Source organism: Myotis daubentonii, chromosome 6 (assembly GCF_963259705.1).
Source record: "Myotis daubentonii chromosome 6, mMyoDau2.1, whole genome shotgun sequence".
In the NCBI taxonomy this organism is placed as follows: Eukaryota; Metazoa; Chordata; class Mammalia; order Chiroptera; family Vespertilionidae; genus Myotis; species Myotis daubentonii.
The window spans coordinates 48,250,432-48,322,520 of record NC_081845.1 but is presented as its reverse complement, the minus strand read 5'-3'; the positions used below and the strand labels follow the sequence as shown (position 1 = coordinate 48,322,520).

General features: G+C 37.4%; 1 protein-coding gene across 2 annotated transcripts; it reads left to right on the top strand.

Moving 5' to 3' along the window:
- The first annotated feature begins 16,140 nt into the window (after positions 1-16,140).
- On the top strand, positions 16,141-59,425 carry MANEA (mannosidase endo-alpha). Of its 2 annotated transcripts, none has more exons than XM_059700907.1 (5): positions 16,141-16,296; positions 26,271-26,852; positions 32,405-32,514; positions 54,658-54,734; positions 55,447-59,425. In XM_059700907.1, the coding sequence occupies exons 2-5, from the start codon at positions 26,309-26,311 to the stop codon at positions 56,102-56,104; spliced, it is 1,389 nt and encodes a 462-aa protein (XP_059556890.1). In that variant the 5' UTR covers positions 16,141-16,296; positions 26,271-26,308; the 3' UTR covers positions 56,105-59,425. The 2 variants fall into 2 exon arrangements, with proteins under 2 accessions (XP_059556890.1, XP_059556888.1); XM_059700905.1 differs by lacking the exon at positions 16,141-16,296 and adding an exon at positions 20,227-20,310.
- The last annotated feature ends 12,664 nt before the right edge of the window (positions 59,426-72,089 follow it).

The window sequence follows — 72,089 nt, the reverse complement described above, 5'->3', positions numbered from 1 at the left end:
AAATCCTTAATGGAATTTTTATTCATTGATTTCAAGTGCTCTCTGCTTTCACCTAAAAAAATAGATAAATGCATTCCCTAATGTTTTATCCTTAGTTCTCATTTTCTCTATAGTTTCTATATCCAATATCATTCAGTGTCTCTCTGTAGAGCACTCCCCCTTTCTTCCCTCGAGGTGCATACCCTTACTCTCTTTTTTCTAAGCTCCAAAGGCCTACTTTTGCCTCTATGACTTGTTTCCTGAGTCCACTCTGCCCAGCTGGTGGACTTCTACCTCTTTGATTTTCTAGATAAATTCTGCTTATATCTGAGTTCTTGGCTCAGAATTCTTTCATAGCCAAACTCATGGACCAAGGTCTAACTTCACTGGTGACATCTGGTGCCATTTGCTGTTAGCAGTTAGTGTTATTAGTAATACTACACATATGATTATTCTGTACTAAGAATCGCTACTCTATTTAAATGTGCAGCAATTCAGCCAATCACTAGTTTAAGGTTAATTTCTTCAATTCAGAAGTGTTTGCCAACTTATTTTGATGAATAATTTAAGGAACATATATTTTACTCAAAGACTATTTCTTTCACTAGGTGTTTATACTAGGAAACTTAAGTGAATTAGATCAATTGTCGAACCTGATTGATCAATTTACTGTTTCTTTACTTTTTTAAGTGTAAAATTAATGTAGGCTTTTTTACAAATGCAAAATATTATATATATATAATATTTTGCATTTATATATATATTGCATTTATATATATATATTTTGCATATATATATATATATATATATATACATATATATATATATAACAACTGAAACCCTAGTTCCCAGAAATAGCCACTATTCAAAGTGTTTGGTATGTTTATTTCTTAAAATTTCTTCTATAGGCACACATGTTTACTTTTTGTTGTTGCTGATGTTGTTCTCTATCTCTGCCTCTGTCTCTTTCCTCACTCCTATTTGTATGTATGCATGTGTGTATGCATATATATATGCATATATATATATATATATATATATATATATATATATATATATGAATCTATGTAAATATATTACATGTACATGTGGATATTGTGTTAGGCAGAATAATGGGCCCCCGAAGGTGTCCACATCCTATTCATCAGATCCTGTAAATATGGTACTCTACATGACAAAAGGAACTTTGCAGATGCAATTAAGGTTAAGGATTCTGAGATGGGGCTATTATCATGAATTATTCACTGGGGCCCAATATATTCTCATGAGTTCTAAAAAGTGGGAGAGGCAAGCAGAAGAGTGGGTCAGATGAATGTGACTTTAGAACAGTGGTTCTCAACCTTCCTAATGCTTCGACCCTTTAATACAGTTCTTCATGTTGTGGTGACCCCCAACCATAAAATTATTTTCATTGCTACTTCATAACTGTAATTTTGCTACTGTTATGAATTGTAATGTAAATATCTGATATGCGGGATATATTTTCATTGTTACAAATTGAACATAATTAAATCATAGTGACTAATCACAAAAACAATATGTAATTATATGTGTGTTTTCCGATGGTCTTAGGCAACCCCTGTGAAAGGGTCGTTCGACCCCCAAAGGGGTGGTGACCCACAGGCTGAGAACCGTTGCCATATTGAGTCAAGGAATCTCTCCAGTCTGCTTTTTCAAAGCTGGAGAAGGCTTCTCAACTGATGAACTCAGTAGTACACAAAGGTTAAAGTCCCTTACAGCAACTCCCAAACAATAAGGGATGTGAGTCAGTGGATGAATGCCGAATCTTTTCTATCCTCAAGCACGACAACTCTGTGGTGCATTCTACATGAATCTTTAGAGAGTTCTTAGCAAAACTAAATCCCCGTTGTTTGTAGCGGTAATGAGTTCATTAATACCTCTTGATTGTCTTTCTTTCCTAACTTGCCTCACTTTTCCCATCCCCTCACTTTTGTTTTCTGAAATTGTCTCTCAACAGACTAACTGTACTCAAGTCCTTATCTTAGGTCACCTTTGAGAGAAAAACTAAAATATATGATAAAATAAATTTGGGAAATCTTCATTTAACTGTAGTTAAACATGTTTTCTTTGTTACAGGAATTTAAGAGTTTTAATATGCTAATGTTGATCATGGCTCTTCAAGAGGGGATAAAGAAATTCAGGCTTCCCAAACTTGAACTGTAAACTTTTATCCCAAGGCAACTTGCAGAACTAGCACTCCCTGAAACTCATGTTAGGGATGCTCTCATGTTAGGGATGCTTGATCTAAAGTTTTTGCAACTTCTCTTATTTAAAAAAAACACACACACAATATTTTATTGATTTTTAGCATGAAAGGGAGAGAGAGAGAGAGCGAGAGAGAGAGAGAGAGAAACATTGATATGGGAGTGAAACATCGATCAACTGCCTCCTGCACACCCCCAACCAGGGATTGAACCCACAACAGGGGCATGTGCCCTGACAGGGAATTGAACCGTCAACGTTTAGGTGCATGGGATGATTCCCAACCAACTGAGCCACAGCAGCCAGGGCCAACTTCTCTTATATTTGAATAGGAAAAATAGGTATTTAAAATATTAAAGGTGCTTAAGAGTACATAGGGGAGTGAAAAGGATTTTAAAATGTATCAAAATACAAGTACCTCATTTTGAACCACCATCAAGAAAAAAATGGCTACAGTGCTGGTACTTAACCCCAAGAAGATGTCCAGCAACAGGTATGAAGAGGGGAAATTAAATGGCTAGACATTCCATGGAAAACTTCCTGCAACTTCCATTGAAAGATGGAACAATGTGCTCCTTAGTTGAAAAGAGCAAACTCCTCTCACCACACCACCCACCTCTCCCCTCTAGTTACTGTGCTGGATGGTGAAATTAAACCCAGCGGGTAGGCAGCTCCTATACAGATTTCTGGAGCTATCTCATGCTCTGGTTAATTGTGTCAGCCTGCAGAGGCTGATTAGCATAATTAATCTTATCTTGCGATTACCCTGAGGAGGAAGTTCTGAATGCCCAGGTGGGATGTGGTGAATGAGTGACTGTGTCTATCTCCAAGTGACAAAGAAGCACAGGATGGAGAAGTTTGAGAACAAGAGCTAGAGTCATTTGGGGGAGCTTGGAACTAGGCTTCCTGGGATAGGAGAAAAGAGCAGAGGAGGGGCAATTTGCACAGGTCAAGGCTCATGGGCCAGGATGTGCCCACACATCTGTATACAGCTGTGGAGTTCCATATCTCCTCTCTTCGCTAGGAGCTCCCTGAGAACCAGCTCTTTGTCTTCTATATTTCTCTCATCACTTAGTTCAGTGATGGACCTCCTGTTAGTTTTGGGTAGAGTAAGATATCTATAATAATAAAAGGGTAATATGCTAATTAGACCAGACAGCCAAACGACCTTCTAGATGTCCTTCTGGATGACTTTCCAGATGAAGCCAGGGCTGTGAGAGCCAGGGCTGTGAGGGCCGAGCCCCTTGCACGAATTTAGTGCATCGAGCCTCTAGTTTAAGATAAGGTGGGAAAAGCAAATAGAATAGGATGGAATCAGATGGAGAAATGAAAGTACTATATTAGAAAAGTTGGAGGAAGATAGATGGTTAGGGAGACAGATGGTTAAGTAGATGGAAAGATGGACTGGTGTGTGGCACCAACCATGTGCCAGGCTCTGCTATAAAATGGCTCCCAAACCCTTCATATAGAGCATCTTGTTCAATCATCACAACCCACGACACCCATTGGCTCTCAACTTAAAGGTGCATAAGAATCACTAATACTTGTTAAAATGAAAATTGCATGTGAAGAGATTTTAGTTTTATAATCTTCTCATAGGAGCTAGGAAGCTACATCATTAATAAGTAGCCAGGTGGTTTCCAGGCAGTTGGTCCTAGGACCTCACCTTGAGAAATGCCATTTACTGAATAAATGAATGAATTGATGGTTGGATGAATAAATAAACATACCCTTTGAGGCAGTTATTCTAGGAATCATTTGGAAAGGTAGAGACTGAGGAGCAGACCAAGTGAGTACTTGTTCATCTCTCACTGTTAGTAATTGAGGGCATTTGTATCTGCCCTCCCTACTGTAGGAGACATTTAGAGAAGGTTATATAAGAGACTGCCCATGCTCTTCAACACATTTTCTTAGAGTAGAAAAGGGCAGAGGCTCCAGGTGGATATATTCAATTTGAAGAATTTCTACCCTTATTCATTCAATCAATATTTTAAGCACACACTCCATGCCAGGCATGGAGGTTGTACTAATGGACAAAAACAACAACAAAAGGACAGCCTTTTTGGAGTTTAAAGTCTAGAACAGATAGACATTAATAATCTCACAAATACAACCTTATAAACTGCTCCAAATATTTTTTATAAATGCCCTGTTTATGGTGTTAGCAGAAGCTAAGGGTCAGGGAAGGGTTCTTATTTGCGTTGCTGTCTTAAGTATGAGTCTGAGTTAACCAAATGAGCAGAGTAGGAAGAAGAATACTCCTGGCAGTGGAAAAGCATATGCAGAACTCTGGGGGTTGAGGGAGCAAAGGACTTGAGAAACTGAAAGGCTATGGATCAGGCTGGAGTATCCATGGAGCTGCATTTGGGGGGAACCAGAACATGGACAAGGCACATCTTCAGCTAAGAAGGATGGAGCTCCCACCATGGTTTGGGGATGGAGAAAGGCAAAACTCTTTGGAGGCAGCGTTATATGCAGGAGAAATGAAATCAGAGGAGGAGACTCTCAGAGGTGAGAAGCCGTCCTGGAACATGAGGAGGCTAAGGAGGAAGATTTGAAGATTAGCTTGTGAAGGAAGTGAGGGTATTAGACACCTGCTTTCTTTGATGCCGGCTACAAAATCCAGGAGCTTAATGGGGTCCTGTGGGACCCTGTGGGACTAAACAAGCCTTTGAAAGGCCCATCATAAAGGAGAGTGGACAAATTCCTGCCAGTCCCATTGTCCTTTATAATGAAAGCACCTGCTTTTTCTCCTCCACCCCAGAGCCTGAAGGCCACATTGGCTAGTTCATCAACACATGACTACTATGGAGATGAAGGGAATGACTAGCTCCGTTCCCATTTTCATGAAGTTTATGGAGAAGTGGGAGAGACTCTCAATTAAATAATCACAAATGTGATAAGTGTGATGAATAAATGGTACAGGTAGCTATATTTCTGATTGTCTGAGAAGTCAGTGGTTGGTGGTAGTTGCCTTAGGGACATTTAAAATAAGACCTAAAAAATGAGAGAGGATTAGGCGGGTGAAGAGTGGCTGGTAGGGTGGGCTAGAATGATTGAATGTGGGAAATACATAAATGCACAGACCCTGTGATGGGAGGTACTAGAAACAGTACAAGGAATGGACAGAGGGTGTGTAGCTACAGAGAAGAGGGCCATTGAGAGGATAAACCAAACAGATCACCAAGGTTTGGACTATGTGGAGTTTTCAGCCATGGTCCATTGAGTCACTCTCTCCCAAGGGAAACAGGTGAACATAGAGAGATTTATACCAGACAATGGCAACAGCTGAACATGTTAATTCTCTAGGGTGCTATATTTAATGACAGGACTAAATTGGGTTCTGTTTCAAGTTGCCATTGAGTTTCTGAGTTCTTTAGAAGGAAGATAAAACAATCTCAAAAAGAATGATGTATATAATGGATTAATTTCCAGAGCATTCACAGATGCCATTTATGTTGCAAATCTTCCTTACTGAATTGTTTTCAATTGAGGGGTAATTTTAAAGCAAATAGATGAACCTGGTGAAAGGGAGAAAGAGCGTGAGGAGGGAGTGTGGGAAAGAGAGGCTTTGTAATGACTTCCATGTGAGGACAGCCTGGGACCCCTTTCTGCAACCTCATCTCCTTCCATCCTTTCTTTCACTTTATGGTTGGAACACATCATAATTCCCCAACTTGCACACTATTTCAAGCCTCTGGGGTCTTAGTTGGATTGCTCTGTGTCCAAGTAGAGTTCTTCTTCCCTCCTTTTGGTACGGATTCAAACCCTCTGCCTTTCTCCTTTCCTTCTTGCAGCGGTTCCCAACCTGTGGGTCGTAACCCTTTCACAGGGGTCACCTTAGACCAGGGGTCCTCAAACTATGGCCCGCAGGCCGCATGCAAATACAAATATTGTATTTGTTCCCGTTTTGTTTTTTTACTTCAAAATAAGATATGTGCAGTGTGCATAGGAATTTGTTAATAGTTTTTTTAAAAAACTATAGTCTGGCCCTCCAACGGTCTGAGGGACAGTGAACTGGCCCCCTGTTTAAAAAGTTTGAAGACCCCTGCCTTAGACCATCGGAAAACACATATATAATAGCATATTGTTTTTGTGATTAATCACTATGCTTTAATTATGTTCAATTTGTAACAATGAAATTGGGGGTCACCAGAACATGAGGAACTGTATTAAAGGGTCATTACAAAGCCTCTCTTTCCCACACTCACTCCTCACTCTCTCCCTTTCACCAGGTTCATGTATTTGCTTTAAAATAACCCCTCAATTGAAAATTGAAAACAATTCTTTTTGAGGTTGTTTTATCTTCCTTCTAAACAGCCGTGACTGGTTTGGCTCAGTGGATTGAGCGTCGGCCTGCAGACTGAAGGGTCTGAGGCTCGGTTCCAGAGAGAGAGAGAGAGAGAGAGAGAGAGACAGAGAGAGAGAGAGACAGAGAGAGAGAGAGACAGAGAGAGAGAGAGAGAGACAGAGAGAGAGAGAGACAGAGAGAGAGAGAGACAGAGAGAGAGAGAGAGACAAGAGAGAGAGAGAGAGAGAGAGAGAGAGAGAGAGAGAGAGAGAGAGAGAGAGAGAAAGAAAACAAGGCACTCAGCTTTAGACATTTTGGCTTGAGGAATGCACTGGAATATACGGGTGTGGGGAGGCAGGGGTTAAGCACTTTGTTAAAAGTTCAGAACTCGAGCTTAGGAGAGAGGTCAGAAGTTAGAAAGTAAGTACAGATAAAATAGAATTGTCGGGCTTCTTGCCTTTGTTGTAAACTCCTTGATGGCAGGACCAAGTCCTATTTGTTTTTGCCATCTGTCTTTACCTGTAAAGTACTCAGCACATAGTAGGCATTTTTGTGAACCACTTTTCTTGAAAGCTACCTAAAATGATAAGCAACTATGTTTCCTGTGGTAGTGATTGAGGTACAAAGCACTTAAATGTGAAATTCATGGACCAGTAAAATATTTAGGGAACAGTCTCAGTCTTCTCTCTCTCCAGAGAATATTTTATTAGTAAAAATTACCAAATTAAAATTTATCATTTATTTTCATTTCTCGATGATGAATAAAAGGGCTTTAAGCCTGTTATAGATTGGATGCCTCAATTAATTGGTATTTTGTACTTGATGGCTTCTCAGGTCCCTTAAAATTCTAAGAAATCTGTTTCTCTATGTCAGGCCCAAGTTTAAAAAAAAACAACACAAAACTAAATCAAGCTATTACACCTTGAAATATTGAAACTGTACATTCCACCAAACATCTCTATTCTCCTCCCCCCCCCCCCGCCCCCCACACACATTTCTCTGTAAATAAACCAGCACTGAGAAATGAGACTGCGCCTGGTGAAAAGGTATTTTTGGGTTCAATTCTGTAGCTTCTTAATCTGCTTCTCCCCTGCGAGCCTGGGAGAGCTCAAGCAAAGCATCTCTCCAAGTCTGGAAGGAAGAAGTTAGCTCCCTGCAGTCCTCTCAGTTCTCAGAGGTGCTGGACCGATGCCTGGTTGCTCCTGGAGAATTGTGCGGTCGCCAGTGCAGCTGCGCTCCTAGTTACAGGGTGACCAAGAAAGTCCCTTTCTATGCACTGATTTTTCAGCCCCTAGACATTGAGGCACCAGGATGTTGTAGGGATTTGGGAGGCACTCTGCCCTATAAATATGACCTTTCCAAAATTGCCCCCTCCTCCTCCTTACTCTAGCCTAGCCCGCAGTTTACACTGTAACACAGCAGAGAGAATGCACAGTTAAGTCTTTTCTCTCTCCGAGAGGGGGACACTCACCCCTGCCGAAGTATAGAAACAGAGAGGAGGGTGAGATGATAGAAGAGGGCCTCCTGGGGTTTTCCTTCAGAGGCTGGAGGTAGAGCCTGGACTGGGAGACAGTAGGAGCTCTGCTGCTTCTTAGCTGTGTGATGCTTTCAAGTTACTCTACCACTCTGGGCCTCAATTTCCTCTTTGTACAATGAGAGCATGAGCTAGATCAGTGGTCGGCAAACTGTGGCTCACGAGGTGAGCCACAGTTTGCCGACCACTGAGCTAGACCCAACTAGATAATCTCTAAAGTCTCGTTCTTCTCCTAAAATTCTACTTTTTAAAAACTTCATAGGATGAAAGAGAATAAACACTCCCAGTTACTCTTATCACAATCCAGCTGGAATACTGCATAATGTGCAGCTCACAGATAAAATTGATCCTGACATTTCTCTTACATTCAGGAACCTACAGTCTTGAACTAGGGTTCATTAATTGGTCGGGTCCTGAGTTTTGAGGAGGTAACTTCTAGGTTGAGCTTCTGATTTACGTTGACCTTGGACAAGCAAGCGCTCGTGGCCTGAAGGACTGCGATACAGTATGAAAGCCACTCGCTGATTAAACTATCCCATCCCTCTCTGCTTCCGATTGTTAGGGGGAGTGCTGTCAATTGCCATTGTAAGTGAGAAGTGGAGTCCATGTAGATACTTGGCAAGGGTTGGCTTCTATGTGGTCAACGGTTTTCAATTTCTATGTGTGGGGGATGGTGGGCTATCTAGTTCACCCAGTTGTGTTCACCAGAAGTTTTATTTTGAAATTTAAAGTAAGGTTGATGTGAAGAATTTATGCTTTTATTTTTCTTAAGCTGCACTGACAGAGCAATATTTGCCAAAATAGTGTGTTTTGCATTGACAATCACTGCTTTTATTCTGGCTACAAAGTCACATGGAGAATTTTCAAAGAGATTAAAATACTCCTCTCTAAAAACCTGGGAAGAAAAGTAGGACCATATTCATATATTGGTAGGACTTTCTTCTAGAAGAGGGATTATAGTATTTTCTGTAGCTCCACAAAGAAAATGGGCTAGGACCAATGTATGAAACAGATAGGGAAACTCATTTTAACTTTGTGGACAATTTGCAGCAGTTTTTCCTGGCTTTGGGAGTGTCAGTTGCCTATCTTGGCTGTTTCAGAACAAAGTATTGGAACCAACTGCTTGGAGTGTTGAAGAGATTGATCTACTAAGAGAAATGATGTCCAGCTGAATTTTACTATCCTTTTAGACTGTAAAATCCTATGGGTTGCATAACTCCAGCAAAGCACCAGTAGATGCAAGCCTGATGTAATCAAAGGGGAGAGTTAATGAGCCTAAACCAGGTAATTCCAGTCAGTAAAAGTTTTTGGATCTACATGTTAGTATTGGTAGAGGGTGTCACTAAACTTCCCACAGTAGGAGATTAAGGGAAAAGAAATTTCAGGTCCGGAGGCAAAGATGCCACATCGAAAACTAGGAAGACAAGACTATCTAGGGAGCTTGAACGTATCTAGGAGGGGATCAAAATTAAAAGAAATTTTGGAGAAGCCAACATATTCTCTCTTCCTTATTGAACCCAATCTAAAAATTCTTCATCTTATTTTTTGAATAAAAAATAGCATTAATACTTACTTGAAAAATAGCTTTGACATTTCTTTATATACTCTTCCTGAACAAGATGTACAGAATATAAAAATTAATGTTGTGGAATAAAGATATTTCATATCTTGCAGCAAATTCTAAACCTACAAAAGTCATTAAAATGTATGTATAAAAGTCTATTTTAATAAATCTTTTTGAGAGCATATTATATTCTTCTAATGAATCATAAAATAGTACTGAGATATAGTAGTTAACAGAATATATATGTATATTTCTCAACTATGAAGTCATTAATGGTAATTTGAAAAGTTCTGTTTTTATTCTTTCATTTTAAAAAGAAAATTAAGCACCATACTCAATTTATTTTGAAAGAAGCAGGAACAGAAAAATGTTACCACCAAGTTATCTCTCTCTCTCTCTCTCTCTCTCTCTCTCTCACACACACACACACACACACACACACACACACACACACACACCAGTGCTTTGGTCCTTATTCAGTCAATAAAGAATGAATTGCTCGCTAATAGATGCAATTAATCAAAAATTTGAAGATTTTCTTCATGAAATGCATCGAACTAGGTGCTATTAAAATACATAGGTGAATAAAGAAAAGCCTGCCTTACAGGAATACAAATGCTTTTGAGAATATAGATTATATATGTATAATTAAAGTAATCCAAGCAGTAGTAAGTGGGTAACTAATATAAACCACATAGTGTCTATCTGTATCTCTCTCGATAGATGGCAAATGTCTAGAAGACAGATTTCTTATGAATTGGTGTATTCAGAGAGTAGGCAACACCTAAATATTGTGACTAAAAGAATAAGCAAATGAAACATCTATAATAATAAAAGCATAATAAACAAATCGACCAAACAGCCGAACAGCGGAACGACCTTCCAGACGACCACACTATGACACCCACTGGCACCAGGCCAGCCAAGGTGGGTGCGATGCGATTGGTTGGGGGGCCCCGCCATTGCCCCATGATTGCCCCACAGAGGGAGGCCCAGGCCACCGGCCAGTGGGGAGATCAATAGGGGGGCTCCACAATTGCCCCAAAGAAGGAGGCCAGGTGGTCAGGTTCTACCTCTTTGGATCAATGGATCACGGAGCCCTGCAATTGATCACCCCACAGAGGGAGGCCCAGGCTGGGTGGGCGGGGCCTCCCTCTGCAGGGTGATTGGACTGCAAGAGGGCACAGGCTGGGCTGAGGAATCCCCCCACCCCCGAGTGCATGAATTTCGTGCACCGGGCGTCTAGTATTATCACAAAACTAACATATTGAGCAATATTAACAAACCAAAACCAACCAAAAACAATCAGAGTAATGTTTGGTAAATAAAAACCCCAGGTTAGATAAATGTATTCAGTTTTAATTCTGCAGATATATTTGAAGGATGGTGCTTCTCTCACATCCAAAGAATCTTTCAAGGCTAATAATAATAATAATGAATATACAGTATATCTATAATCTTTCTTCTCACACATCATATTTAAATCAACCTGATCATCTTGTAATTGATGTAATGATTACTAAAATCTTACTGTTCATTGTTTCATTTATTTAACACTATGGCTACTAGAACAAATGACCATAAGCTTGGTAGCTTAAAAAAACATAATTTCTTGAAGTTCTGGAGTTCAGAAGTCTGAATCAGTTTTACTGGGTGAAATCCCATTGTTGGCAGTCACTCACCTATAGGAGGCTTAGGGGAGAATCTATTTTCTTGCCTTTTCTAGTTTCTAAAGCTGCATTCTTTTAGTTGTAGCCCCTTCCCCAATCTTCACAGCCAGCAGCACAGTATTTTGCTTCAGTGGTCACCTTGCCTTCTAATCTGTCCAATCTTCTTCTGTCTGTCTCTTATAAATAAAAATAATAGTTAGGGCCCATCCAGAGAATCCCCATCTCAAAACCCTAATCACATCTGCAAAGTCCCCTTTGCCATATCAAGTAGCATTCACAGGTTGAGAGGATTAGGACTTAGATATTTGGGGGGGGGGGGGGGCATTATTCACCTTACTACAAACAGTACTGTGACATATGGCAGTAGGTACTGGAGGTAGGAGACTCAGAGACTCAGACATTTCTGTATCTGCGCTCATAGAGTTTGACATTATGAGGAATAGAAGAAATGTACAAAGCATAGACCTGCTTTTTAATTGGATTCTCTAGCAAAGGAATGCATTAGCAAAGAATAAATGCATTTTCTTCCTATTTTTATTCTAACAAGAAAATTGCCAGCTACCTCTTAGAATAAGGCACAGAAAATCACCTTTCAGCAGATACTGTTGAGAAAAATTAACTTTTTCTTTCTTATATAAAGACAGGATGAGTGGGCTCATCTATCTTAGGAAAAAACAAGCCTTTTTTTTTCTTTTAGTAACTGTGCAAGCTGCTCTTTTTTATGTCAACAGAGGGTGTTGTTATGGCAGAGGAATCTTATTTGGTTAAGGCATCATAAGGAATCTAAGGTATCCTGCAAAGGAAGAAATTCAAACCCTAAATGCCTTAGGAAATGACCCAGTAAAATCTGGACTTTAAAAGTGGTGTCACATTGAGGGCTTGGCTGGTTAAGGTGTGAAACTAATGCTCGATTACAACACATGAAACTTCCTTCCTCCCAAACACAGAGAGGCTCTGTATCACCCTGTGTAGTAGTTTTCCCTCCCAGGAGGTGCTGCATCTCCCTGCTTGCCCAGCTTTCAACTGCAGGCATGCATCCATCTCAGCTGCCACCATCCGTCGGATGCCTTCTGATACTAGCCCGACAGAGATCAAACACAGGACCTTTTGTTATATGGCAGTGGTTGGCAAACTCATTAGTCAACAGAGCCAAATATCAGCAGTACAACGATTGAAATTTCTTTTGAGAGCCAAATTTTTTAAACTTAAACTATATAGGTAGGTACATTGTTATTAACTTAATTAGGGTACTCCTAAGCTGGCCTTTGCTAAAAACGTCCTCATTTTATAATAATAAAGCCACCAACACAAAATAATTACAATTCTTAAATTGATGACAAAAACACCTGTAGGATTTGCAGCTGGTTGGAAAAATACAGGTAACTTTATGCTTCAAGTAGGTACTTTTGTCACCCGCGTGCGATTTGCAGATGTGACTAGCACTAACCACTGCACTGAGACTGCTGACTGCCTGGCTCACTCAACTCGTGCAGGAATCGCACACGCCGTGTCTCCCATCACCTGACCGACCGACACCTCCCACTTCTTCTAACGCCACTTCTTCAAAATATACTCGCCCAGGCGGAAAACCGACTTCTGCGGCCACGAAGTTTCAATCGCACTGTACGTGCGTGCCCGCACGTGGTATTTTGTGGAAGAGCCACACTCAAGGGGCCAAAGAGCCGGATGTGGCTCTCGAGCTGCGGTTTGCCGACCACTGGTATATGGGATGACACTCCAATCAACTGAGCCACACCAGCCAGGGTGAATGATACGCTTTTTATTGAAACTAGACTGGTCCTTGTACCTATCAACATCAAACACAGTTAACCACAAGAATATCTACCACTTCTAATGCTAGGACCAGGAGTACACTTTGATGTGTCTGCCCCCAAAATGGTATTAAAGAATTCGATGCCTTATAAGTGGCACTGGGAGAAGACCTTCACTGAGTGAGTGTTTTCTTCCTCTGAACACTTAACGACCTATATTCACCACCACTTACATTGGAAACTGGAAGACTGATGTGTGGTAATATTGTCAGATGCTATCAATTTTATGGCAAAGCTTTTATACCCTTTTTATTACCTTTCTAAAAACAGGTACACCCCATAGGGGAACTAAGCTGCCATGTGATAAGCTATGTATTCCAAGATTCTTGGATTGGGCCCAAGTATCTTGGTAAGGTCTATCTGCTCTTTCTCTACTCTATTCTCTGCTGAGGTAAGTCTTGTTCATTTCCTACCCAATATCCATTCTTTGCTTCTTTCTTAGTAACAGAACTCTGATTTAATTGGGGGTAGGAGTTGTTGAGCACAGGTGAAAGGGCACACTTCTAAGAGTCCTTTGCAGCTGGAAATGGCTAAATGACTCAATTACAGGCAATCACATGAAAGCATATATGGTTGGCTTGTACTTCCCAGAAAACTCCTTTAATAGGTAGCCGGAAGAGCCATCCCCTTTCAACATTTCCTGCTACCACTTCCTTCTACTCGCTGACTAGGATTCAGACAAGATGTCGAGAGCATGCAGCCATCCTTAACTACAAGGTCGATATGAGGATGAAAACCAGCATATTGAGAGAGGATGGAAGCCAACAATTAGGATTGTGGCGCAAAAAATAAGTAAAATAAAAAAAATAAAATAAAAAGATAAGTCTGTGGTGTTACATCTGTGGCATTGCATTATGATCCCCGGACTCCTTTATACAAGAAAGTAGCAAAGCTGTGTCTTATTTACAAAACTGTTGAGTATTCTGTTTTATGTAATTAAAGCTAATCCTAACTGGCATAACTTCTTGCATACTATTTTGTATGTGTCTGAGGCTCATTAAAATGGAGACAAGGAGAGGAATGGTTGTAGGTATACGGTGTCCCAAAATTCACGCAAAGATTTGAATTTTGCGTGAGCATTAACAACAACAAAAAATAAAAGCCTAATTTTACTTGGTTTATTGAATCAGATTTTAATATCTGTTGCCCTTTGATTTCAATCCCTTCAATTTGATAAGCATTACCAAGTACCAATTATGGCCCAGGAGCAGGGACAATGAAGACCAATGAAGACCACGGCTTTGCATATATGCCAGCAAAGCTGTGGAGGCCATTTACCTGATGTGCTATTCCATACATAACCCTATACTGTATACTTTATGAATCAATAAAAAATTTATGATTTTTAATTATAAACCTGTATTTTCTATCAAAATTACTTATTGCATGAATTTTGGGACACCCTATATAAAAGTTTGCATAGGCCTGGGAAATAAGTGGATCTTTATTGCTAATGCCAAAAGAGAAAATGGTTCTGTTTTTCTAATATCGAGACACGACTAACTCCAATGATCTTATGGGGTGGAGACTATTATATTAATCAATGGCAATTAGGAAAAACCAAAGGCTACTATTAGGTTAATGCATTAGAATAGAATTTGATAAAAGGGAAGTATTTAAACTTTTTTTGAAAAATGTTTTATTATTTTTTACTAATTAAATTTATTGGGGTGACATTGGTAAAGAGCATCATATTGGTTTCAAGTGTACATTGCTATGATATATGATCTATATATCACATTGTGTACCACCACCCATATGTAAACTTTTAAAATACATAATTATGTATAAATTAATTTTCAAAAGCAAAGAAGCCAATTAAAAATGAATCAAGAATTGAGAACAGGCATTTCACAGAAGCACAAATAGCCACTAGCATACACAAACATGCACAACCCAGATAGCAAGGGGGAAAATGCAAATTAAAAGAGACTATTTCCAGGCAAAAGTTTTGAATCTAACCACAGCAGGTGTCAGGGATAATGATGTGCCAGCTTAGCTCATGTGAAATGGATTTAAGTATAGATGAATCTCAAAACCTCAGAGTGTAGTGAAAAAAGAAGAGTATGATTCATTATATAAAATACAACACCAGGATAACTATATTTTTATGGAATCATATATATAACTTTTTTTAAAGTAAGGGGATGAGTAATATAAAATTCAGCATAATGGTGGGAGAGAAAGAGATACTTAAGGAGAGGCCTTCCTAAAAGGCTTTAAAAATACTGGTATTTTTCTGTATCTTCAGCTCCGAAGTGATACCTGGATATTCTTTTTATTATTCTTTAAAATGTGCAAATATGGGATAATTTATATATGTATACTTCACAATTAATATGTGTTTAAAAAATTCAGTGAGATTTTAAGGAGAGCAAATTGAGTACATCAGTAAGTTCTAAACTGTGAGTCAGGATTTCCTTGTTACTATGGAACCAAACAGAGAATTCTCTTGGCTTCTGAGGCTGATGTAAGAAGGAACCTTCAGCTGTAACCGCTATTTCAAAAGTTCTTTTTCTTCACACCTTCCTCACTGTTCTCAATTACCTGTATAAATATTTCAATACAAAGGTGAGGTTATATAATACTTTGCAAATTAAAAATGTCACCTTTATCTGTCTACTTTGGCCTTCCAAGTAAAGCTCCATTAAACACAACGGGGTTCCTTAATTTAAAAAGGTTGAAAATAACCACTGTACTAGACTTAAACGCAAATACAAATTTGCAACTCCTGTTACTTTATCAAAATCAGCTGACAGGTATTGGTGAGCGCTTCCCAGTGGAACCTTGGAGGACCAGTTTCTCAGAGAGAGAGGGGCAGGTCATCTATCCATGGAGGAAGAGGACAGCAATCCAGCCTGACTGCATTGCCACATTTTCTCCACTATTAGCTCAGGACACACTAAAAAGCTCTCCACTCTCATCCGCTTCCCTCCCCACCCGCACAGCCAGAAGGGCCTTTGCCAGGGGAACCAGAGCCCGTCCCCTCAGCAAGCCCCGCCCCCGATAAGCCCCGCCTTCTCAGCAAGCCCCGCCCCGCAGCAAGCCCCGCCCCCGGCTCCCGGAACGCTCTGCGCGCGCCCGTTCGGAGGCGGGGCAGGTTGGCCTAGCCGCCGGGGGCCGCAGGCACCCTCTCGCTCGCCTCCCAACCTCGACAGCTCGGCCAGCGGAACCTCCGCCGGTGGCCGGATTCCCAGGCCCCGGTGAGTAACCTGGGGAGTCGGGGCCCCGCACACGCGGGTGCGGCAGGCACGGGGTGGGGGGGGGGTGTCCAGTGCCTGCGCCTGCGCGCTGGTTCGCCAGCCAATCTGCTCGCCGCTCCCTGCACCCCGGGCCGGCGGCGGGCGGTGGGAGCTGCGGGCCTCGGACCCGGGCCACCGCGCTGTGTCCCTCGGACCCCGTTTTTGTGCCTGGGTTGGTTTTATTGCTTTCTCCCCACCCCGTCGGGGTCCTCTCCGCCACTTGGGAATGGAACCTCACTTGCCTCGGCTTTTCCTTCCCGTCCGAAGCACACTGGGAACTGGGGGGTGAGGAACCCGGGTCCACACCTCGTCCCGTACCCCCAGCCGGCGGCCGGCGGGAGCCGGGCCTGCCCGGTTCGGGTTCGGGCTGCGGCGGGAAGTCGCGGTCGCCCGTCTCGCTGTGCTTTTAGGCGTCGGGAGCGGGCAGCTAGGATGGCGAGGCCCCACAGACATGTTTTTTTTTCCATTCACCTGTTAACATGTTGGGCACTGTCATCGTAGACTTATATTTGCTAGGTCTCAGGGTGCAACTGTGGTGGATTGGTGTCTTTTTTCATTTTCCAAAAGAGGGAATTGAAATTCAGGCAGTTAGGATAGTTTGTTTTGGTTTTATTATTGCAAGACTCTACAGATAGCTGTTAAGGGAAAATGTAGAAGTGATTAAAAAAAAAAAAAAAAGCAAGGGAGGATACCGTTATATGAACTTAAAATAAAAAAGACAAGAGGGACTGAAATGGGTTATGTTAACATATTTAGACAATAGTTGGAACTATTAATACAAAATAAAATTTAGAGATTGGTAATGACATGCCACATTGCAAATCATTTTCATGCTGTTACTCTATTAATATTAAGCTATAGGTAAGCCCTTGAGTGCAGTGAATATTGGGATTTTTCAGGCTCCACGCCTAAAACATTAGTCATGAGATGAATAGTAAGTGTATGATCAGAAAATAAGCTGTTTTGAGATTAAATTTGGGCTACCATTTTTGAGGAGGTAACAGTTAATCACTGTTTAATGAAAATATGGTCACACGTCAGCAGTGTTATATTCTGTAAACTTGATGTGGCTGATGTTGTAGGAAGGTGGAATGGCTGAGGGCAAAAGCTTGAGTTCTGGAGCCAGACTTGCCCTGCGCCTTGCTAGTTGCTTAACCTCAGGCGGGTGGTTGCCGTTTGCTAGCTGACAAAGTTATCAAAGGCGGCTCTGTACAGTAGTTACATCAGCTGTAAAATAGCGTTAACTTCATAGATGGTTGTGAAGATTAAAACAAAAGGATGAGATTACGCTTAACTGAATTTTTGTTAGCCAGAGGGTGCAAGTGTCTACTTAAAACCGACCTGCCCACCTGGGCAGGAAGCCTTGGTCCTGAAACTGATTTTGAAAGTTCCAGGTTGTCTTACAGTACTGGTGTATCTCTAGTGGCTTCATAGAAAGTAAAATTAGAAGAAAGCAATACTAAAATAAGAAAAGCAGCAGAAGTCGGTGTAATAGATCATTAAAAGGTGAAATTTTGGGGCTTTTCTGAGTAACAAGATAACAGTAAATACTTTCTGATATAATAGTTAAATCATACGGCTTCTGGATCCCTTGGACCTCACTAAACCTCCAAGTCAAAAACTAGCACTTCAAAGATTAAAAGCACAACACACAAATATAGAAACCATAAAGTTTAGAAAGATTCTTTGATGTAATGTGAACTGTCCTTTGCAGATAACAGATTTTCAATAGCCAACACCTGGAGTAGGTTCCTGCTTTGAGAACCTATACATCTATAATTAACTTGCAGGATTTTTGTTTTTTCTCTTAAGTGACTTCTGAAACTTTTGTTGAACCCAAATAAGTAGTTCCTATATACCTTTCCTGTGAGATTATTACACCTGTTAGGCATCCCAAGGGTCATTGTGGTTTTGCTATGTTGGACATAATTTTTTTTAAAACATATTTTATTGATTTTTTACAGAGAGGAAGGGAGTGGGATAGAGAGTTAGAAACATCAATGAGAGAGAAACATCGATTCAGCTGCCTCCTGCACACTCCCTACTGGGGATGTGCCTGCAACCAAGGTACATGCCCTTGACCGGAATCGAACCTGGGACCCTTCAGTCTACAGGCTGATGCTCTATCCACTTAGCCAAACTGATTAGGGCTGGACATGATTTTTATTAAAATTGATTTTTAAAATTTTTGGATCTGTATACCTATGATTCTCCCTGTATAATCAGTTCACTATAGACTATAAACATATTAAGTATATGTATAGTCAGTAGAATCTGTCTATACACATATTACCCAAATATATACCAGTATCAGAGCAAAAAGGCCAGAAATTAAATTGTTTAAGCTGAACACTTAATAGTCACTAACTATGTGAAAGATATATTGGGCTCTACTAGACTGTAGAGGTAAGGATTCCATTTCTGGACTTTAAGGAGCAATGTAGTAGGGAATATAATACATGTAAATAAATAACATGATGCAATACATTTTTTTAAATGCCAATTTAAAAAGCAGGTAACGCTGTAACAATAGAATATGTGAGAAAGTGAGTGCTTTTCTCTCTGGAACCATTAGAGGTATCAAGAAGAGGCAACATTTCATCTTGAAGAATAAGTAGTATTTTAAAAGTTAGCCATATAAACAATAGGCATTTAAAGAGAATAAATCATGTTTTAGTTTTTAATTTTTTGCCAGACACCCAGCTTTGATAGTAGGCATTGTCATCATAAATGCTTATTCATATTTATTCAGTGTAACATAAGCCAGAAAGATTCTAAGAATTTTATAATGTTAACTTATTTTATCCACACAAAAATCCTGAGTGAAGTGATAACTCGTACAGATGAAAAAAAAAAAAAAAGGCAGGGAAAGGTCAGTTCACTTGTGTAGGTGAAATAGCTAAAAAGGATACAACTGGAATTTGAACCTGGGCATCTGAACTGCAGAGCCCATACTTTTAATCACAATGACTTGCTGCCTTGCTTATGGTTGAGATGACTTACTGTTATTTGAGATATGAAGGTTGGGATAGAACCAGTGGATCATCTATAATGATGTGATAACTTTTTTTAAGTGAATGTAAAAAAAAAAAAAAAAAAAGACAGGGTCCAGTTTAAGAAATTACATTGACAGGCAAGAGGGGAAAAAAAGCATCAACTTTCATAAATGGATTTTTTTTTGTGTTTTATGTTCATATGTAGATCTGAGAAGTTTATATAACAAATATTTTAAAAATCAACTATGTTGCCTATATTTCTTTCCTTTTTATTTTTAAATCCAATTGGTACTTACCAATTGATTAAAACATTACCCTTTTATACTTTCTTTCACATACATTATCTTGCATGATTCACAGAACAACTGTCAGAAAGTAAAACAGGCAACATTCTCTTTTGAAAGAAGAGATTAAGTTACTTACTCAGGGTCACACAACTAAATCAACATGACTGATTCTTCCATTCCAAGATCAATATTCTCTCCATTATATATCCTGACTCTCATGCATTTCACCACTGAGCTAGTCAACGTCTCAGAATTCAATGTCTTGCTGATTTCTAAATTCAGTAGTTATTTCTCCATCCTCTGTGACTCATCAATATTCATTACCATTGATTATTTCCTTATAAAATATCTGCCCCAAACTTTTCTTAAAAGGATTGCTTTCATTTTAGAAGACAGAGTAAGAAAACATAACTGTATTTTCTCACCCAGAGGTAATCATTATACCTATTTACCTTATTTTCTCCCTCTGTGTGTATCTTTAATATAATTGAGATAATGTTATATTCATAATTTTTTTCTACTTCATGGAAATTTAAGGACAACAAATCACAGGTAGCCACAAATAGTTATATCATTCCTTTATTCTTATCTATAGGACTGCCACATTCCATAGGTAGGAATTTCACTCCCTGGAGTCCCTCAGTGCAGAGCTTGAAAGAGTACATGAGTTGGACCTTCCCAGAAATAAGCAGGTATTAGGTTAACAGTGTATGTCCTCCAGTTTGCTTTCTTTATTTTTCCTTTTTAATTTTCAAACATGTTTAGACTTAAAGAAAAGTTTCAAAAATAATACAAAGAACTAACAGTTCTCCTTTGCTTTTTTCTGAAGATTCATCAAATGGTAATATTTTACCACATTTGCTTTATCATTATACACGTACACACTTACATAGTACATTGTTTACAATTACATATATGTAATTGTATGCATGTGTGCACCTATGTGTGCACATATAAATATACATAGATCTGTGTGTGTGTGTCTAACATGTTTGATGTTTCCTCATGCTTAGATCCAGATTAAATTTTGACAAATACCACAGCAGTGATTCTGTGTCCTTAAGACATTCTCTCAGGAGATTCATGATATCTCCTTCCAAAATTAACTGAAGAACTTAATTTTGATTACTTGTCTAATAACGTGGTGTCTGCTAGGTTCTGTACTGTTAAGTTACTATTTTCCCTTTGTAGTTAATTAGATATCTTTTGGGGAGATATCCTGTTTCTCATCAAACTTTTTCTCCCTCATTTAATATCCATTGATGACTCTTGCCTGATAATAATTGTTATGGTAGTTGCCAAATGGTGATATTCTAATTCCATTATTCCATCTAAATTTATTTGTTGACTTTCTAATATGAGTCTACTTTATTCCATTTATTTTTACCTTTTAAAAAATAAAGATTCAGTAGTTCTCACTTTATCTTAATGCCTTAGTTTATTCTTATTCCTTATTTTGATGCTGAAATTGTCCCAGATTTAGGCAGTGGTTGTCCCGTCAAGCTGGCTCCTGTGTCCTACGGATATACATCCTACATTTTTTGTGTACTTCCCTACTTTCTAGGCTTACCTTATAAATTTCCATCCACAGTCTTAGAATCAACATTTCTCCACAGAACCTGGTTCTTTTAAGTAGAGAAGGGTACTTAAAAACCAAAATCTTGGCGTCAGATGTGTTAATTGCTGCTGATGTTACTTTGGTTCTAGACACTCTCAGTGGTCAGAGCTAGGAAATAATGTGAATATATTTATATGTACACACACACACACCCCTACACCTATATATTGATGGTAAAAGCCCCACATCCATCCAATTACAGTCTAACAACACAGTTTTTATTCTAGTCTCCTACTTTTTTATAGCTCACTTTTTTGTTGTTGTTGTCAGTGAAAATTCTGGGCCCTATTTTCCAGCATATATTGCTTATTTGCTTACTTCTAGAATACACAGTAAGTACTTCAAGAATTGCTAACCAATACCATTGCAAAAAAACAACTTACTAACTGGAGTTCAACATTTAATATTAGATACGTTTGTTTGTTTTAAGTGTGCTAAATATAAAATGGCTCAAAAAATAAGACTGCAAAAAGGTATAGTCAGAGAAGAGTCTTTCATTTCCTAGCCCTTCTATTTCATTTTCATCCCCTCCATATTTTCCACCTTGTTCCTCCTTACCCCTTTTAAATAATCAGCCTAATTAAAGTCTTGTTTAGTCTTTGTGTTTCCTTTGCTCATGAGAAATGTATACTTTCTATTTGCATTTGGCTTTGTTCAGTTAGCAGTATACCCAGAAAAACACTTTATGGGATTTCAGGAATCTCTTCCTCATTTTTTCCCACTGAATATGTCAATCAATACAATTACAAATAAAGCCGTATGTGAATTTATTTACTATTGTTTGTGTATTTTCAAGCTAAATTCTATGAAGTAGGATTGGTGACTCAAAAAGTAAATGGATGTGTAATTTTGTTAGATATTGCCAAATTCCCGAAAAGGTTGCACCAATTTGCCTTCACTGGCAATATATGGAGTGCTTGTTTTCTCACTCTCTTGGAACAGGATGTATTTTCATGCTTTCTTTTTTCCAATGTGTTACGTAAGAAATGGTATCTTTGTAGTTTTAATTTGTATTTTTCTAATTTTGGGTGAGGCAGGTCTTGCAAATATATCTTCACTCAGTTTGCCAATTGTCCTTTATAGTTTTCTGATAGTTAGGATGTCCCCCATACATTTTTTGATAGCTCAATTGATGTTTCTTTCTTTTCAGATTTAACTCATTGGAATTAAAAATTATTCAAAGTGTGTATACATTTTGGGACACTCTGTATATATTTTTTAAGATTTTATGTAGTTACTGTCCTTTATGCCTTCTGAATTTTGAGTCCTCTACACTAATAAAAGACAAACATGCAAATTGACTGTACTTTTGCTATGACTTAAGCCGTGCCCACCAGCCAATCAGAGCGACTATATGCAAATTAATCCAACCAAGATGACGGCAGCCACAGAGCTGGAGGGAGCAGGAGGCTTGGTTGCCCCAATGATGGAGGAAGCCAACTTCCCGTCTGCCGAGGCCGGCTCTGAGCTCCACTCAAAGCAACAAAGTTTCAATTATAGAAGATAAGTAAACCCCAGATACCTGCTTTCAGCCGGCCATGGCCACGGAGCTGGAGCGAGCAGGAGGCTTCCCTTCCACCTGCCGCGAGCGGCTCTGAGCTCAACTCAAAGCAACAAAGTTTCAATTACAGAAGGTAAATAAATCCCAGAATTAAAAAAAAAAAGTAAAAAAGGAGAGGCTGGGAGCTTCCGTCGCTGGGGGGGGCTTGGCCAGCCTGAAAACAGCCATCAGCCCCTCACCCAGGCTGGCCAGGCACCCCAGTGGGGACCCCCACCCTGAAGGGGTTGTGACCAGCTGCAAACACCCATCAGCCCCTCACCCAGGCTGGCCAGGCACCCCAGCGGGACCTCCACCCTGATCCTAGACACCCTTCAGGGCAAACCAGCCAGCCCCCACCCGTGCACCTGGCCTCTATCCTATATAATAAAAGGGTAATATGCAAATTCACCCTAACAGCAGAGAGACTGGGATTCACTGTTCACTATGACACACACTGACCACCAGGGGACAGACGCTCAGTGCAGGAGCTGCCCCCTGGTGGTCAGTGCGCTCCCACAGGGGGAGCTCTGCTCAGCCACAAGCCAGGCTGATGGCTGCCAGTATAGCGGTGGTGGTGGGAGCCTCTCCCGCCTCCCAAGCAGCGCTAAGGATGTCCGACTGCAGCTTAGGCCTGCTCCCCGCTGGCAAGTGGACATTCCTCGAGGACCCATGGGCTGCCAGAGGGATGTCTTATTCCCAGCTTAGGCCCAATCCCCTGGGGAGCGGGCCTAAGCCAGCAGGTGGTCATCCCCTGAGGGGTCCCAGACTGCGAGAGGGCACAGGCCGGGCTGAGGGAACCCCCTGCCCCAAGTGCACAAATTTTTGTGCACTGGGCCTCTAGTAAGTTATAAAGCCTATCACTATACTCAGGGTTATAAGCAAATTCAGGTGGGATTATTTATTTAATCATTTGAATGATTCTGAGCCTTATAAGTTGCATTATTCCTTGGGAGATTTGGGTCCAAAAGAGTTGGGGTTTAAAACCCCTGATTCAAAAGTAGCAGCAGAGAAGCAGAGATCATAAGTAGAATGTGGCAGTTGAGAAAATGAACTGTTTTGGGCAGTTTTAGGACTCTTTGGGGAACAAAGTTGAAATTGAGGATCCTTCCAAATCCATGAAAGACGCATGCTTTGATTTTGGAACTTGTGGTTGTTATTGAGTAAGGATGAATCAGAAATAGAACAAATATTCATAGGGACTTAAGCCCAATTTTGAAGATTTCAGTTTGTGATTAGATTAAGATAATTCTCTACTCTAGCAGACTACGAAGCAAAAAATAAGATTTCTCAAAGGAAAATAATATATAGAGAGTTGTCTCTAAAAATTTTTATACAGCATTCAATAAAAATAAACCTAGCTTACAAAAAAAAAAGATAGTGAGTGTCCAGATATTAAGAGAGAAACAAACAAATAAGCAAAAAAATATTAAACAGGCAATAGTAATAGAATCATTAAGATCCAAATTCAGGTTATTAGAGTTGCTCTTTATATAAATGGGATTAAAATGTTCAAGGAAGTAAGAGAGAAGATAGATTCCATTTTGGAATACATTATTCACATGTTAGAATTTTATGTCACATGTATTTCTTTAATTTTTTTTAACTTACCTCCTTTTGTCTTTTCAGTCTGAATAGTTACTTCTAAACTGTCTTTCATTTTCCTCATTCTCTAAATGTATATATTTTAGGAAAGATTGACATTCCAATTTGAGAATAGTGCTGCAATGTGGAGTTTGAAGTCATATTTGAAGGGGCTACAGCATCTTGGTTTCAAGAACCCTTAAAACCTTAAGTTGCTGAAATTTGTTCAGGATAAAACTCCATATTGAAGAGTAAGGTCTGGAAATAATTTTCAAATTGATTAAGGTGGGAACAAAATAGAAGTGAAGGAAATAAAAACTTCCAGATAATTATGGGAATGGAAAAAAAAACCAACTGATCTCAGAAAAATTTTAGGCCATATGAAGACTTCACATAAGCAGCAGAAAAATGATCTCTGTTGAGCTGTGAGGCTGGAAAAACTATCACAATTCAACATTTATTTCCAAAAATTAAGGGGAAATTATTTCATACGTTCTCACATATGTTCTCAATAGGTTCTGTGACTATAAGCAAAACAATTTTTAACAAAACCAATTTTACCCTAATCTCGTCAACATTGTAACAAAAGAGCATTTAACAAAATGAAGTTATTTGAGGACCTGCTGCCTTTAGCAACAGAAAATGATTGCAGTCAAATCCCATAAAAAGTAATTATAGGCAAAAAGTTATCATACTTGTAAACACTGAAAGCATGCTGGAGATGTGCTCACAAAACATCTGACAACTGTACCCTAATATTTAAGTTAAAGCAAACAAAATAATTAATGATGTATGAATGGATAAGTAAATTACAAATATGAAAACTCAGAAATGTAATATTAATCAGAAAATAATTAGAATAAAAGCTTCATAAATGATTTCATAAATGAAGACTAGAAGACAAGCACAACAGATAAATCCTTGTGAGAAATGGTAAAGAGAAACTTAAAAATCAAAGTAAAATGAAGAGGTGAAAAAGAAAGTGCATTTGGGAAAATTCAGCAAAAATTCAAAAGAAAGTAGAACTTCCTGCAGAAGAAAGGCAAAGCGATGCAACAGAACAAATTTAAATAGAAAATAATTTGATGACAATAAAAAAGTGAATGTCGCCCAGCTGACTTGGCCCAGTAGTGGAGCATCAATCTGTGAACCAGGAGATCACAGTTCCATTCCCCATTAGGGCACATGCCCGGTTGTAGGCTCAATATCCAGTGTGGGGCTTGCAGGAGGCAGCTGATCGATGCTTCTCTCTCATCGATGTTTCTAACTCTCTATCCCTCTCCCTTCCTCTGTGTAAAAAAAATCAATAAAATATATATTTTTTAAAAAGTTGTAAGTTAATTTTATAATCTCTGTGCAATATGATTTTCAAAGTTATAAAGTAAAAATATTTTTAAAAATCAGGAATCTAATTTGTGATCATTTAAATTTTTTTATCTCATTCTCTTCCATAATAAATGTCATTTAAAATGGGTGATTACTTCCTTCTTGTGAAATAATTATTTTTTGTTGAAAAAATTAGTTCCTTGAAAATCTCACAAGTATTTCTTTTTTTAAACTATGAACCTTAACTTTATATTTAGAAAGTTTTAGTCCCTATACATAGAATGTTTTATTTATAATCAGTATTTGTAAAATCTTCCCAAATGATGAAAAATATATTTGTTTTTTTAAATAATATTTTCAAAATGTTTATCTGACAAAATATAATTATGGTATTTCCAAATACTGCATTTAGTCTAGCCATATATAGATTCTGTTGTAGACATAAATATTTGATATAATTAATACCCTAATGCACTGTTAAATTTTTTCAGTGTAATAAACTTTGTGCATTTGAGTTTTCATTTTTTAATACATTGGAAAATATTAATAATACCACTTACTAATTACTGTTTTTCAATAAATTACAGCTAAACATTTATCATTTTGGAGTTTAAAGTATGTCATCATGGCAAAGTTTCGAAGAAGGACTTGCATCATTTTGTCACTTTTTATTCTATTTATTTTTTCTGTGATGATGGGTTTAAAAATGTTGAGACCAAATAAAGGTATTTTTGGAGCTCCTTTTGGACTTGATCTTCTTCCAGAAGTTCGTCAACAAATTCCTCGCTTGGGGAAAATTTTTGATTCCGAATTGAGTGACACAATCAACAGTGAAACAAATACCAAGAATTTAAAAAATGTTGAATTTACTGTGAAACTTCCCAAAGCATCTGAACCTTACCTGGAAGAACTGCCACCTCTGAATTATTATTTACATGTATTTTATTACAGTTGGTATGGAAATCCACAATTTGATGGTAAATACATACATTGGAACCATTCAATGCTGAAGCATTGGGACCCTAGAATAAACAAGAATTATCCACAAGGGAAACACAAACCTCCTGATGATATTGGCTCCAGCTTTTACCCTGAGTTGGGAACTTACAGCTCTCGGGATCCTTCTGTCATCGAAACTCACATGAAACAAATATACTCAGCTTCAATTGGTAATTATTTTATTTTATTGTGTGTGTATGAGTGTAAAATATATAATTCTTGTAGAAAATTAAGTTACTAATCTTCACATTATTAAAGTGTAGACTTACGAACTTCAAATTAAACTATATATGTTCTTAAACATCCAGAAAACCACTTTTTTTTTTTTTAATCCTAACCCAAGGATATATTTTTTAATTGATTTTTAGAGAGAGTAGAAGGGAGCGGGGAGAGAAAGAGAGAAACATCAATGTGAGACAGACACATCGATTGGTTGACCAGGGCCAGGGATAGAATCTGCAACCCAGGTACATGTTCTTGACCGGGAATCAAATCTACAATCCTTCCGTGCATAGAGTGACACGCTAACCACTGAACCACACCAAGGGCAGAAACCGCCTTTTAACACTACTTTATGTTTAATTTTAAAATTTTGTAGGATTTATGTATATATTTTTACTGATTTCTAATTTACTACTCTTTTAGAATTTTATTATTTATTTATGTAAGAGACCATGAATTCTCCACTTTAAGTATACAGCTCAATGATGTTTTTCAAAGATGTACATCTGTTTAAATACCACCCATCATGAAGTAAAATACTTTTTAGCCCAACAAGTCTTTTCATGATTCCCTTATTCAGCCCCACCATTCCACCCCAGAAATCTATGAATGTCATTTCTGTAACTGTAGAGAAGTTGTGAATGTTCTCTTACTACATAAAAATAGAATTATTCAGCATTTGTGTGTGTGGTCTTTTGCTCAAGCTGCTATTTTGAAATTTACCTATGTTAATGATATCAGTACTTTATTATTGCTGAATAGTATTCCATTGTAATGATTATAGCAATTTAGCAGTTTGTTTCTGCATTCATCTTGATGGACATTTGGGCTGTTTATTATGATTAAGAAAAAGTTTCAGTTCATATTTAGTTCTAAGCCTATCTAGTGTTTATGAAGACCAGTCCCCCTGTAAATTATATATTACTACATAATATGTATGAACATGAGTCATTTCAAAATAAAACATTGTCAACAATACAATTTAAAATTTTTAAAATTTATCTTTATTGTTGACAGTATTACAGATGTTCACCTTCCTCCCCCATTAACCCCCTCCACCTTGCTCCCACCCCTCCCCAGGTCTTCCCTGCACTATTATCTATCCATGGGCTATGCTTATATGCATATAAATTCATTGGTTAATCTCTTCCCAAATTATCTTAAATTTTGACAATTTCAGTCAAATTGATGCAAATATTTCTTTGGTAGATTTTCTGCAGGAGAAAATTAAAAAACACCTTGATAGTAAAAAAAAACAAAATGACATAACCCATTGGTAAATAAAGAATTTATTTCCTTATTAAATATTGAATTATACTCATCATTTTAATTGAGATATAATTGCATTTAACATTTGGTAAATTTAAGGTTTATAGCATATTGATTTGATACATTTACATTGCTATTGTCGCATTAGTTAACCTCTCTATCACATCACATAATTATTATTTATTCTAGTGATAGGAACAATTAAGATCTAGTCTTCTAGCAAGTTTAATGTTTATAATAGTGTTGTTTATACTCACTGTATATTAGATCTCTAGGTTGTCTTATTTATATACTAGTTGCAAGTATGTGCCTTTAATAACATATCTTCCATTCCCCACTCTCCATCTGCTAGTAACCACCATTCCACTCTGTTTATCTTTGAGCTTTCTTTGTTGTTTTTTTAGATTCCACATATAAGAGATATCTTACATTATTTGTCCTTCTATGTCTGACTAATCCCAGAGCAATTGGGTATGTTGTTTTGTGTTCTCTTACCCATTATTTTTCCTCATTATATTTCATCTTGGTAATTTTTTGTGACTTGCCAGAATTACCTCTTTCCTCACTACTGTTGAGTCTATTTTTGAGTCTGTTGCAGGTATTCTTCATCTCTTAATAGGATTTTCATTTGCAGCATTTCTGTTTGATTCTTGTAATTTTTATCTTTGCTGTTTTCACCTGAATTTACCTATTGGCTGTCTTTCCCTTTAGATCCTTTATCATGTAATCATAGTGATTTTATGCTCCCTGTTTAATGACTTCAGCATTTGTTTCTTGTCTGAATTTGGTTTCATTGATTGCTTTCTCTTGTCAGTGAGTTGTTTTCCTTGCTTATTTGTTTGCCTTTTAATTTTATGTGCTTTGTAATGTTTCATGTCATTCTGTATTGTGATAATAGTGTTTATGTCTGGGAATGGAATTGCCTTTCAGATAAATCTTTAGTTTGAAAGAATGTTCGTGATATTTTAAAGAGGCACTATATGTAAGTTTCCTATAATGTAAGAGAAGATTTCATAAGCTCTGTGGAGTTAAAAGTATCCAAATTTATTTACTATTTTACTGTTTTCTTATTATTGTTTTTTGTAATTAATTTTGGGGGGACTTACTCTATGTGATGCATGTTTCATATATACATTTTTTTTTCTTAATCTTTACCCCAGGATATGTTCTTTTTTTAAAATTGATCTTAGTGAGAGGAAGGAGAGTGTGGGAGGGAAGGAGGGAGGGAGGGAGGGAGGGAGGGAGGGGGGGGGAGAGAGCAGGAGAAAGCCGGGGGGGCGGGGGGGGAGAGACTGATGATATGAGAGAGACCTCGACTGGCTGCCTCCCAAATGCACCCTGGCCAGGGATTGAACCTGCAACCTGGGTTCACTGAATGGGAATCAAATCCACAACCAATTGAGCCATACTGGCCAGGGCTGATTTATATTTTTTAAAACAAACTTTTAGGTTATGAATTTATTCCCATTTTACATATGTGAAAACTTAAGTAAAATTACTTACATAAAAATAAACACCTGTCAAATAACATAACTGGGACTTGATTCTCCAAGTCTGTCAATTTCATATCTGGTGTTCTTAACTATTACCTTGTTTCAATGGATTATTTAACTTAATGGGGAGAAAAATGGGTGTCAGTTATATTGACGATCATCCTTTGATAAGTTCTTTAGAGGGATGACACCATCAATATGATGTGATCTGCATTTAACATACTAATATTCTATGAATGGATTTCAATGAGTATTACTTTTTCATTAAGCAATTGAAAAGGTAGAAATACATAGTAATAGGTATTACTTATTAACGATACCTGGTTGATGTATTTTACAGGAATCTGGTGACTATGAAGGACTCATTTACCATTGTAAATGGTCCAACTGTCCTCAGGTTACAATCATCGTTGGCTTGGTTCTCAGAATACTACTTATGTAGAGCTAGCTCATGAGTGAGTCTTCTGCACTATACAGCAGGTCCTCAAATAATGTTTGTTCTATGTCTTTCGTTATAACGTTGACGAGATGCCATAGTGTTGCCAGTGGAAATGGGATACTTCCACTGGGTTGTGAGAAAAGCATTTTGGAGACTTAGGCATAGGAGGACTTGAATAGTGGCAGTATTTATTGGAATGGAAACCTAGGACTGCCCCCAGGGTCCCGATGTCTCATCCAAGACCAGGTGGCTGAGCTCCATCTCGCTGTAGAAGTCTGGGGCCTGGTCAGCACAAGTACACAACCCGGCAAGAGGGTCAGGATCCGGAACTGTACTGCCATCACCTTGGCTCTGGTAGTCCAACATAGACTCTGCTCCTGGCTGCCCTCTGGCCTGATCAGCACTGTGCTTCACTCGGGTGGCTGCAATGGGAAGACAGAAGGTGTGAAGGAACCAGCCCCTGGCATTTGTTAATAAGCTTTGATCATATTACTTTGGGCTTGTGAAGGGATAAGCTTTCTTTCAAACTAACCAGTCTTCTTTCTAATTCTTTGTGGCTTATACTGGGTCCTCCCCCTATGCAATCCCTTTCCTTGGTCTTTGAGGTTCTGTGCCCTTATCCTATCCAGTCCTTTTCTCAGATTTTCCCAGGCTGTTATGTCCCATTTGGGCTTCTACTGCAGTGGTCTAATAGTTTTGCTTCGTCATTTGATTTCTACTGCACGTGCCTAAGCATAAAAATCTCTTTTACTCATTCTTTCCCCACCCCCACCTTCGTATTGTATGGTTATTCCCTGGAAAGTTGGTCCTTTCTACTTGGGGGAGGGAGGGATGTTAATCCCCTTGGCAGGGCAATGCAGTTATTCCCTGGAAGTTGATCCATGCAGACTTAAATCAGGCTATCTGCCTTAAATGGAAACTTACTGTACAAAGATAAAATTGGATTGTGAAGCACAGTATGGGATAGCATTAAACACGTGGAGGTGATAATGGATACAATAAAGAAATTGAAGCACAGTAACAGGATAAGGAAGAACAAAGAACAAAGAATATCTTCCCCAAGTCTTAGCACCTTTATTCATAATTGTCCCAAACTTGAAGCAACCAAGATGTCCTTCAGTAGGTGAATAAAGTGTGGTACATTTCTACAATGGGATACTATCCTATATAATAAAAGCCTAATATGCTAAGTGTCTGGTTGTCCTGTCATCCATTCAACCAATCAAAGCATAATATGCTAATGATATGCTAAGGTCGCTCAACCACTCACTATGACGTGCACTGACCACCATGGGGCAGACGCTCCAACTGGTAGGTTAGCTTGCTGCTCGGGTCTGGCCCATTGGGACTGAGCAAGATGGGCCAGACATGCACTGGAGCTCTCCTGCGGTCCCTCCCCGGCCCCAATTGTGTACCAGTGGGGTCCCTTGGCCTGGCCTGCACCCTCTCACAATCCGGGACTCCTTAGGGGATGTCAGAGGGCAGGTTTTGGCCCAATCCCGCAGGCCAGGCTGAGGGACCCCACTAGTGCACGAATCCATGCACCGGGCCTCTAGTTTAGCAATAAAAAGAATGAGCAATAAATCCATAAAAACACATAAGTGAACCTTAAATGCATATTGCTAAGTGTGAGAAGCCAGTCCACCTATATGACATTCTGGAAAAAGCAAAGCCATAAAAACAGTAAACAGATTAATTATGGTTCAGGGAGTTGAGGGGGAGAGAAGAGGGATAAATAGGTGGAGCACACAGATTTTTTGAGAGCAGAAAAACTAATCTAGATGATACTGTAATAGTGGTCACACAGCATGTATTTATCAAAAGCCATAGAACTGTACAACTCAAGAGTGAACCCTACTGTAATCTGTGGACTTTAGTTAATAATGATGTATCAATATTAGTTCATCAGTTTTAACAAACGTACCACACTAAAACAAGATGCTAATAATAATAGAAACTATATGGGATGGAGAGGGGTTGGGTAAACAGGGAGTACATATATGGGAATACTGTACTTTGGGTGCAGTTTTTCTATAAACCTAAAATTTGCTTAAAAAAATAAAAACCTGTTAATTCAATTCTGATGCCTGAAAGAGTTCATAAAATTGATTATACAAAGTAATCTAATAGCCATAGGTAGTATCTAACTAATGTAACAAAACAATGTTAAGGGAAGATATTTCTCTTTTGTTAAAACTTTAATTCTCATTGTGCCCCCCCCCCCCTTTTTTTCTTAAAGAATACCTGCAGTCATTCTTGTTTCTGTGTTCATTTTTTTCTTTTTGGTCTTTTCTGTTAGGTGTATTAGTCCTTTCCTGGTACCCACCTGATTCACATGATGAGAATGGAGTACCTACTGATGACTTGGTACCAACTATTTTGGATAAAGCTCATAAATACAATCTAAAGGTACTTTATTTCATGTATTTTAAATTTTTATTGAGATATGATTGACTTATGACATATTTGTTTCAGATGTTCATTATAATAACATGTATATATTTGAAACGATATCACAATAAGTCTAGTTAATATCCATCATTATACATTGTAACAATATTTTGTCTTGTGTTGAGAATTTATAAGATGTATTTTCTTAGTAACTTTCACATATGCAATGCAGTTATTATAGTTATTAACTATAGTTACTATGTTTTACTTTACATGCCAGAACTTAATAATTTTATGACTGGAAGTTTGTACCTTTTATCATCTTCAAACATTTTGCTCCACCCCATCTCAGGAAACTATGATCTGTTCTCTGCAGCACTGAGTTGTTGGTTGTGTGTGTGTGTGTTTAAGATTCCACATTTAAGTGAGATTGTGTGGTATTTGTCTTTCTCTGACAGACTTATTTTACTTAGCATAATGCCATCAACTTCCTTCCATGATGTAACAAATTGCAAGATTTCCTTCTGTTTTTATAGCTGAATACATATACCACATTTTCTTTATCCATTCATTGGTTAATGGACACTACATTGTTTCCATTTCTTGGTTGTTGTAAATAATGATGCATTGAGTATCCAGTGTCTTTTCCACTTAATGTTTCTGTTTCCTTCATATAGTAGTTCTATTTTTACTTTTCTGAAAGAACTCCTTACTGTTTACCATAGTGGTTGCATCAGTTTATATTCCCTTTTGTCCATATCCTTGCAAACTCTTGTTATTTTCCCCCTTTTTGATAGTAATTCTAACAGATGTGAGATGATATCTCTCTGTGGCTTTGATTTGCATTTCCCTGATGATTAGTGAACTTAAAGTATCTTTTCATTTATTTGTTGGGATATGGATGTCTTCTTTGGAGTGGTAGGGGGAGTCTATTCAGAACCTCTACCCATTTTTAAATCAGATTGGTGTTTTTGTTTTTATTGCTATTGTGTTATATGAGTTCTTTATATATTTTGAATATTAACTCCTTATAGATAAAGTATTTGCAAATATTTTCTCCCATTTGGTAAGTTGCCTTTTGTTGATGGTTCCTTTGCTGTGCAGAAAGAAGCTTCTTAGGTTGATATCATTCCATATTATTTTATTTTTCTTAAGATACTTTTTTATTTTTCTTGTTATTTTTCTAATGGGTTGCACAGTAGCATTTTTTAATCTATACTTGTGAGTTTTCTTCCTATAATTGATTTCTAGTTTCATATCATTGTAATCCAAAAAGATGCTGGGTGATTTTAACCTACTTAAAATTTTAAGACTTGTTTTGTGGCCTAACATTTGATGTATCCAAAAGCATGTTCCATATGCACTGGAGAAGAATATTTTTATTCTTTTGGATTGAATGTTCTGTTAATTGCATCTGGTATAACATGTCTTTATTAATTTTCTGTCTGGATGATTTATCCACTGATTCTACTATGATTATTTTAGTTCTGCCTACTTCAGCCTTTTAAGTTTGTTAATATTTGCTTTTTGTATTTAGGTTTCCCTATATTGGTGGAATAAATATTTAGAAATGTTATATATAGTCTCTAGTTGGATTAACACCTTTATACAGGGTGTAGAAAAAGTAGGTTTACAGCCCGGCTGGTGTGGGTCAGTGGTTAATGGTCAACCTATGAACCAGAAGGTCAGGGTTGGGTTCCTGGTCAGGGCACATGCCCGGTTTTCAAGTTTGATTCCCTGTGGGGGGCATGCAAGAAGCAGCCGATCAATGATTCTCTCTGATCACTGATGTGGCTATCTCTATCTCCCTCTCTCTGAAATCAATCCGTATACTAGTATATAAAAGGCTAATATGCTAAGTGTCGCTATGATATGTACTGACCACCAGTGGGCAGATGCTCAACTCAGGAGCTGCCATGATGCACACTGGCCATTTACAGAGAAATGGCAGCATGGGCCTGGTGCCGACAAAGCAACACTCGGCTTCCCCCAAGTGGGACACAGGCCCCGCCACCACCCTGGAGCAACAGCCCACTAAATTGCAGCTGACACTGTCGAGACCCCATGGCCAGCCCGGAAATAGTTGCTGTGGGCACTGGGTAATGATGTCACGTAGCAACGCCCGGCTTCCTCTCCCTAGTGACTACTAATAAACTCCTTGTAGTTTCTTCAGCCCAAGAACATGACTTGCTTTATAGCCAGACGAAAACATTTACACTTTAACCAAATGTCTGTGAAGCGTTTTCCCATGCTTCATCTCATTTGATCCTCACAGAAGTCCTGAAGTAGGTAGGTAGGAGACTGGGTGGAATCCTATTTTCGTTTCATTAGCCAGAAATTGGAAATTTAGAAAGCTTAGAAACTTGATCCGACTGAAAAGAAGTAAGAAATGGTGGACCTTGAAAATGACTTCAGGTTTTCTCACTGCATAGTCAAACACTGCTGTAGTTAAATATTTAACCCTTTGTTCTCCTTGAGGGATCTACAATAATAATCTGCTTCATGTTGATATTTACTGCTGTGTTGCTGATAACTACCTGAAAGAGAAGTTGGGGTGCTTTACTGGGCTGGAAAAAGTTTAGCTACATCAGAAAGCAGGTCTAATTAAGCAAGTTAATTCTATACTAGAGGCCCGTTGCAGCCCAGCTTCATCCAGAAGGTTGTTCAGCTGTCCGGTCTTATTTGCATATTACCTTTTATTATTATAGATATACTAGAGGCCTGGTTCATGAAAATTCATGCACTTTGTGGGGGGGGGGGGTTCCCTCAACCTGGCCTGTCTCCTCTCACAGTCCAGGAGCCCTTAAGGGATGTCCTACTGACGGCTTAGGCCCGCTCCCCATGGAGCAGAATTTAATCTATTTATACTTAAAGTAGGTATTGATAGGTATGGGGTCTTGTTATTGTTTTATAGCTTTTTTGTAATTCCTTTGTTCCTTGTTTTCTTCCCTTTATGATGATTTTCTGTAGAGGTAGGCTTATATTTCTTTCTCTTTATTTTATGTGTATGTACTATAGGTTTTTACTTTTTTGTTATCATGAGACTTCCATACAACAACTTATATTTGTATTAGTGTGTTTTGTAGACATGTTCCCCCATTTACATGTTTTTATGTTTCCCATAACATTATTGTAGTAATTTTTACTATTTCTGCTTTAATACTAGCTTTATAAGTGATTGATTCATTGCTTTTACATTAGATTTTTCTGAATTTTAATATATATATTTCAAGCAGTGAGATTTATACTATCATGTTTTTCTGTTACAAATTAGCTCCTTTTTGTTTAAGCTAAGGAAGTCCCTTTAATATTTTTTGTAAGGCTAGTCGGTCATGAACTCTAACTTGTACTTTTATGGAAAAATCTTTCTCATTTAGTTCTGAAGGATAACTTTGTTAGGGAGAGTATTCTAGTTTGTAAATTTTCTTTTAAAAGTGCTTTAAATATATTGTGCCACTCCTTTCTAGCCTATAATATTTCTGTTGAAAAATCTGTTGATATTATAGGGGTTCCCTTGAACATAACATACCATTGTTTTCTTTTGCTTCTTTTAAGATTCCTCTAACTTTTGACTATTTATAATGTATCTTAGGAGTCTCTTTCAGTACATTTCATTTGGAACTCTCTGGGATTTCTGGACTGCATGCCTGTTCTTCCCCAGATTAGGGAAGTTTTCTACCCTTTTTTATTTAAGGACCCCTATAATGCACATATTGGGCTTTTTTGATATTGTCCCACAAGTCCCTTAAGTTCTCTTATTTTCATTTTTCTTTTGCTGCTGTGATTGGATGAGTATCACTGCCTTGTCATTGAGTCTTTCTCCTACTTTTTCTAGTCTGCTACTGAACACCCCCCCCCATTGTATATTTCAGTACAATTATTTTATTCTTTAACTCCATCATTTGTGTTCGATACTTTCTTATATTTTCTGTTTATTGAAATTCTCACTGTGTTCTGACCTCGGTGAGCATCTTAAAGCAGTTATTTTGAACTATTCATGTGAAAAACTTCGTTCGTTTCCTATTTCTGCATTACAAATTACCCCAAAACTTGGCAGTTTAAAACAACACATTTATCATCTTATACAATATCTAAAGGTCAAGAATCTGGAAGTGTCTTAGCCTGGTAATATGATTGAGGATATCTCAGGAGGTTACAATCAAGCTGTTGACTGGTGCTACAGTCATGCGTCCAACTCTTTCATGTGGTCGTCCAACTCTTTCATGTGGTCGTTGACAGGCATCAGTTTCTTTCAGCGATTGAAATGGGAGTTTTAGTTCTTCACCACATAAGCCTCTCTGTGGGGCTACCTGTGTCTCTTATGACGTGGGAGCTGGATTCTTGCTGGGGCCCCTCACACGGGGCGCCACCTTGCCGGGGCTGACCAGCAGCCCCTGAGCGACGGATGAACAGATTACTCTGCTGCAGTTCACTGTGAAAGAGAAAGCTAAGGGACGGCCTGGCTGATAGCAACCAGGCAGCCTTGATTGCCTGCCTCCTTAGGCTTTTATTGGAATTTTTATCTTTAGATGCAATCAGTAGGGTAAGTAATCTTGTTTACATTGTCCTCTAGGGGCATCCAGAGATTAAGCATAAGAATTCCAGTAAACACCTGGGGGTCTGCACATGCACAGACTTGTTTGGAAAGGTCAAGGAATAATTAGGGGTACCGCCTATGACACTCCCCTAAGTCTCCCCTAAGTCGGAATTCTTATAAACAGGGCAGGCAGTCTTCCACACACTTCCCTTTTCTCAGAATGCCCTCCTTACAACTTTCCAACCAAGTCTCGTGTGCTCCCCAACAGATTCTCCATAGTGAATGAAGAGAGAGTCCAGTGTAGAAGCTGAAGTTTTTTTCTGAATTAATCTTGAAATAATATCACTTTCATCCTATTTTATTGGTTTATTCACTGATAAACCAACCCTGGTACAATGAAAAAGGCAATTGCATAGGTCATGAATATTAGAAAATGGGGATCATATGTGGTTAATTTGGATAGTGGCTACTACAGAAAACTTGCAAATTTATTATATAGTGATATCATGATTCTGATTCAAAAACTAAACAATAGCACAAGAAAGAGATTTATTTATAGGCTGATCCCACTGATGAAAATATATGCAGAATTCCTAAAGAAGACTTTAAAAAGAAGTTGTTTATTAGAATGGATATTAAGAATAGTTTCAAGAGTATATGAAATCTGAATTCAAATCTCCTATATTCATTCCTGACTCAACCACTTACTATTTATGTTACTCTTGTGCCTCAGTTTCCTCATCTCTCAAATGGAATGGTTATAGAGATTACATGCTTTAATATATATAGCATTTAGTGTCTGGCACAGAATACACTATATAACAATTAAGTAAACAAGTAAACAAGACTTAATTGGATATTTAAGGAGATAAATATCTTATTGGATACTGAAATTTTGAGAAAATAACTTACTAATAACATGCTTAATAATGAAAGTTTTTTTTAATCTTGATAAAAAGGTCTATTTTAATAACTGTATCAAACACCATACTTAATGGGGAAACAGTAGCAACACCAATCAAGCCTGCCCTCCATCAGTATTTAATATTACTATAGAGATTCTATCAAATAACTATTTTTAATATTTTTAAACTGCTAAGTAAAATGATCATTTTTTGCAAATGGAAAATACCTACAAAACCAATGAAAGTAATCTAAAAATTATTAGCCATCATAAGTCTAGTAATGTGACTGGAACCAAAAATATACACGGCAATAGGATTTCTACATTTCAGGGGGAAAATGTACTTTGTAACTAGCATAGCAAGGACATTTTAATAAAGGATATGAAATGAAAGAAAACGTACAGAAACATAAATTTGATGGGAAGACTCAAAATCGCAAAAATGTTCTCTCAAACATTTGTACCATATTTTTAATATAACTCATAATATTATTAATATGTATAAATTTAATGCAATTCCAATCCAAATTTCCAGTGAGATTTTTAATGCAGAATTTGACAGGCTAATTCTAAAATTTAAAAATATAGTATAAATTTATTAAAATGTTTGATAATGAAGGCAGAACTTGTCTTCCCAAATAATAAAATAGAAGTTATTAAAAGAGTATAGCATTAGCATCAGTATACAGAAAGAAAACAGATCAATGAAACACAGTCCAATAATAAGGCACTTTATATGGAAATCTGATATATAATCAATCATTTTGAATCATGTAAAAGGAATACTTATATATGATTTGGTTTAGTTTTCTTGCATTATCCATTCTGTTGTTCTTGGACAATAATTTTCATTTCTAATAATTCTAATTTTCAGATTGCTATTTTTTCTTAGAGTTTATTCTTATTTTCCTGTGCAATGCATTTTGCAACTTTTTTAAAAATTAAATTTGTTGGGGTGACATTGGTAAGTAACATTATGTAAGTTACAATAGTACAATTCTATAATACATTATCAGTATATTGCATTGTGTGCTTACCACCCAAAGTCTAGTTTCCTTTCATCACTATATATTTTACCTTCTTTATCCTCCCACCATAGCCCTTTCTCTCTGGTAACCACTATAGTATTTTCTGTACCTTATCAGTTTGTTTCTGTTTTTTTGTTTTTTAGATTCCACATATAAGTGAAAAATTATGGTTTTTGTCTTTCTCTGTCTGACTTAATTAACTGAGCATGCAATATCCATGTTGTTGCAAATGGCAGTATTTCATTCTTTTTTTTTTTTATGGTTGAGTAGTGTTCTATTGTATATATGTACTACCTCTTCTTAATCACCCATCAGAAGACACTTGGGTTGCTTATATAGTTTGGCTATTATAAATGCTGCAATGAACATAGGGCTGCATGTATCTTTTTGTATTAGTGTTTTAGATTACTTTTGATAAATACCCAGCAGAACTGCTGGATCATATGGTAGTTCAATACTTGTTATATGTTGATTTTGATGACAATCATTCTGACAGGTGTGAGGTGATATCTCATTGTGGCTTTAATTTGCATTGCCCTGATTGGTGATGTTGAACATCTTTTCTATGTCAATTGGCCATGTGTACGTCCTCATTAGAGAAATGGCTATTCAGGTCCTTTGCCCATTTTTTAACTGCATTTTTTCTTTTGTTACTATTAAGTTGTATGAGTTCCTTATATATTTTGGATATTAAACCCTTAACAGGTATATTATTGGTAATAGCTTACTCCATTGAGTAGGTTGTCTTGTTTTATTGATGGTTTCCTTTGTTGTGCAAAACTTTTTAGTTTAATGGTTTCTCGTTTATATATTTTTTCATTTGCCTTGCCCAAGGAGACATATCCAAAAAAGTATTACTAAAAGCAATGTCAAAGTGTTTTTTTTTCTATTTGTCTTATGGTTCAGGTCTTAGGTTTAAATCTTTAACCCATCTTTATTTTTATTTTATTTTTTAAATATATTTTATTGATTTTTTTACAGAGAGGAAGGGAGAGGGGATGTGCCTGCAACCAAGGTACATGCCCTTGACCGGAATCAAACCTGGGACCTTTCAGTCCGCAGGCTGACGCTCTATCCATTGAGCCAAACCAGTTAGGGCTTTTTAACCCATTTTTTAGTTTATTTCTTGTGTGTGGAGTCCAAATGTGGTCTTTCTTTCTTTCTTTTTTTTTTTTTTGTATGTTTCTGTTCAGTTTTTCTAGCATACTTTATTGAAGAGACTGGCTTTACCCCATGGCATATTCTTGCCTCCTTTGTCATAGATGGATCTTTAGTAAGGGTTTATTTCTGGTCTTTCTGTTCTGTTCCATTGATCTTTGTATCTGTTTTTAAGCCAGTGCCATGTTGTTTTGATTAATATAGCCTTGTAGTGTAGTTGGATATCCAATAGTGTGAACCTCCAACTGTGTTCTTTTTTCTCAAGATAGCTTTTATTGTTCGTGGCTTTTTAAGATGGTTATAGTTTTGTCATTGGTATTTTGATAGACTTAGAGTTGAATTTATAGATTGCTTTGGGTAGTATGGGCATTTTAATGATGTTGATTGTTCCTATCCATGAGCATGGTATATGGTTTGATTTATTTGTACCTTCAATTTTTTTAAGTGTATTATTTTTTGAGTAATAGGTCTTTCACCTCCTTGGATAAATTTGTTCTTAGGTATTTTAATTTCTTTAATGCAGTTGTAAATGTTAATTTCTCTTTCTGATATTTAATCTTTGGTGTATAATATTCAAAAATCAATTGCATTTTTAATTTTGTTTTTTGCCACTGTAACAAATTAATTTATTAGTTCTAATAGTTATTTGGTGGAATCCTTAGTGTTTTCACTATATATAATTTATGCTATCTGCAAATTATAATAGTTTTAATACTTTCCTTCCAATTTGCATGGTTGTCATATTTCACATCATTTTATCTTGTGTACCCTAAAGTAGCTATTTCAGTTGTTCTTATTACCTTTGTCTTGTAATCTTTTTATCAACATTATAAGTAATCAACTTCGTTTACTATATATTTACCTTTCCCAATAAAATTTATACTTTAAGATGTTTTCTTGTTATTATTTAGCCCCCTTTCTTTTCAGCTTAAAGTCTAACTTTTCCTTGTAAGGTTGGTTTTGTGGTGCTGAACTCCATTAGCTTGTCTGGAAAACTCTTATTTCTCCTTCAGTTCCAAATGATATCTTTGCTGGGCTGAGTATTCTTGTTTGGAAAGTGTTGTTTTTCTTTCAGCACTTTGAATATGTTATATGACTCCTTTCTGGCCTGCAGAGTTTTTGCTGAAAAATGTGTATATCAAGTTGTTTTTGCTTTTTTCTTACTGCTTTTAAAATTATCTTCTTCTCTTTAACTTTTTAATTGATATGTCTTGCTGTGGGTCTCTTTGGGTTTATTTCATTTGGAACCCTCTAGGCCAGTGGTTCTCAGCCTTCCTAATGCCACGACCCTTTAATACAGTTCCTCATGTTGTGGTGACCCCCAACCATAAAATTACTTTCGTTGCTACTTCATAACTGTAATTTTGCTACTGTTATGAATCGTAATGTAAATATCTGATATGCGGGATGTATTTTCATTGTTACAAATTGAACATAATTAAAGCATAGTGATTAATCACAAAAACAATATGTAATTATATATGTTTTCCAATGGTCTTAGGCGACCCTGTGAAAGGATCATTCGACTCCCAGGTTGAGAACCTCTGCAATATGTAATTTTATATGTGTTTTCCGATGGTCTTCGTTCGACCCCCAAAGGGGTTGCGACTCACAGGTTGGCGACCCACAGGTTGAGAACCGCTGCTTTAGGCTTTTTTGATCTGGAAGTGTTTTCTTCCCCAGGTTAGGGAAGATTGCAGCTCCTCTCTCTTTTTTTTTCCTGGAACTCTTGAAATGCAAATTCTAGTCAGCTTGATTGTTTAGATAAGTTTCTTAATCTAGCTTCGCTTTCTTTTCATTCCTGTTTACTCTTAATAGGTGACTTTTTCTGTCCTGTCTTTAAGTTTACTAATTCTGTCTTCTATTGAACCCTCTAGTACATTTCTCAGTTTACTTTTTATATTCTTTAGCTATCTATGTTTGGTACTTTCTTATATTTTTCTTCACTTTATTGACATTCTCACTGTGTCCACTCATTCTTCTCCCAAGCCTTATTTATAAGCAACTTTATGATCATTAATTTGAACTCTTTATTATTACCTCCCCAAGATTTTATCTTTATCTGGTGATATTTGTTTTTCATTAATTGCTTAATTCTGTGTGTGTTTCTATGCATAAGGTGAAACAGCCATCTCTCCCAGTCTTGAGGGTTTTACTTTGTTTAGGACAGGGGTGGGGAACATCCGGCCCTGTCAAGGCATTAGGGGTGAGTTAATTAAATGTTTGACCAAATATAGCAGGCTAATTTTTAAGTTGATAATTTTATATGGGCTGTGAAATGATATTATAAATATCTAAGTAGCTCTTGGCATAAAAAAGGTTCCCTACCCCTGCTTTAGGAGATTAATCTTTTTTTTTTTAAATATATTTTATTGATTTTTTACAGAGAGGAAGGGAGAGAGATAGAGAGTCAGAAACATCGATGAGAGAGAGAAACATCGATCAGCCGCCTCCTGCACATCCCCCACTGGGGATGTGCCCGCAACCCAGGTACATGCCCTTGACCGGAATCGAACCTGGGACCTTTCAGTCCGCAGGCCGACGCTCTGTCCACTGAGCCAAACCGGTTTCGGCGAGGAGAGGAGATTAATCTTATCACTCACCGTGATCTAGACCTTGGTTGTCTCTAAAACCTTTTTTTTTAAATTGATTTCAGAAGAGGAAGGGCGAGATAGGAACATCAGTGATGAGAGAATCATCGATCGGCTGCCTCCTACACGTTGCAGACTGGGGATGGAGCCTGCAACCCAAGCATGTGTCCTGATGGGAATCAAACTGCGGTCTCCTGGTTCATAGGTCGATGCTCAACCACTGAGCCATGCAGGCCAGGCTCAAACCTCTTTAAGCAGCCTATTTTATGTTTAATAATCCATAGTGGTTCCGGGTGTGCAAAGAGCAGTTGATTCCCCATAGGAGAGAGTCTCAACACCTAGATTCAGGCTTTTGTAAGCCAGACCCTTGGGCAGCAGCTCTTGAAGAATGCAGTCTGTGGGACCAAAGGTGTAAGCCCCATCAGCCCCCAGAGCCAGGCGGCTGTCTTACAAATTGGTGTTTTAGTCAAGTGTAAGCTCCTTTCTGAGAAATACTGGTGCACTGTCGTGGGGTAGAGAGAGAGCACCATTCCCTGAGGGCATTTCTGTAGCCCCTACATGTGTGCCAGACTTGTCCCAGGCAAGTAGGCCTGTTTCACAGTAAGGATGGGCATGTGTTTCAGTCTTCTGTCTCTGTAGTGCCTGGTGGTAGTCTGCCAAGACCTGTCTTTCTGATTGTCATATTCCCTTGGTACCCAGGAACACAAGCCCCCTTGGCTACCAGAGCCAGGATTATCCCCTGGACTCTAGCCACAAAAACCAGGGCACCAGACACATGTAAGAGCTTCTCCTCCAAGAGATGCTGGTGCTCTGGAATGTGGCAGAGTGTGTGAAGGTAATTCCTGACCTCTAAAGTCTCAGGAAAGGTTTTCAGTCACTCTTGGATGCGTGATAAATTCGCTGCCTGTTTCTCAGCCTACAGCTATGATGATAAGGTAATAGGCCTCTTTCACAGAAATGCTGAGCCCCTGCCTCTGTTGTGCCCTAGGGGTAGTAGCTGTTTAAGACTCTTTATGTGTTAGTTACAGTCCTGTGGGACCCACAGCATAAGTTAGCTGGCCCCTAGAGCCAGGTGATGTAGATGTATCCCCTCGTAGCAGCTGCAAAAATCAGGCCACCAGCCAAGGATATAAGCTCTGTCCTGGGAGATAAGGGCGAGCTTGTGTGAATGCAGTCATTGTCCTCTGTTCCCTGAGAGCACCGCAATAGGCCTATAAATGTGTACCCATCAGGCAGATCTTCTGAACAAGCAAATGGGCCTCTTTCTCAGAAACACTGGGATGTGCCCTACTCATTTAGCTGTTGCAATGCCCTGGGAGTGGTAGTCTAACAAGATTGCTACAGTCCCATGGGACCCAAGAACACCACCTCTCTGGCCTCTAGAGCCAGGCAGTCAGGGGTAATAGCCCTGGGTGGTAGCCACGAAACACAGGGCAGCAGACCTGTGTAGAGGATCCTATCTGGGAGATACCACTTTGGAATACTACTGGCTGGATCCACTGCAAAGACAGTATCCACCTAAAAAAGAGAAAAGGAAGAATAAAAAAGGTAGCACACAACAGCTTTAGCAAGACAGAGGGCACACGGAAAGATGGTGCCCACCATCCTCCTTTCCCCAAGAGTATCCCAGCAGGACCCTGTTTCTCACATAAAGTCCGGGTACTTTTCCAGGGATTGCTTCTGCCCTGGGCACCATGGCAGTTGAGCCTGTGCATAAGCCCTTGTAAGAGCTATTTCTCAGTTCACGATAGTCCCTTGGTGACAAGCCCCATTGGTCGTTAAATATAGATGCTTTGGGCTTATCTCTCAGATGCTGGTATTAACCCTTTGTGCTCCAATTTAATTTTGGAATTCAAACAGTGTGGTCCGAATTGGAAGTCCTTCCTCTCTTGGTTGCAGTAGTTCTCTGGCGGAAATTGCCAATTACCTCAATCACCAACTTGACGTTGGACCTGCTACCAGCACCTGGTCTGTCGATTCAGCCTCGACGTTGGAGCACAAAAGGTTAAAAGTTAGGTTGCCCAATGTTGGGTATGAACCCTTTGCCCCTCATGGAGAAGCTCCTGGTTTCCAGTTTTCTGCCAATTGTGGGTCACTGTTCCATGCAAGAGTTTGTGAGATTATGTCTCAGCCTTTCTTACCTGCTCCAATGTGGGTTTCCTCTTGATTGCAGATATGAAGGAGTTGCTCTGCCAGTTTTTAGGTGTTTGTTTTTGTCAAAGGAAATTGTTCCATATGTAGCTATAGATTTGGTGTGTCTAATGGAAGAGGCAAGTTCAGGATCTTCCTATGTCTTTAACTGGACCCTCTTTCTTTTTTCCAAAAGAGTAGAAACATACTTACTTCAACAAAATTATAAGTAAAAATACAAAAAAGGTAATATTTGACACTCACTTAGAAACATTTTTGTGAAAAATTTAAATGTAATCAACATGAATATAGTCAATAGTAAATACCTGTTGACATTTTAATGGGAAAAAAAAAACAGGAGAAATAAAAACACTTAAAAAATACACTGTCACTATTATAACACATGAAAGTGTTTTTCTTAAAAAGTTAATTTCCACTTGGACATTGCATTTTTTCTGCCCTTTTTGAATTTACATTGGGAAATTTGGGTTCTATTGCAGTTTTCACTTTTATGGAATATTTTTTCTATCCCTTCAGTGTATGTGTATCCTTAAATCTGAAGTGGGTCTCTTGTTAACAGTATATAATAGGGTCTTTATTTTTATCCAGCCAGCCACTCTTTGCCTTTTATTAGCAAATTCAATTTCATTTCTTTTAAAAGTAAATATTAATATCTAAGGACTTTACTGCCATATTTTTCTCTGTTTTTGCCTACTTTATAAATTGGTTATTTTTTATTATGGTGTGCTCTGTTTTCCCCTCCTTTGTCTTTTGTGGATCTACTGCAGGTTTTTGCTTTGTGTTTACCATGGGATTTATATATATAAAATATTTTTTAGATAGACAGTTCATTTTAGATTAATAATAACTTATCTTTGATGTCTTATAAAAACACTAGGGGCCCAGTGCATGAATTTGTGCACCTTGAATGGAACTGTGGGCCGCCAGGCTGCAATGGGCACAGGGGCAGGTCTCGGCCTATCCTCTGTGCTCTTGCCTGGCCGCTCCCGCCAGCACCACTCGTACCGCTGATGGCGCCAAGCAATTGGATGCAAGCAGGGCCGGCAGCGGGTGTGAGTGCCGGGTGGGATAGCGGCCCGCAGGAGCAAAGAATTTTTAGTAACCGCCACAGGCTTGCCCCAATGACAGCGACCAGAGCCCTCGCTCACCTGCTCCATCATCCCGCCACCCACCATGTTCCATGCGTGTCATAGCGACCAGTTGTTCTGCCATTCAGTCTATTTGCATATTAGGGTTTTATATATATACACTAGAGGCCCAGTGCACAAAATTCGTGCACTGGGGGGGGGGGCTTGTCCCTCAGCCCAGCCTCCTGCACCCTCTCCAATCTGGGACCCCTCTCACAATCCAGGACTGCTGGCTCCCAACCACTTGCCTGCCCGATTGCCCCTAACCACTTCTGCCTCTCAGCCTGATCAATGCCTAACTGCTCCCCTGACGGTCCGGTCCCCCCCCAACTGCCCTCCCTCCCCTGCTGGCCTGGTTGCCCCTAACTGCCCTACCCTGCTGGTCAATTTGAATATTACCTCTTTATAATATATGTATACATACATACATACATACATATATATAAACACACATACACACACACACACACACACACTCTAGAGGCCTGGTGCACGAAATTCGTGTACTGTGGGGGGGGGGGTGTCCCTTAGCCCAGCCTCTGCACCCTCTCCAATCTGGGACCCCTCTCACAATCAAGGACTGCTGGCTCCCAACCGCTCACCTGCCTGATTGCCCCTAACTGCTGCTGCCTGCCAGCCTGATCTTCCCCCTAACCACTTCCTTGCCAGCCTGACCGACACTTAACTGTTCCCCTGCAGGCCCCGTCCCCCACCCCCAACTGCCCTCCCCTGCTGGCCTGATCGCCCACAACAGACCATCTTGTGGTGGCCATCTTTGACTGCATGGGGGCAGCCATCTCGTGTGTTGGAGTGATGGTCAATTTGCATAGTGGTTGTGACTAATTAGCATATCTGGTCATGACTGTTAGGGTGTGGTGACCAATTGCATATTACCCTTTTATTAGTATAGATTTTATTAGTATAGATACTAGTAGATAACCTTTTATTGTTACCTTTTATATTACTGATATCACAATTTACTTTTTTGTTATGTATAATAACTGTAGTTATATTTTTCTTTTCCTTTAATCTTTAGACATACAGTTTTCTAAGTCTGGCTGTACATTTTTCACCTGTACTAGTGTGTTGTATTCTTTTGTATGTTTTTATTTCAGCAGGAAGAACTCCTTTCAGCATTTCTTGCAATGCAGGTCTAGTGGTAGTGAACTACTTCAGATCTTATTTTAAGGATGAGTTTTCTGGATAAAGTATTCTTGGCTGGCCATTTTAATCTTTCAGCACTTTGAGTATATCATTCTACTCTCTCCTGACCTGTAGTTTCTGCTGAGAAATCACCAGTAGCCTAATGGGGATTCTTTTGTAAGTTAAATTATATTTTTTAACCTGGTTGCCTTTAAGATTCTTTATCACTGATTTGTGACAGTTATGTCTTGGAGAAGGTCTTTCTGAATTGAGATTACAGAATGATCTATTGGCTTTGTAGACTTGTATGTCCAGGTCTTTCCTCGGGTTTGGGAAGTTCTCAACTACTTTTTAAATAAACTCTCTGCCCGTTTGTCCTGGATTCCTGATTATTATATATGTTGTTTTTATGAATAACAATAACTCATGGAGACTGTCTTTGCTCTGTTTAAAACTATGTTTCCACTTCTCTTCTGTGTTACTTCAAAATTCCTATTCTCTAAATTAATTATTCTTTTTTCCATATAATCTGCCCTGCTACATAGGTTCTATATTGCATCCTTAATTTCATTCTTTGACTTTACAGTTCCAGAGTTTCTGTTTGGTTCTCTTTTATAATTTTATAAAATTATAAAATTGGTAAAGAACTCATTTTATTCCTAATTTTATTCCTGATTTCACTAAATTGTCTTTCTGAGTTTTCTTATAACTGAGTTTCTTCAGAGTAGCTCTTTTGAAATTTTAACTGTTAGATTACAAATTTCTGTACCTTTGAGCTTGACTGCTGGAGAATATAATTTTCTTTTTTTGATGCCATATTTCCTTGAAGTTTCATATTCCTTGCAGATATGCTTTGCTGCAGTAGATACCTTCTTGACTCTTTTCTCATTTCCTTCAGCAGATGAGGTGCTGTTATTACCTGAGTTTTTATCTGTATTTGTGTGCTGGGGCTGACCAGCAGCCCCTGAGCGACAGATGAACAAATTACTCCGACACAGTTTCACTGTGGGGGAGAGGACTAAGGGACAGCCCCGCTGAAGAAGCCAGGCAGCCTCGATTGCCTGCCTCATTATTGGAATTTTTATCTTTAGATACAATCAGTAGGATGAGTAATACTGGGAGGACACATGTGTTTACATTGTCCTCTAGGCAAGGGCATCCAGAGATTAAGCATAAGGATTCCAGTAAACACCCGGAGTTTGCATATGCACAGACTTGTTTGGAAAGGTCAAGGAATAATTAGGGGTGCCGCCTTCGACACTCCCCTAAGTCGCCCCTAAATCAGAATTCTGATAGGGCGGGCGGCCTTCACACACTTCCCTTTTCTCAGAATGTCCTCCTTACAACTTTCCAACCAAGTCTCTTGTCTCCCCAACACTTGTGAAGGTGTACTGCTCCACTCCTATTGCTCCCGCTTTTGTGCCTCTTCTGGTTTTTAAAAATCACCAGGCTGAGTATTAGAAACCTCTCTTTTGTTTTAAATAAGGTGGCACTATACTCAACTCTGTGCTTCCTGAGCGTGCTCTCTGTCCACTGGAGCTTGCTCTCGCAGTGGTACTTGTCAGCCCACACAAGGAGCTGACATACAGTGGGGGGGAGGTGTGGGTTTAGCACTGAGTGCAGTGGGGGTGCCTGCAGACCCAGAGGGTGCACACAGGGTGGTACACCCAGAAGCTCCAGTTAGGACTTCCTGCTGAACACAATCCCTTTAACACCATTTGAAATACTTATCTGCCTCTTTCGCAATGCCTTACCCCCACCCACAGTTATAGAGCTTTCACCATACTACTCTAACTGCTACAAGAAAGACTTGATTTCTCCAGCTGGGTGCCAACTAGCTGGGGATAACACTGCTTTCCTTTTTTCCTGTGGGAGAGGTCTCCTTCAGCAGATAAATTAGTGCTTTTCACTGTTTCAATGGTGCTGGAAGAGTTTTCCTGACAGCCTCCACTGTGTCCTAAATCATACCCCCGTCCCCCCACTCCAGTGATCTGTGCTGGAGAGTCTCCTTTTGGGAAGGCTGGACTTCTGCAAGTTCTCTCTGTAATGTGTGAGTTCCTGTACTCACCCAGTTTTTGTCCAGCAGTGACAAGAGGCATTTTGGCTGCTCCTCTGGTGGGCAAGACTCTTCCTGGTTTCTTAGAGTTAGGTACTAGTTGAAAGGGGATAAGTATCAGGAATGTTTTATAGCACCATGTTTCTGAAATCATTCTTCAGGATCATTTTCACTTTAGAAAGTTCACTTTTGCTGCAGGATAGAGACTGGCAAGGTCAAACTAGAAGCATGAAATAAGGGAAGATATAATATCTAGAGATGAGACAGAAAAGTTGACCCTTGAATAACCTTTAAACTGCAAGGGTCCACTTATACACAGATATTTTTCAATAAATGCCTGTACTGTTTTTTATCTGCGGCTGTGAATTTACAGATGCAGAGGGCCAACCATATGCATTGATCTATGTCATTTGCTATTCATGAGGTGTCCTGAAACCAATCACTAATAGATACCAATGCAGAACTAAGTTTTTGAGGACTGGAAAGACATGTGGATTTTCTAAAGCACAGGGGGTCAGCACTCTTAACCCCCATGTTCAACAGTAAACTGTAGTATTGTCATGTTAAAAGTTATTTTAATATTAGTCTAATACATTTTGCCAAATGGAAGAGAGAAATAGTAACTAAATCACATCATTAATTAAATGTACAAGTAATTTTATTACAATTAAAAATTTTGAAATATATGAGGGAAAATTATAATTCTTATACTTACTAATTTTTGGCTTTTTTATTTACATATATTGAGCTGCATTTTAAAAAAGAAGGATGTCATTTATGGTTTGCAACATTAAAAGCAAATCATTTTGACATAGGATGTTTGCTTAGAAATGGTATCATTTGTATATAAAATGGACACCTACTTTAAAAAATATAATGTTGCATTTAAAAAGAGAATTATTCAAGATAACCTTATATAAGAGTATAAAAATACCTATATCCTTGTCAATCATCTTTCAATTGAGGTTAAGAAGGAAATCCATTTTGCTTTAATGGGTAGCTGAAACTAAGGCATTTTATATCATAGTGGCATTGAAGTCCTTACATGTTTTCCAGAGACTGAACACTACGTTTAAAATAACATCAATAAGTTTATTAGATTGCCATAAAGATTTTTTAATGGCTACTAATAAATCAATAAGATTAGTAATAAAAGTGAAAATTTTTATATTGTTTGTCTTACAGATCTTAAATAGACAATAAAGATATGTCTGTCCTTAAAATGACAATCTACACTATTAGTTAGAATGGACATTCAAAATGGTTTTACTTGCCATAATTAGTTATATTTAAATCAACAAAAACAACATTTTTAGTGAAATAAAATGGAGTCTTTGAGCATCATGGCAGAATGAAACAACCTCTTTGTATCTCCCCTTCATTCTACAACTAGTCGAACATCTATAATCCAAAATTGGTTCCTATGAGAGATCCATAGATTGGTAAACCTGAAGGTGGGTGTTGTGAAACTTGTAGGAGAGGCAACCCTTTAGCTACACACATTAAGGAAAAGAGAAGACTCAAAATCAGAAAGAAAAGAGAAGTTAAAATGGATATCAAAGAAATATAAAGTATCATAAAAGAGTGCTGTGAGAGGCTATACACCACCAAATTGAACAACCTTGAGGAAGGGGATACATTCTTAGAATTACACAACCTTCCTAGGAAGACTGAATCATAAAGAAATAGAAAATCTGAATAGACTAATCACCAGCAAGGATATTGAAACAGAAGTCAAAACTCAAAAAACGAAAGTCCAGGATCGGGTGGCTTCAATGGTAAGTTCTACCAAACAGTCAAAGGAGATTTAATATTTACTCTTCTCAAACACTTCCAAAAAATTTAAGAGGATGGAATACTTCCTACCACATTTTATGAGGCCAACCTAACCCTGATACCAAAACCTGGCAAAGGTAACACAGAAAAACTATAGACCAATATCTCTGATGAATTCAAATGCAAAATTCTCAACAAACACTAGCAAATCAAATATAATATATTAAAAGGATCATACACCCTGATCAAGTGGGATTCATTCCAGGGATTCAAGGATAGTTCAACATCTACAAATTAATCAATGTGATATACCACATTAACATAATGAAGGGTAAAAATTATATCATCTTCAAAAGATGGAGAAAAGGTATAACATTCATTTAAGATAAAAACTGTGAATACAGTGGGTATATAGGAAAGTACTGTAGCATAATAAAGGCTATATATGACAAACCTACAGTTAACATTATACTTAGTGATGAAAAATTGAAAGCTTTTTCTGTAAGATCACCAATAAGACGGATGCCCACTCTCACCACTTTTATTCAACACTAGAGGCCTGATGCATGAAATTTGTGCACGGAGGGGGGGTCCTTAGTGCAGCATGCACCCTCTCCAATCCGGGACCCCTCAGGGGATGTCTCACTGCCAGTTTAGTCCCGATCCTCAGGATTAGGCCTAAACCAGCAGTTGGACATCCCTCTCACAATCCTGGACCACTGGCTCCTAATCGCTCAACTGCCTGCCAGCCTGATCGCCCCACGCAGCCTGCTGTTCAGTCGTTTGATCATCCCTCACTAACCCCCCTGCAAGCCTGGTTGTAGGCAGCCATCTTGTGAGGGTGTGGGGGTTAATTTGCATATTACCTCTTTATTATATAGGATAGTACTGTCAGTCCTAGACAGAGCAGTTATGTAAGGAAAATAAAGGCATCCAGATTGGGAAGAGAAGTAAAACCATCACTATTTGCATAAGGCATGGTTTTATATAGAGAAAACCTTAAAGACTTCACCTCAAAAAGACTATTAGGAATAGTAAGTGAATACAGTAATGTTGCAAGGTACAAAATCAATATACAAAAATCTGTTACATTTCCATATACTAACAATGAAGTAGCTGAAAGAGAAAAATACCTAGCAATAAACTTAACACAGGAAAGACCTGCACACTGAACACTACAAACCACTGTTGAAAGAAATTGAAGAAGACCCAAAATGGAAAGATAGGCTCCATTCATGGATTGGAGGAATAGACTAACATTGCTAAAATTTCCATATTACCTAAAGCAATCTACAGATTCCATGCAATCCCTATTAAAATCCCAATGGCATTTTTCACGGAAATTGAACAAAATATCCAAAAATTTTTATGGAACCACAAAAGACCCCAAATAGCCAAAGCAATCCTCAGGAAAAAAAGAACAAAGTATGAGGCGTCACACTCTCTAATTTCAAACTATACTATAATGCTCTATTTAAACAGCATGGTGTTGGGAGAAAGACGGACCTATATACTAATGGAAAAGAGTTGAGAGCTGAGAAATAGACCCACATATATAAGGACAACTAATTTGTAACAAAGAGGACAAGAATATACAATGGAGAAAGTCTTTTCCATAAGTGGTACTGGGAAAACTGAACCATGTGCAAAAAAATGAAATTAGACCAATATCTTTCACCATACATAAAATTTATCTTAAAATGGATTAAAGACTTGTATGTAAGATCTTGAGACAATAAAATACCTAGAAGAAAAGTAGGCACTAAACTTAATGGACATTAGTCTTAGTGATGTTTTTGTGTGAATTTGACTCCAAAGGCATGGGAAATAAAAACAAATAGCACTACATCAAACTGAAAAGCTTTTGTGTTGCAAAGGAAACTGTCAATAAAGCAACCAATCAAATGAGAGAAGGGGTTAATATCCAAATAAAATCTCATACCACCACCACAACAACAACAAAAACAGATTAAAGATTGAGAAGAGGGTTTGAATAGACATTTTTTCAGGGAAGACATTCAGATGGCCAACAGGCACATGAAGAGATAGATGTTCAACTTCGCCAATTAGGAAAGTGCAAATCAAAACCACAATGAGGTGTCACCTAACACGAGTTAGAAGGGCTGTTACTAAAAAGACAAGAAATAACAAATATTAGAGAGGATATGGAGGAAAGGGAACCCTGGTACACTGCTGGTGGTAATGTAAGTTGGGGCAGCCACTATGGCAGACAGTATGAAGTTTTTTTAAATAAGGAGTAGAACTACCAAATAATCCAGCAATTCCTCTTTTCGGTATTCATCTGAAATGAAAATACTAATTTGAAAAGATACATGCACCCCTATGTTCATTGCAATATTATTTACAATAGCCAAGATATGTAAAGAAGTGTCTATCAACAGATGAGGTAAATATACACAGTGGAATATTACTCAGCCATAAAAAGATGAATATTGCCGTTGGTGATGACATGGGTGGATCTCGAGAGTATGATACTAAGTAAAATAAGAGAAAAAGACAAAGAATATGATTACAGTCATGAAGGATAATAACAAAAACTCATATTCAGACAACAGATTGATGTTTCCAGAGGGGAAGGTGGTAAGGGTAGGGCAAAGTGGGGTCAAATGTGTGGTGAAATTGGAAACTAGACTTTTTGTGGGGAGCACATAATAGATATTGAATTATAATGTTGAACACCTGAAATTTTTATGTTATTAATGTTACCTCAGTTTTAAAAAATGGAGTCTTCTGTGCATAGTATCTTAAAAATACTTTTGGTTACTGCTTCTACTATTACAGTAGAGATATATAAACCATGTCAATAATGAGCATTCTGAAAATTATTGCCCTTTATAGTACAAGTGAATGTTAATAGTATAAATTAAATTTACATTATTTTGTAAAATTCTGTTTTAATTATATAGAAGAATTTTTCATTTAAAGGCATTTGCTGTTGACTCCATTTAAGTGTACACATATAATCACATCTGAAAAAAAGAATCCAGATTTTTCTTCATTATAGTTTGCTTGCTTTGGGGTTCTTTTTGTTGTTGTTATTGTACCTTTCTTAAAAAATAGTTATGTCTGAATATAGAATATATCCTGATTTATTACTTCTTTAAATTTTTATTTATTGATATTTGAGAGAGAGAAACTTCAATTTGTTTTTCTACTTACTTATGCATTTATTGGGTGATTCTTGTATGTGCCCTGACCTGGGATCCAACCCACAGCATCATTTGGATGATGCTCTAACCAACCGAACTACCTGGCCAAGCCCTCCCTATTTATTCTTTATCAGGAATTAACATACAGGAAGAAGTATTCCACAGTGGTTGAACATTTGGGCTCTAAAGTCAGATCACCCTCAGTGCCTCCAGCTGGCTGGGTGTGACTGGTTACAACACCTTTCTTAAATCTGCTTCCCTTAGAAAATGAAGATATTAATTGTAACTACCTTATAGCATTGTCAGAATTAACTGAGGTAAAGTGTATAAAATACTTAGCATATTATTTAATAGAAAAAGCTCTTAATAAATATTAAAATTCTCGGGTAACTTCTATGTTCAATAACTATTCATTTTTTAAATTAAGGTTATTAAATCATGGGATTAATTTAAAATATAGGATATACTTTTATATTTACATCATAGATGATTTTTTCTTTAATCAATATTTTTGTTTTAGGTCGCTTTTCACATTGAACCATATAGCAATCGAGATGTTCAAAACATGTACAGAAATGTCAAATACATTATAGACAAGTGAGTTTCTCCCGTGTTTATAAATTAATTTTGTAGTGAATATTGAAGTCATTTTGAGGAACATTTGAGGTTCCGTACAGTTCACTTTCTGTATGAATAAAGATTTCTCTTTAGTATTTTACATATGTTTTATGCTATTTATGATTTCTTCATACTGACATTTTAAAATTATATTATTCTTTAAATCTTATGGATATAGAGTTTTATCTTTTTAAAGGAAGGTTCAGATTATGAAGTGTGAACTGCTTTTGTAACGGTGGACCCAACATCTAATATTTTCATTTATACTTAGTCTGATTATAAGAATTTATTCAGTTTCACTCTGTTCATGAGTACTACTGATAATAGTCTGACAGATGCCATACTCTAACTAAGAAACTTGTCAGCAACAGATGGCCATGTACTATTGATACAAAAAAAAGCAGTCTATATATTCATGCAGAAAATGGGCTTTTCATAGTGTTCGTCATCATTTGTAGACCTCAGCATAAGAACTAATTTCTTGTTTGGTAATGTCTTGATATCTAGTATTTCCTTCCCTAATCAATAAAATTAAAATGCACTTTTAATAATTACACTTATATAACTGACTCCCCAAAGAAGGTGAACAATGTGTATAAACTCTGATTACCTTGATTTTCATACATAATTATTATCTATGGCAAATGAAATGTGAATATTTATTTCACTTTTATCTATGTTTGTATTCTAGATATGGAAATCATCCGGCCTTTTACAGGTACAAGACTAAGACCGGCAATTCTCTCCCTATGTTTTATGTCTATGATTCCTATATTACAGAGCCTGAACAATGGGCCAATCTGTTAACCACCTCAGGGTCTCAGAGCATTCGCAACTCTCCTTATGATGCATTGTTTATTGCACTTCTAGTAGAAGACAAGCATAAATACGATATCCTTCAAAGTGGTTTTAATGGAATTTACACGTATTTTGCCACAAATGGCTTTACTTATGGCTCATCATATGAGAATTGGGCTAAAATAAAATTATTTTGTGATCACTTCCAACTACTATTTATCCCAAGTGTGGGCCCAGGATACATAGATACCAGCATCCGTCCATGGAACACTCAAAACACTCGGAACCGAATCAATGGGAAGTATTATGAAACTGCTCTGAATTTGGCACTGCAAGCTCACCCTAGTGTAATTTCTATCACCTCTTTCAATGAGTGGCATGAAGGAACTCAGATTGAAAAAGCTGTGCCCAAACGAACCAGTAAAAGAGTGTACCTGGATTACCGGCCTCATAAACCAAGTCTTTATCTGGAACTAACTCGCAAGTGGTCTGAAAAATACAGTAAGGAAAGATCAACTTACTCATTAGAGCACCAGCTGCCTGTTTCTTAATGCACTATTTAACGTTTAATAATTATAGAAAACACCTAATTTCAGTAAATGCCTATTGTTTTGAGTTACAGAAAGAAAACTGTCAAAATCATATGCATTGTTACTATTTTATAAAAATAATTTGTACTTTTTTAAAGGTAGTAATGTTATTTATCATCACCACCATTCACAATGCTGTACTGAGAAAATGCCTGAGAAAATTGTGCAAAAACATTCCCTGTGCCATCATCTGCTAAATTTCTGACTAAAATTGAAATCCTGCTTTTATAGCAGTTTAATTTTTATTTTACAATAGATAAATGCTTATTACATAAAATAATTAGCACACAGTTCTTTCTATCCTACTGTATTCTGGGCCCAAAGAAATAGGATTATGTATTTGTTAATATACTTGTTTCATCTGTATGTTTTTTCAATGATTCAATAAACTTTATGGTATTAGTGTTTAGATTCTGGATAACTCTTTAATAATAATTCTTACAAAAATAAAATCACATATATTAAACTTTACTGTGAACCATATTGCGTTTGGAAGGCCTACTTTCTGCAGCACAATATGTATCATCATTTACAGATTTTTGGTTACCTAGAGCATGCTAGGTGTTTTGCATGTGTAATGTTTCTGCTTTAAAAAGCTGAATTCTAGATTTTAGAAGCTATAGAAAATTCTTTTACAAAAGTTAATGATTGCTTCTCAAATAAAAAAACATAGTTCTTTCACAGTTATTATATACTAGAGATCCGGTGCACGAATTCATGCATCAGTGGGGTCCCTCAACCTGGTCTGCGGGATTGGGCCAAAATTGGCTCTCCGACATCCCCCGAGGGGCCCCATATTGCGAGAGGGCGCAGGCCAGGCTGAGGGACGCCACTGGTGCATGATCGGGGCTGGACATGGAAGGTTGGCCAGCTGGGGAGAGACTGCGGGAGGGCTCCAGGACATGTCCAGCTCGTCTTGCTCAGTCCCAATTGGCCAGACCCCAGCAGCAAGCTAACCTACTGGTTGGAGTGTCTGCCCCTTGGTGGTCATTGCACATCATAGTGAGAGGTTGAGTGGTCTTAGCATATCATTAGTATATTACTCTTTGATTGGTTGAATGGATGACCAGACACTTAGCATATTAGGTTTTTATTATATAGGATAGATATAATGTCCAAAATGTTATCATTTTTAGAGATAATGTTTTAGACTTTAACTTCTTATTCTATTATTCATATTTTTCAATTTAATCAGAAACCAACTGTTAGATAAGAAAAAAGTTGATACTACTATTAGATTGCCTCCTTTTATGATATTAAGCTACTTTTACCAAAAGTAATTGAGAACATTTACTTAGCTTATTTTAGTTTTTTAGAGACGTTGAAATGAAAATTTATATCTTAAATTCATTCCTGAAGTTTGACATTTGATTAAGACTTGATGGAAATTATATTTTTGTTTCAAAGATAATATTTTAAGTTATTATTAATAGTATTCCAATTATATGTACTTTTATGGTTCCTATCAGGTTAAATACTTGTGGTCAGTTGTTTATCATATTATGATAAATTAATCACCTGTATGCTAAAAATGAATTTCCTTACTTTAAAAACTAGAGAATAAAATGTATTATGTTATTATAGTTAATGTGTAACTAGAACTGTAGTAAAAAGTCTAATATATATGTTACTACATGAATATTATTTATTGAAGAGAAGCAATAGGGTATACTAAACAATAATGCATATAAATCTTTAAAGTATAAAGAGAGTCTGAAACAAATTAGCAGTGTAATTTATCATAAAATAGCCCATCATAGGATGAAATTTTATTTTTAACCAGTGATTTTGAAGTAAAAGAACATTTTTATAACTTAGAATTTGCCATTCCTCAAAAAATGATCAGGCCACAGGAAATTATTACAATAGTAATAATCTACTTTCTATAGGAAATCACAAGAAAAAATCAGTATATGATTGATATAACCAAGCATCTTCATAGGAATAAATACTCATAGATATAACCTGTGGATTTTTTTTTCTTATATCCACTTAGCCACTATATATTATGGATATAAACTCTAAATATGTCATACCTAATAATATTTTATAACATACCACATTTTATTAAAGATTGGTTAGAGAAATAGCTACTACAGAGGAATTTTTGTCATTGCTTATATTGTGTATTTGAATTCATTATGGTAGGAAATTAATTTTACAAAATAGTTCTAAGATTAAGGGAGATTGTATAAACATGTTCAGTATATCCTCAACACAGATAGCACCACTTCCTATCCTGCTCGTAGGGCCAAAATAGATAACCTACTACAGCACAGTTTAACTCTGACCTTCAGTGTGGTTCCCAACACATTACCCCACTAGCCAGTAATAAGCAGTCAGATTTCAATGTAAGATAAGACAGATTCTGACTTCATTATGAATGTTTGGAATGTGATCACATAGTGGTTTAATACTTTATAATTATACTAGAGGCCTGGTGCACAACATTCGTGCACTGGGGGGGGGGGGTTTCCTCTGCATGGCCTGTGCCCTTTAGCAGTCCGGGAGCCCTTGGGGGATGTCTGACTGACGGCTTAGGCCCTGGGGGAGCGGGCCTAAGCCATCGGACATGCTTAGCACTGCCATGGAGGCAGGAGAGGCTCCCGCCACAGCCCCTGCGCTCACCACTGTCAGCCTGGCTTGTGGCTGAGAGGCGCTCCCCTTGTGGGAGTGCACCAACCACCAGGGGGCAGCTCCTGCATTAAGCATCTGCCCCCGGTGGTCAGTGCACATCATAGCCATGGTTGTTCAGCTGTTTGGCCAATTTGCATATTACCCTTTTATTATACAGGATGAATATATTTTTCTCCTTTTTTAAATAAAAGTTATTAGGAGGAATTATCTGATAGTTTTGTTATTATTAGGGAGGAATGCTTTCAAACTCTCAGGTATTCATTACAGCTGCCTTTACCATTTGACTAGTAACAAACAGTTTAGCTCACAAGTAAATAAGAGCAAATAATGATTTCCTAATTTTAAAACTATAGGTTTTAATTCAATAAACTAAAATAACCATTAAAAGAAAAAGCAGCGTAATATATGCAATGCATGAATTCCACTGAATTATTTTATGTTATAATCCGATTGTTTTGACTGTAGAAACCAAATATTTCTTTCATTGCTCCCCTTAAGGACCAGTATTGTTAAAACTGTTATTATTGTTTATATAAGTTGCATGTTAACATTTTTTTGTTTAAAGAGTATGTAATTAAAAGATGACTATTTTGTTATATGGAGTAGTTAATTTTCATCTAATAAAAGCATACATGAAATATGTTATATCTCAGATATAAAAATTTATTCCTTTCTATTTATGCTATGTTTAATGTCTGATCAACAAATGAAAAGGTAATATTCAATCCCACTATAATTTCTCTATTTGAGATATATAGCATTTACAAAGTAGATATGTTTAATTTTACATACTTTTGAAATCTGTGCGTCTGAGTTATACACACACAAAAAAAACTTTCTCTTTTAATTTGGGAGGTGCTTTGTTATTTTATCCTTTGGGCATAATGATATATTAGCTCTGATATCCTTTAGGAAATTGATCTTTCCCCCAAACAGCAAAAGTAACAAGCTACCTGAAAAACCTACCAAGTTCATAACCTTGTGCTTTTTCAAACTAATCAGTTAATTTAAATCCTGCGACTGCTCTTAAACTCTATAGTGCATACAGAAACAGTGTTTGAAAATCTATACCTAAATTTTGAATTAAGGTCAACACCCTCATGCCTCATAGTACAGAGCTAAATACTTTATTTACAACCAGCAAATTTTTAGTTATTTTCATAAGTATCTACAATTTCAAAATAAAAAAATTGATCTAGCCACAAGCAAAAAAGTTTTGGCTCAGATAGTCCTCTTTTTAAAAATGTACTTCAAATTAAATTTTATACTGACTTTGTTATATATCTACATAAAAGCTAACTGTTATTGTATGCCTCATATATGGTTATTATTTTTGAAAATTCAGTTACTACTAATATTGCCAAATCAAAAAAAACTTAGTAACTGTGCTGTTTTATTCCAGCTATCAATGAAGGGAGCATTTTTTCAAAGTGATTAGCTTTTGTTGTTATATGGTTACTATTTAATTGATGACATCAAAAGACAAAATAGCCCGGCCAGCATGGTTCAGTGGTTGAGCATCGACCTGTGAACCAAGAGGTTATGGTTGGATTCCTGGTCAGGGCATATTCTCAGGTTGCAGGCTCCATCCACAATAGAGGGCATACAGGAGACAGCTGATCAATGATTCTCTCTCATCATTGATTTTTCTACCTCTCCCTCTCCCTTCTCTGAAATCAATAAAAATATTTTTTTAAAAAGAAAATAATTTTAGACCTAATCAGATAGTCTTAGATCTAAAATTTACTAAACTCAAAACTAGCACTTTTTCTATTGAATGTTCTAGATTTCATTTTCTAAAAAGCATCATGTATACTGAATTTTAAGTTTTCTATTTATATGCAAATTAACAATATATTTAAACAAAGATAAAAAGCTTTTTAGATAAAAAGCCCCATTGAAATAACTATTTCATGACACAAAGCAATGATGTACCATGGTAAGATAATTCTATATATAATTCAACTTATGGTATATGATTGTATCCTTTTGTGCTTTTGTGTTTGACTTTTTGAAAGAATAGAAATCTGAGCAAAGATCATTGTAAACAACACAAAAGTGGCAAACTACAGCTACTCAATAACATTTAAAATAAATACATTAACTATGTCTACGCATAAACGTATTTTTTAGTTGGTTTTACAAAAACCATTATCAAACCACTATATCACCATGTTAACTTGATAACTAATATAATGTGGTCTTGACCCTGATCTTGAAAATAGAAAATGCAAAATAGAAAAATATATGAAAGAAATTCAATTGTAATGCATGCAGTAAACTAAAGCAATTTATACGTTTGAACACAGTCACCTAGGATATCATGCCACCATTTTTTGTTTGTATATACTAAACATATTCTTATTGAATACTTCTACATATCGTTTGTTAATTATCCAGACTTAGATTAGCCATGTTTCAGACTATTAAGCCATTATTATTAAAATGATGCAGTTGAATCTCTGACTACATGAAAAAATTCAACTGCTATATTCTTGAAAATTTGTTGTGTTGCTATATTTAATTAAAGTGCATTCTTAAAAATTATGCTCTTTTTAGGTATTTTGTATGAAAAATATTTAATGACAATGATATGAATAGGAGCTGAGCTCAAATTTTATTTTTCTTCATATGAGTATTGTGTTTATAGTTAAAGAATTAATCTCCAAATAAAATATTTTTTAATATACATTATTTTCTCATTTCACTTTTTTTTTAACTTGAGTCATTCTTAATTAGAGTTTAGGTAATGTCTTATTTTACTAGAATATGTGCACTCTGACCCTTTTCAAAAAGGACTTCAAGTATTTTTCCACAAAAAATAATTACAAAATTAATATATAAATTATGAATGATGGAATTTTTTAAATGTTCATATGACTACACATTTGGTATTGACCCTCTGAGTAGTTACTACAAGATATCATATTGTTCTTATTGCCAGAAAAGAAGCACCTCCTTATATGTGATGCAAACTTTACTTTGTTGGTATGTTTTAAAATAAATTTCTCAAAATGCAAAAACCTACAGGAACCTATCAGGTACTGTAAATAAATGCATCAGGTTTAAGACTCTTCCAGAGAGTCTAGGGACAGTGGGTAGCTGTCACCTACAAGGAGTAGTTGCTGGTCAGCTCCTGTCATGTCACCCTTTGTAGCTATGGGTCACTAAAATGAGCATGTATATATATTTGTGTATCTATGTAAATTTTTCTAATTATAACGTGTTGGCAAATATTGCAAAGTTTTAAAAAACTATTTGCTGATTGGATTCATTTCATGGGTCATTAATTTTTGACCTCTGATAGAATGTAAAACTTTTAATGAAAATATCCTCAAACTTTTATAATACTGAAGAGGATTTCATATGACTATTCATTGTGGTGATTATTGGATAAATTCCAAGTATGTAACAATAAAAGGCAAGTCAGTGAAAGTGAATTCATGAGGGTTCTGATTATGTGATAGCTTTCCTCAGGTCTGATCCAATGCAAGATCAGAAATTAAAGCACCCCAAAGGGAGAGTTGGGTTCATATCTCAGCTGATCTTTTCTATTATTCCTCCCAATTTGGCTTTTGAATAGTGATTTGCCTTAATTTATATTCACTGAGGGAAACTGGGATGCTTTTATTCTGTTGCTTATTAGATTTAAATCCATTTTGAAGCCTGGCAAGAAAAAAAAAATAACTGGGTTTGATTCTAGCCCCTTTACTGCAACCTACTTCCTACCCTTTGGCGGCCTGCTTATCTACTTTGTTTCAAAAATGATGTTAGTGATTTGTTAGAACAGAAAACATGTGACAACATAGTCTCAGTGAAAAGTAGATCATGAATAGGAATACAATTATTGAACCCAGCATTAAATGCAAACTGAATATTATGGCAAATAAACTGCTATACTGATAGTTAAGCTTTTGATTGAACAATATGAAAAGACATCTAATCATCTACACATTGTGTAATGTCCACAGTACAAGATATAAATACATTTCTCAATAAAATATACAGCTGCCTTGGCATTAAGAGAGGAATAGATTAGTGCTCACCAAGGTTTAGGGGTTGGGGATGGGGTTGATTACAAAAAAAGCAGCACAAGATAATTTGGGGAGTGAGGGATTTTCTATATCCTTATCAAGGTAATGATTACCTGACTCTACATTTGCCAAGTAGAGCTATACAGTCCCTCACACACCCAATACACATGCACACAAAACATTAAAATTTCTGTATATTAATAGTTTTAAAAACCTACAATGTGGTACTACTTACTAAACAGTCATAAAAATGGCTAAAATTAAAAAGACTAGCAATGCTAAAGCTTATTTCTGGTAGTAGTATAAAATATTTCACCTTTCAAGAACCATGTGGCAGTTTCTTATAAATTTAAGCATATCTTTACCACATGACCAACTATTTCACTTCCAGTAGTAGAATAGCTCATTTTCCTTATTCTCTCTTCCCTATCTCAATTCAGGACATTATCATTCAACCACTCAACCAGAAACATGGGGTCATTCTTGGCCTTATCACACTCTCATGCCTGAATCCCATCAAACATTAAGTCCTGATTCCTTTCCCCCTAGATGTTTCCTAAATATGTATGCTATTCTCTATCTGCACTGACTATATCCAGTTCATCATCATTTTTCATGTGGCCCATTTCATATTTTCAACTAGTTTCTATACCTACAATATTGACTATTTAAAATCAATCTCTAGAATCAGAGTCAAGGTCATTTTCCCAGTTGCCTACAGAATAAAGCACAAACTTCTTCAGAAGGCATATAAGATGTCCCATTACTGTTCTATGCCTACAGTGATAGTCTCATTTCCTGGTTATTTTTTCTTAAATTTTCTTCTGCAATATTTTATTTCAGAAGGGTCACCAAACACAACTTATTTCATAATCACATGAAGGTGTGTGTGTGTGTGTGTGTGTGTGTGTGTGTGTGTGTGATATTTTTTGCATTGATATCAATTATGTCTACGCATAAACATATTTTTAGTTGGTTTTACAAAAACCATTTACTCCTACTAGAAAGAGGAGGTGAGTAGGACAAAAAAAGGAAATAATATTTCTAATAAGTATCTAATGTGTGTCAAGCACCATGTTGTGTTGTATGTTATTTTATGTAATATACGTGCAACATTCTGAGGGTGCCTTTATTTATTTTATAGTTAAAGAAACTATACATGAGGAAGTTGCCAGTGTCCCACAGCTGAGTAGAGATAGACCTGAACAAACTGTCATTTTACTATAGGGTCAATTTATCTAGAAGTATTTCTCCCCACTCACACAGATTTGGCACTCAGAGTACACATCTAGCACTTACTATTTTTTATTGAGATAAGATTTTATACATGAGTATGTTTTTATCTGCTATAAGCACCTTGAGGGTAGGGAATATCTTTTTTTTACACTTTTTAAAAAATACATTTTTATTAATTTTTAGAGAGAGAGGAAGGGAGAGAGAGAGAGAGAGGAACATTTATGAGAGAAAACATCAACATTGTGATCACTGCCTCCTGCACATCCCCCACCAGGGATCAAGCCTACAACCCAACCATGTGCCCTGACCAGGAATCACACTGGTGACCTCCAGGTGCATGGGTCAACACTCAACCACTGAACTGGGCTAGATTTAGTGTTGTCATGGACCCAATACTAACTGTAATGAAATGTAGCATTTCCTGTAGCTTTGAAGCCTGGCCTCAATTAGTATGTCCTTTCCACATTTATATCCCCTGTGCCTGACACAGTAGGGGCAAATTAAATGCTTGTTGAACTTAACATAGATTCATATGAACACTGCATATACAAAACAGTGTGTTACTTAGAGGTTCCTGTTCATAAATATTTTTTAACATTATTTGATTCCTCGTAGACTACTTCTAAGAAGATTGTAGATAGATTCCATGATTGATGGTTGTAGCCAAATAATATTGGTGTGTGTGTGTGTGTGTGTGTGTGTGTGTATAATTTCCTGTTATATTTATTAACTAAAGCATTAAAAATAAAATTGTAGTTCTATTTCATAAGTTGTTTTTTTGGTTAATGAGCCTTTCACACAAAGTCAATTTCAGGCAAGTTTTGTAAAGCAAACAAAGAAAAACTATATTGTTCCCTAAAAGTGAGGCTATTGCTGTTGATTTAATGTCTTAGTGGTAGAAATTCTGGAAGAATCCCAGTTAAACAGACTTTTAATAAGTCATTTATTCTAACAAGTATTATGTTTGAAATAGTCATAGATTCTGAGCTATTTGCATAATCCCTGTGCTCTTTTCATTAAATGTTTTGCTGAATTTAACACTGCTATTAAAACAGAACATGCACTAGAAATTTTTAAAAACTATATATCGACGTGTTCAAACAATAAGATTTAGAAAAGCATATGCTGCTGAATATTAACGTCATTTCTGCATTATTCCTAATTCCTCATAGACCAATAAATCTTTTTCAAAATTCACATTTTATTATGTTGAAATAAACTATACAAAATTGACTTTCTTTACCAAAAATAACAGCACTATTTGCTATATTAGTTCTAGATAACCACAAACCTGTAGGTTTTCCAGGTGTGCTTATAAACTAGAGTAGGCTATAGACTCATTTTATTCTGGGAAAAGACAGACTAAAACAGACAAATCAGTTATCATTGTCTACGGCCTCTGATCCTATCTTGACCATGAAATAGAAGTGTTCGACATATACCTGCTAAACAGCTGAAGATACAGGCTCAACAAAGGAATGTAAATAGCAACAACCAGTTATGGAACAACAATGGCAGGTTCTTCTATTCAATCTTTAACTGTAACTTGTCCCTTTTAAGATCACTGAGTAAAGACAAAATCTACACTGAAATCCTTGTTTGGCAAGCTCACATGCTTATTTCACAGTCTGGTAATTGCCTTAACTATCCATTACAGATTTTTAATAGCATACTTAAAACTTGTGAGCTTCACTGTAAGATTTTATAAAATGTATTCCTCCCACATCTCCTCAAAATTTATTTCTCCAAAGAACTGATAACTCAAAAAAAAGTTAGTTCTTCAAAGCATGAGAGTTCAACCAGGGGTCATTTTAAACAGGCAGATTATCAGTGGCTAATATACTCAAAATATTCAGTGATTAAGTGGCCCACATACACCTTACAGCTTTTCTGTAACATGTTTTCAAATTTCTTACAAATTTTTTTCAATATCAAGTGTAAGAGAAAACCTACTTTTAAAGTCTCTTAGGTATTTTTAATGGTTCAGAAACCACCAATAAATAAATTTTAAGATAGTAGAATCAATTATTCTTACTATTTATGACCAAGTCCCACAAATGCCATCAGAATATTTAATAATTGATTAAAGTATGAGGATTGAGTTTGACAAGCAATTATCTTAGGAAACCACATACTGGAGAAGCCCTACAAATCTTGGAGAGATTGTTTAGAGTCGAAAGGTACACTCATTCTTATATATATTTCATTCTTTTTTTCCCATTTTCTCAAACCTCCACTTCTTCCTCCTCTGTCTAAACAATTAATGTTCTTGCTTCCTACTTAAGAAAGTAGAAGCAACTGAAGATGATACCCAATGAGCCATGCCCTTATATAATCTCTGCCCCTAAAGTGTGGACAGGATCTTCTAACAGAATTTGACAAAGGTGAAGGGACTTTGAGGTTGTCATTAAGATCCCTAAGCACTTGATTAAATAATCCAAAGGCAGATGATGAAATAAAATGAATGCACTATTTTCATGCCCAAAGAGTTCACAATTTAGAAGCAAAAGAATCATTTCTTTACATGACATCTGTTTTGATTGTTTCTTTTCTGCTTGCCCAGTGTCCCTTAACTCTTTTTGATAAAAATTCTGTTCTCTTTGAAGCACTCTCTTCCCTTAGTTTTGGAGACATCGCCCACTTCTGGCTTTCCTTCTAACACTGACTGCTTTGTTTCAGTCTACCTTGCTTCATCCTCCTGCCTTTCTTAACCGCTGTAGGTAACGGTGCTCTGGGCTCTGCCTTGTACTTCTTATCTTCCCTATCCACATTACCTTCCTAGGCAGTCTTGTAGGCATGGCTTTGAGTCTCATAGACATGCACAAAACCTCTAAAACATCACCTGTAGCATGTAACTCTCAAACTATATCTATAGCTCTAAGCTCATATCAAATTGGCACTTGAGTTTCTAATTGGTAACTAAAATTTAACTTTTTCAAAATTGAACTCTTAATTTCTTTCCTTCCACAAATATTTGCTTTCTGAGGAAGTGGCTTCAAGCATACTTTCTGTTCCAAATCATTGGAATCAATCTTGATTCCTGTCTTTATTTCAGATCCCACATCCATTCATTCCTTTGTTGAGTAACTGCCTATTCTACCTTCAACATGTGTTCTCAATATCAACCTTTCTCATTCCACTCACTAGGACCACTTTGATTCTAGCCACCACTTTTGCTTCCCTGGCTGTAGCTTCTCACCTTGATTCTATTGTTGGAGGCTTGCGGTCTATCCTTTTGTTAAGTAGAGTGATCCTTTTAATATGTTAAGTTACATCATGATATTTCGTTTCTAAAACCATCCAATGACTCCCTCAACACTAAGAATACAATTAAAAGCATTTATAGTACACACTAGGCCTGCAGGATCTAGCCCTTGCTTCAGCCCTGGCCTGCTTCCTTCATTCTTCTCTTGCTCGCTCCCCCTAGGCGCTTCTGTGCTGTCACTACAGACCTCTGTGCAGATGCGTTCCTCAGGTTCCTCCTTTCTTTTCCTTTGCTGTTTCCTCTTCTAGAATGATCCTCACACCTATTTGCAAAGATCACTGTTACCCTCATTTCATTTATGTCTCTGGCCAAAAGTCTCCAAACATCGTCCCCAGTGTGCTATTTAAACCGCAGCCATGCCCTAACCAGTTTGGCTCAGTGGATAGAGCGTCGGCCTGAGGACTGAAGGGTCCCGGGTTCAATTTTGGTCAAGGGCATGTACCTTGGTTGCAGGCACATCCCCAGTAGGGGGTGTGCAGGAGGCAGCTGATTGATGTTTCTCACAGCTGATCGATGTTTCTCTCTCATCAATGTTTCTAACTCTATTCTTCTCTCTTCCTCTCTATAAAAAAAAATCAATAATATATATATTTTAAAAATAAATAAAATAAACAGCAGCCATATCACTCTCTATTCCTTTGCACTACTTCATTTTTCTTCAAGGCTCTTTTACCTGAAGACAATATAATAGCTTTTTCTTTTTATAGCCTGTCTTCCCTTCTGGAACACAAGCTCCATGTGGTGGGTCCTTTGTTTGCTCACTGCTATATCAGATTGCAGACAAATTCATGGGGTACGTGAAACAAGCTCAGAGGAGCAAATCATAGAAATACCAAAATATCATCATTTGTTGCGTTATAGAAAAGGCAGGTTTCTATTACATTTTTTGTTGATTAAGAATTTGCTGTTATGCAATAGATCCATCACCTCTGAACTAGAATTTATTTGTAGCTGTTTATGTTCTTTTGATGAACTTACCACATTTCAGATAGTCTCATTTTTTTTCTTCTGGGAAATAGGGGATCTTGTTTCCATTATTCTTGTCCCTGACTACCACGATTCACCTAAAAAACAAATAAGCAAACAAATAAACAATAACAACCTAAATTTTAAAACAGTAAACTATCATAGCTGTATTTATCTACAGTAGTCTTTTAAGAAATTTTCATCAATGGAACATTTTCTACTCCAACATTTTCACTGAGTGAAATAATGAGTTAGGACATTTTGTAAGTTTCATTACCTAATCAGTAATCCTCTAGTTGGCTTTGATCTTTTCCAGATGGTGAAAACTTAAAAGGATCTTTCAAAAAACCTTTTAAAGACCTTTTTCTTTATCCAAGCTAGAAATACCTTTTACTTCCTTCCAACTTATTCTATATGTGCAAATGTACCCATGAATGTTTTTTTTATTGCTTAAAGTATTACAAAGGGTATTACATATGTGTCCATTTTATCCCCCCGCCCTAGACAGTCCCCTAGCCTCCCCTATCCCCCAGTGTCTTATGTCCATTGGTTATGCTTATATGCATGCATACAAGTCCTTTGGTTGATCTCTTACCCCCCTACCTCCTGCCCCCCAACCCTCCATGAATGTTTTTGAGTCTCTCACAAAGCTTTTCTTTTTTCTCCCTTTTCTTTTTCACTATAAATATTACAAAAGAATCCTACTCACTCATTCTCAGTCTTAATTTGTTTCACATGTTTCTCACACACCTGCTCATCCTCTCAGTTTGTAATACACAGCCCATTTGTCATTTAGTGTCTAACAATGGTGTTAAGCTTCTGCAGAGATGAGTCAATGCCAAACATGTACAAACCCATTGTGCATAATCACAAAATCATCTCTTCTTAGTGCTTTTCCTTTTAAATGGCTTTCTCAAATTCTGGCTAAAAATGAAGATGAGAGTCTCCTACTAAAAATGCTTCGTTTTCAATGTGCTTGCACCTCTGACAAAATCAAACTTGATCGTACTATTATGGCAAACTATATACATACAAGTACAACTTTAGGATGGGCTTTTAAATTTGCAGAAAACAATCACTCTGTGCCTTCAAATTAGCATTTCTTCCATTACTTCATTCCTGGTCTCCATTTAGAATGTGTAGTTTTGTGCTTCTTGCATTTGAGATTAAAATCTGGCTCTAATAGTTTTCCTTAAAACTGCAAGGAGTTTCCATGGAAACACAGCATGGCTTCTCGAATGTCAGTTTCTCAAACTAGCACTAGCAGTTTAGGAAGGATCCTTTATTGAGGTATGGCAATCTCTTCCACCTCTGTGAAGTGCGTAGGGAGTATTGGAACAAGAAGAGCTCATCAGGGACAGACTATCCTGTTACATAGTATTTCCACACCTAAAAATATGACGCAAAAACCTATCAATTAAAAATCAGCGTTTTAAGAGAGCATAGCTCCCCTCCTGCATACTAATTAAAAAAAGCAGTGGCTGAGAAACAAACACAGGAAGCACCTTGATTTTCTTTTTCACAGAATATACTAGATAGCTGAGTCCTGCCTCTTCTGCTGCTTTCAAGTCTCCTTCACAAAGCAGGGGGGCTACTTCACACAGAGCTTCCTCCTCCAGCTGGGGACTCCTGGGCCTGGACAAACACTGGGGTGAAATACGGAAAACGGGCATTGAAAAAGCAGAGAGAAATATGGGCAGTAGGCTGTGGATTGAAGACACTGAGCAGGCCTGTGTAGCAGGAAGGATGGTGAGTGCTGGGCTGGGCCTGGGCTCCTGCCTTTCCCCAGATAATACCACAGAGAAGGTCGAACACATGGGACCACGTATACGCATGGAATTCCTTTCATGAACACAGCCGGATGCTCCCCACTGGGGTCCAGGCCACGAAGTGAGTCTTCTCCATCTGCTGACTGTACTGTTGACTCAACAAACCTGCCACAATCCTTGCTACTTCACACCTCCACCACATCCTCACCACAGTGTTCTGGCAATGACAAGAAGTAAATCAGTGATATGTGCGGCTCTAGCCACCGGATTACCCCTTCGGCCCCCAAGAGGACCTCTTAAAGATACAAAAGGGTTGTTTTGGGCTTTCCTCTGGAGCACTTCCAAAACAAGCAAGGAAGAAAGAATTCAGCATGTTCCTGTCACTGCAGCCAGAATTCTGCTAACCAAATTGAGCAGAAGCCTGAGGCCACGAGTCCAAATAACCATGACCAAAGGAGGCTTTTAAACATAAGTTATTTTAGGAGTTTCTTTGAATATTCCTAAAGTCTGAAATTACCTGCCTGGTTGTCTTGATTTTTTTATCTCTTCCTTTAAAAAGAAATGAACTCATCCATAACTTATAATTCTCTTTTTGGGCACTGGTTGATTGAAATTTGGTTCAGTTTACTACACCAGTTACCCAGGGAGTGGCCACTGCTCCCCTTCCCTCTACTCCCCCTCCTTCTCCTTCTCCTCTCTCCCTTCCCCTTTACATTCCTCAATCCCTACACTTCCCCCTCATCTTTTCAAATCTTTTGTCACTTTAATATTTTTTAATTTGATTTTTTTAATGTTTATAAAAGTTGAGCATGAAGGAGTTAAAATAGTCATTTTGAAGTTATTTGTTATGTGTATCATTGTCTAGTCTCTGTCTTTGCCAACTTATCTTTTCATTCTCTTTTCGTGTTCATTTTTGGCTTTGTCTTTCATTTTAATGCATTCCCTAGATTACCCTTGGTTGTCCACTCATATTTCAGAGAGGACAATAATAAGCAGATAGAGCCCTAGCTGGTTTGGCTCAGTGCATAGAGCGTCAGCCTGTGGACTGAGGGGTCCCAGGTTCGATTCTGGTCAAGGGCATGTACCTTGGTTGCGGGCACATCCCCAGTGGGGGGTGTGCAGGAGGCAGCTGGTTGATGTTTCTCTCTCATCCATGTTTCTAACTCTCTGTCCCTCTCCCTTCCTCTCTGTAAAAAAATCAATAAAATACATTTTTTTAAAAAAAGCAGATAGAAACATCTGGGTGGGACTTGTGTATTTTTAATGTGGGATGTTCATCTGAACCAGTTATTGAGAAACATCCTGTCAGCATCATTAGGTCTTTCCTGTGATTGATGCAGGCTACTTGGAGAAGATCCTTTCAGTGTCCTGCCTGGCTGCTAGCATTCTGGGGGCAAATGAAGAAGAATGTTTGGGGACTCTGTGATCAGTATGTGCACTTTTATTTACCCCCCCTCTTTTTTATGGACCCCAACTTCCAACTTGATCTTCTGTCTCCAGTCCCAAAACCCTCAGTTTGACCCAATACATAAACTTCAATCACTCGCTGGAGGAAGAATCACTGCTCAGTTGCAAGAGTGGGAAGGGTATGTGGAGGTCTACCAGCACCTTAAAGAGATTCTCACTCCACCTTTGGAGCCCTACTTTCTGACTGATTTCCAGAAGTATCTATTAAAGTGAATTCTGGAGGCTTTTGAAGGTTCCACAGTACAAATAAAGCAGTTGTTTCTCTGCCTTCTACACCGTTGGCATAGGGCTCGGTTTTCTTGGCTATACCAAGTCAGCAGCTCCTTGTGCCTCTGCATTCCAGCTTCCAAATTTTGTTGCTATTGTGTTTTCTCCCATTCTCATTGTTCTTGTCATTTTCCACCTTATAAACATTTTTGTATCATTTAGTGGTATTATAGAAGAAGGAGCAGAACATAATGAATACATTCAACATGCGATCAGTTGTGGTTTTATTATTTTGCTGCTACTATATATGAACCTAGTAAACGGAAATCCTTAATGTTATACCTGGAAAAGCCTGCGTAGATCAT

Bases quoted from the DNA above. Each gene is read 5' to 3' on its own strand.
- MANEA (XM_059700907.1), top strand. From the start codon at position 26,309: ATGGCAAAGTTTCGAAGAAGGACTTGCATCATTTTGTCACTTTTTATT. The intron at 26,853-32,404 runs GTAATTATTTTA...CTTTTCTGTTAG, and splicing joins AATATACTCAGCTTCAATTG to GTGTATTAGTCCTTTCCTGG. The intron at 32,515-54,657 runs GTACTTTATTTC...TTTTTGTTTTAG, and splicing joins CTCATAAATACAATCTAAAG to GTCGCTTTTCACATTGAACC.